The following is a 58,344-nucleotide window of genomic DNA, read 5'->3' as shown; positions in this document are numbered from 1 at the left end:
CTTGAGTTATCGAACATGGCTGAAGAGCGGAGATAGTTACATATATGTATATTAATACACATGTATATTGAAAAATATTATTTAGAAATGGCGGAAACTTAAAGATCGAATGAGACAGGTATTCATATTCAGGTAAATGTATATACATGTATACATGTATACTTCATTGTAATTTTTTCTTCATCTTTTATCAAAGTCCTCTTAAAATCAAAATTCAAAATCGATATATCTTACAAACATGGCATAATGTAAAAAAGAAAATATTATGGTAGACACAACAATAAGTTTTTTTTTTGTAAAAGAATTAACAATTTAGCCCAACTATGTATATACTTAGCAGTGTCTTTAAAACATATCGTAATCAGTTTTTAATCATTTGTTAATCAATGTAGTTTACAAACTCAGACTTAATAGCAGTTTCTTTTCATATGAAGCTTAATCCAACTTCTAATTTCCCTGTCATCGTCATATTTTTCATTTCACCTCACATGTGCATTTCACCGCTTTGGAAACCACTTGAGTTCTCAATCGTATGAAAATTTCGAGGATGTGCTTATTAAGGTAATCTTATGATAATTTCTAAAACCTTGTCGAATTATATAAAACCTTTAATACTTTTGATATCTAAAAAAAAAAATACCATGTATTACATGTACGGGTCATTGGAAATTGAAAAAAATAACACAGAAAGAAACCAGTAAACATTCAAGATGAATTACTTTACAAGTTTTCTGTATCATTACCTCTCATTCAGCATAACAAACAATTTCGGGAGATATGCGAAGATTTTTGCCCCAAATTTTATTTCCAGCGGTTAATATGACTTTTCTTTGGGAAGGGGATACTTCTCCATGCCTCCCTCACTATCATCCAATGAATAAACATATATTAAGTATTATAAAGCCCCCCTCCACTCCCCCGTTTCACCGGTAGAGGAATTATACAAACTGTAGATTCCTTATTTCATGCATTTTTTCCCTCAAGTCCGATGTTTTATATTCAATCGCGAGAATATAAAATCGCGAATGCCGAACTTTTATAAAAATCATACGACATTTTCGATGACATTCATGAATACGTATGGCATACACTTTTGAAATGAAACGCCTTATCATATTTGATACAAATATTTAAGTAATGTTACTTATACAATGATAACATGGTTTTTCTGCTTGACTTTGTATACGACTGGAACTTCCATTTTTATCGATTTTCGTATGCTTTTAATATTAAACAATGTTAATACCAATCTTAAATTGTCCTGGAAGTCAAAATATAACTTGAGTTTAAATTACGCAGATTTTAAAATAAAAGAAAGTGTAAAAAACAAAATTTCCAGGCGTGGTCTAATAAGCGAGTTATCCTTTCCTCATATGAGTAATCCAATCCTTCTACCAAATCAATTACTATAATGCAAACGTGTACCTTACCCTTTTTATTATGTTAATCTTTATTATACTTTTAAATTCTAAGTAAAAAAGGCTAATTTATATTTCTTTTGGTAAGTACAAATAATTCAAACATCAGTATTTTCCCATATCATGTAGTAAATGATTTACTACTTCATTACATTATTTTTACATCAATTAAGCACGTATGATTCCCTCTATTTATTACGAAAACTGATTGTATATTCATAGCTTTGTACAAACTGACAGGAGTCAAATCTACACGCCCCGTTTATAGATTGGTCGAAACCATCAGTAACTTTATAAAAAAAGTATCACGGAATGTATAAGATAGTACATAACGTACTGATATACTTAAACGATAATTTTGTTTATTTTTCTGACTTTTTCCGACCAATTTTTTTAATTTGTTGACAGAAGATGTAAGTATAAACAATAAAATGGATTTTTTATGATTCATGCGGGTTATGAAAGTATTGATCGTTGCAGAAACAAAAAAAATATGTACATAACCTGCTAACGCAGGTTATGTATAACCAAAGAAAGCATGAATTCTTATTGTTTTGGTTATTTAAATCGTCAAAAAGCTACTACGGGTAAGTTCTGATTAATTTGTGTTTATTAAAATTGATTATTTTTTCGTTATATATCCATTGCAGCATAATAAAAGAATGAAAATCGAGGGGATCTTTCTAAGATGTTTTTTCGCAGCTGGAGATATAATTATAGGGTACACACATGTTACACTGTCTAAAGATAAACTGATTCGTTTCAATTGGTTCCAATAATTGAACAAATGTAAGCGTTATAAAAATCAATAATATGAAGGCAATTTACAATATTAGTATACACATATCTATCGGCACGATAACGCTTCACTGTAAACAGTCAAATATGCGTAGTCCGTTTTTTCTGATTGAGTTTTGAAAATTTACATGTAACAAGACATGTCTTCCCACTTAGCCAACATTTTGAAAAAATACAGGTAAAAAACAGGTAAATTTGTGTTGGCTAAGTGGGAAATGGGTGCAGGTGGAGAACAAAAGAATTTAATTACAGGTAAGTTATAGGCTGTTTTCAGATAAAAGTCGGAGAAATGAAATATTTGTCAGCCTACAGAAGAATAAATATAAATTTAGCTTCTGTCCTAGTACTTTACATAATTAATTCAGATGAAATTATAATTTAAAAATATTAACTGTTACATTTTCCCTTATAATTTATGCCCTTGATTAAGGTACAAATATAAGCTGCCTTTTAAACATGACATTGAAAAATAGTCACGTTTGAAATTTTATCTATAAATCATATGGGTCATATTTCAATTCTCTATTGTTTTGATTTGAACATGTTTTATTGCATGGCATTGGGCACAAGATATGAAAACTTAATTCGTCCTCTTAATGTCTTTGCCCCTAGGCATCGGGCGACATAACACTTCAGGGCTTTCCTGTCACCGAGGGACACATATTTTGGTATTGTCGCCCGAGAAGACATGTAATATATGCATAATATTTAATTAAACTTTTGACATTACAATTTAACGCAAATAACACAGTTTTTATATTAGAACATAGTAATACATGTTTCTAGTCTATTCTTTAAAAACTGCTGATCTATCTTATTAATGTATATATACATCCAATTTATTAACAGTTTGTTAAGAGATAAATGTTTTAATCATGCAAGTACTGGCATTGGTTAAGGCCCTGTCACACCAAGCTGCGTCCCCACGGCGTGTTCACGGCGTTGTTAAACTCATGGAATCGCCGTAGGATCGCAAGGAAAATTCAGAAAAAAAGGACAGTTTTATTTGAAAATTTAACAAGTGGAGATGTCGCGGCGTCCTGACGGCGACCGAGGCGTTCTTACGGAGCTCCCACGGCGTTTGACTGCGTTTCCACGGAGTTCTACTTGGCGATTAACTGCGCTCTCGCTGAGTCTCCGCCGAGCGCTCATGACGTGCTAGGAGTTTTTACCGCGCGTCCACGGCGTACTCTGCGCGCTGACTGCGCTTCCAAGACGTTCTTTACTTCTTGGTAGCTTAATATTAATTTGTACAATTGTATGGGAAACAAATAAGAATTTACAACTAGTAATTAAATGATTAAAAAATTGTTTTGATTTTATGAAAATGTACATTGTAATTGAAACATAGTTACCTCTAAACACTTTATGAATGACTAGGATACAACTCTAAGTAGTAAGGTCTACAAAAAAGATCCGTTGTTAGTTGTTAGAAAACATAGAAACGATGTAAAACATCAGAACTAAATGGCATGAATTCCATCTACGTCCATTGACATGTCTTGGAATATTAGCAAATGCTGCTTTTTACATAGTCATCTACATCCAGTTTGATAATTATTACATCGCTTGCTATCGTACCACAGCCATTTTCGAGTTTTTGTGGTCTGATGACAACGCACTAGAAACGCCGTGGGAGCGCGGTATGTACGCAGAAGAAACGTCACGAGAGCGTGATGAACGAGCAACAGCTCTTTGGGGTCGCTGTGTGAGCGCAGCCAAATGGAAAACAACTTGTTCAAACGCTGTGGATGCGCAGTGAAGGCGCGATAGAGACGCAGTGAGATCTCAAAGGACTCCGTGCAGTCTCCGTGCAAGCACAATTGACTTATGACTGCGTCTACACTGCGATAAGCTGCGTTCCTTGAGCGCGCCGATGGAGCTTTCTTGGCGCTGTTGGAGATCTAACGGCGCTATCACGGCGATCTCACTACGCTTCTACGGCGTGTTTATCAGAACGCCGAGCCACGGCGCGTACTTTGTGCATGTTCAAAGTGTACGCCGTCGCATGGCGTTCTTAAATGTTCAAAGCGATCCCACCGCGACGGACAAAGATGTTGTTGCGTTTTTACGGCGCTGTAGGAGAATCTACTGCGTTTACCTTGGCGTTTTGCATTATTTAAGGACGCAGTGGGATCGCCGTGAGGACGCAGCTCCGGTTTGACAGGGGTTTTAATACATACACAATGTGTTATGTAATAATCTTGCAGAAAATTGCTGATTTATTTTTGAAAAGAAATATGCTTTGGTTTATTTTAATTATCATATGCATGTTATAGCTAAAATTAAATGTTGTTTTTTTATTTGCATTTTTTCAATAAACTATTCTCAGGTAATTGATAACAAATACACTTACATGTGAAAACAGAATATAGCCTCCTGATCACTCAGGTGTGAAAATCAAAATGTTGGCCAAGTGGGAATTGAGATTTTTACAATGTTGGCTAAGTGGGAACAAACCATCGCAGTCTATTGACCGGCGGTCCAATATATCACAGTTTGTTGACCGGCAGTTAAATAAATCACTTTCAAACCTGAATACACATTCAAAATAGACGAACATAATTAATTTGTAATAAAACAGCAAAATCCCTTTGATTAGGAAATAATAGAAAATTCTCGTCAGATAAATGTTTATGTAAAATTAAGTGTAGGAATCAGATAAACTAAAGCCAGATAGCTCAGTTCAAAGAGCAACACACTTGAGATACTTTGTAATTATATTATTCTTATAATGATATAATATGCGATCTATCTGTTTTATACGTTTCGGGGAAGCAATTCTTCATATTCTATTCATAGAATTATTCAAAAGCAAAATTGATTTTACGATAAGAAAGCCCTGAACTTTATCTTACAATTTGGGATGATAATCGATAGTTTTATTTGAAAAAAAAATCAGTATGCTCTGCTATCTTTGAAACTTAAGATGTTTTAATATCTTTCTCAATTTGACTTTCCCCTCTCACTATGCACTATTAAGTCTCTCTCTCTCTCTCTCTCTCTCTCTCTCTCTCTCTCTCTCTCTCTCTCTCTCTCTCTCTCTCTCTCTCTCTCTCTCTCTCTCTCTCTCTGCTATATATGCAATATCTATATCTCTGATAGAAACTCTTGCCTTTGAAAGTTGTTTATGATTTCTTAAGACTTGAACGAAATTGAAGAAAACTTTTTATTAAAGATCTAGCTAGAATTTGAAAGAAACTTAAATACTTTACATTATACCTTAATGTTCGTGGCAAGTTACTTCTGCTTCGAGTGAGGCAACGCCCTCCACGTTCGGAAAAGCCGTATGGTGGACGTGTTTATAAAATTCAATAGAAACTCTATATTCTTGGCAAATAGAAATTTTAAAGTATTATATAAAGTAAACTTCGTTTATGGAATTATATAATGGAGATATTTATTTGCTTAACTGTATTGTACGTCAATCTCAAAGTGTGGTCAGCAACAAGCGCGCTAGTTTGCTTTTGACACAAGATTTTTTGTCCTGCTTGTCTAGATGACCGATTGGTTAGCGCTCACTGCTACGAAAATTGGTTCTGCAGGTATGGAAATCAAAATACCTACAGAGCAATAGTCCATGTCTAAAGATAAATTATTATTTCACAAAAGTGCATTCTGTTTAAATAAAACAATACTGAAATTATCTTTTCTCACCGGCCACTTTCTTAAAGGCATTTACAATTTAAATGTTATAATTATAATTACATGTATATAAACAATATATTTTCAGACGTCTTCGCACATGTGTGTACGTATAACTAGTATATAATTATATGGTTCGGTATTACATAATATTAATTTGAAGAGACACCAGTATACATGTACCTTTTGTTACATGTTTATTTACAGATGGTTACTGACTTGCAAATACAGAACACTAATTTGATTTATTCTCATAGTATCAATTTTTTTTTCTGTATTTTAAAAATTATAATATATTACTTACACTTGTTTCACAAATTTATTTACCTTACTTTTTATACAGATTACTGATGATTCTGCGGATTTAGGGGGGATTTATCTAATTTACATGATAGTAAATTTATCGCAAATATGCCTCGGACCCCCCCCCCCCCCCCCACACACACACACACACACATACACACACGGATTAGGAGTTTCGGGATTTTGGGAATAAGCCTTTATTGGGCTTTTTTTCTTTTCCTTTCTTTCTATCTTCTTTTTCTGCTTGTCAAGATTTCTGATAATTAGTGTAGCTTCGCCCCCTCCGACTTTCAATTCGGACCCCCCCCCCCCTCCCGGAAAAAAATTTCTTGATCCGTGCATGTGATTCACAAAAAGGGAGAACGAAAAGTCAGAATCAGATTGGTTTTAAATATAATTTAAAAAAAAACCTCGTGTACCCTAGTATGATTGAAACACCCCTTATCCATACACTCGTCAGTACGAGTAAACAGAAGGGGGTTGTTTTGATCAGACTGCTCGTACATGTACCCATATCATAAAGATATGCCGGAAGGTTTAAATCTTATTTTAGCTCAACCAGGAAGTAAATTATACAAGTCTCGTATTTTCTCACTCTGATCTCAGGGCGTCACCAGGTTACCCTGCTACAGAACTTAAGGTAAGTTAGAATGATAATTTGTTTGATACAATAGAAAGTCATAACATATATTTCTAATGACGTTACAGAAGTTGACATATTTCCTAGCGTATTATTGGATTTACATGCAGTTCAACATTAATATTTTAGCATAAATAAGTATGTAGATCTATTATTTTCATTGTACTAAACCGAAAGTAGTGGCCATTTTCATAGTTGTATATTGCCATGGTCAGATGTCCAATTTTATTATATTCATCCATCTGTTTTGCACCTGTTAATAAAAAAAACCAAACAAATAACTGATTTGAAAAAGGAAGCTATTTACCTTATGATATACCGGCATATTTTTTGCTCATTATTATATAAATATAAAGACATGTACACACCAAATTCTAGATTCGGGTATGTACATAACTAAGATAGACAAGTTGATAATACGGAATGGACAAATAAATTGTCTCTACCTCAAAGTGTTACATTACAATGCATACCGGTATGTCATAATTCCTACATGTATCTACTGAAGATTAATATACTCATGCACATCGATTTGAATACCTGTATGTGTGTAGGGGGATGGATGGGTCTTAAATTCTGAGTTTTTAATGGTTTTTGATAACAAATACCATTAATGAAATACATGTAGCTTCTACTAACTCAAAAGGTACTTTTACCATTTCAGATGGCATTATCTGAATCCCAAATACCACCTGACGCCCAGCATTATTTGGTGTGTGGCACTGAAGACTGTAAGAAGAACTGCCAGTTTTACTGCAATGACTGTCACCAACCAATGTGTGAACAATGCAGAGATGAACATCAGAAGAATAAGAAAACCAAGAACCATGAAGTGGTCCCTTATAAACAACGCAAACGTAAAATTCCTGCAGAGAAATGTAAGATCCATTCAACAAAAGACATTGATCTTCTCTGTGAGCAATGCCAGATTCCCCTTTGTTCTAAATGCACAGCCAAAAAAGAACATCGCGGCCACGTTTTTACTGATCTAGGAATTGTCTTTGCTGAAAAGGTATTGCAATATCAAGAGGAAATTGACAAAATTCGAAATTATTTTGAGCCAGTTTCTCATGACGTGAAAATAGAAATTGCTGGAGATGTCACAGAAATAAAGAAGATCATGGAAGGTATAAGAACAGCAATGAAGGCTGAAGCTGAGTCTGTGAAAAGAATGGTAGATGCAGTCACATCAGATAATATAGAACAAGTCAACAAAATAGAACAGTCTTTATTAGAAACATTAAACGGCCAAAACCAAGAAATAGATGACTACATCAACTATCTTAATGATTTAATCCAAACATATTATGGTTACCTGTCTCCCTCAAAAATAGAACATTTAACATTATCTCTCAAATCAAAAAGCCTTAAAATTCGAGCCTTGCCAGAAACATCCAAACCAGTCCCACCTGTATGTGTTGCTGGTCAACATAGCAAGGAAGATGTCGCCAAACTACTTGGTAGAATAACTGTTCCCAACACGAAAGCAGAAAACAGAAAAATAAAACCCATGGAGACTGCCTTTACAAAGAAACCTACAGAACAACAGAGGAAACAAGACAGAGGGGAATCTGACGTGAAACAAACACTGTCTCTGTCTTCCTCTGTCACCAAGGTCAGGGAGTACACAGTACCAAGTGTTGGCAGTGTGTATCATATATCACTGGGTAAATCAGGCAGACTCTGGGCCAGTGGGGGTATTGGTAACCTTGTCCAAACAGATCTACAGGGGAATCAGCTACAGAAGATACAAACCAGTGGTAGACTAGAAGGCTACCACACAGTCACACAGGACGGGGATCTGATCTATACAGACAAAGACAGCAAAGTCGTCTATAGGATAACACCGGATAATACAATCACTGAATTCATTGAAACTGGAGACTGGAGACCACTCAGTATACACTCCTCCCACATCAACGGGGACATACTGGTGGGGATGAGGAAGAATGGAGAGCCCTCCAAAATCACCATATACAGAAAGACGGGGACAGAAATACAGAACATACAGAGAGACAACAAAGGACAGGCACTGTATGGTCTACCACACTACATCACAGAAAACATCAATGGTGATGTCTGTGTATCAGACTATAACAATGCTGTAGTTGTGGTGGATAAATCAGGACAACACAGGTTCTCCTTCACAGGTCTTGAGTCAGGGTTTTCTCCGTATGGAATATGTACTGATGTACTCGGTAACATCCTGGTGTGTGATGGTATCAGTAACATAGTTCATTTCCTGGATCAGGACGGTCAGTTCTTCTTCTATCTACGTCTCACACCACAACAAGGGGTATTTGGTTCCCGTAGTGTGTTTGTGGATGATGAGAAAAATCTCTGGGTGGGACATTATGACACAAACACAGTGACAGTGTACAAGTATCTACAGTGATCATTGAATATGCATGTTATGTGTGTTACTATAACATTATGTTATGTGTCTGTTGTGGAACAGTGTAACAACAACACTGTCACAGTGGCAGTGTACACTTACTCCAGGTATCTACAATATACTATGAATTACATGTATATTTATCATTTATGTATCCACATGCATGTTTAAAATTTTAGTTAATGGATTATAAATTTTCATTGCTAGAGAATAGACAAATAAATATTCATGTATTAACACTTTTTTTTATATCTGTCAAAAACTGCTTATTATAATATAGTTATCGTTAATTACATCTTGACAATGAACAGCAAATCAAACTAACTTTAAGTACATGTGATTCTAAATTATGTAATAAAACAGTTAGTGAAAACTGAGATAGTTTCCCGAATAATATTTTAAATAGTGACATCTTAAAAAATATATATACTCACCCTTTAGCTTCAATAGGCACTGATCACAAAACAAAAAAAACAGATTCTTCCTTTCTACCTGTTCTAATCTAATTTTCATAAAATGGTTAAAAACATAAACCCAGATCAACATGTAACTGGGGACTGGGGACCGCCTTGAGACACAGTTATCATCTTGCCTGACTTCAACGCTGATTCAAATTTCAAGATCTTAAAAAATTTACCGGAAAAGCAGCATTATAATATAACAATGCACCGTGCCCCCCCCCCCCCCCCACTACCACCACCACCACGGAGTAGGGTTTTTGAGGAATAGCCAAAATGGTTTTTCCTTTTTAATTTTGTTGTTGATTATCAAGATTTGGATATGTCTAGTACATGGTCTACCCCCCCCCCCCCCCCCCCCGCACCGATCCTACCCCAACACTCCCCTACATCGTCAGTACATATTGTTTCTCTCCATCCATCATTGAGGGGGCATGTGTTCTAAAACCGCGGTTTGTTTCAATAAGGTCCTCTGCCTAACTTTTAATTTGCTTCCAACGACGCTGAGAAATATTTATTGAATAAATACTAGTATGTGTACATGTAAAGGACATGAGAAATCTTCCTTGATGCCTTTGTTACGCCAACTTCCTCGGCCAATTTTGCATATTTCGCCCGTTGTTCAGGTGTGTAAGAGCCATATTCCCCCCGTTTACGTTTGCAGGGTCTTGACGGCGATGATTTTGGAGAATCAGCCAAGCTTTCTATTGCATTATTGGCTGCAGTTTTAGCAATCGCTTCCTTTTCGGTTGAAGCTCGACTCGGCAAAGGAAGTCCAGGGGATGAAGGTTCAGTTATTTTAGAACTTTTAACCCACTTCAACAAAGACATGTTTGCACATCAGGAATGATCTATAGAATGACCGGGAATTCGATTCAAGTGTAGTAAATTAAATCGTTAGAACTACTCAGCTCACTACTGAATTTTGCTGTAGGTAAGAGACACTCAAATCGGAATTTATAATTCCACGCGCTCGGTTAATACGATACCTGCATACAGAGTTATCGTTCGTTATGTACGTATAAGACCGTGATAAATCATTTTGACAACTTTTAATAGATTACGATATGACGAAATTAAATCCAAACGAAATTTTATTTGGTTTAAAAACAACGAAATTTTAACCCAATGAATATAATTATGTGCTTCTACAGTATGTGTACATGTAAAAATCACATGGGTTTCTAGCCTGTTCAATACTTCACTAGGTTTTGTCAAAATCAGTATATATCTTTCATATATTGACTTTGCAACGTAAGTAAAATTGATTTGTGTGACAGTCTATCACACGTGCAAAACAACATTAACTACATAATTATTTTGATTTTTAACCGCGTGACAGCCTCAGTAACAACCGAGAACTGCAAGAAGAGGCATTTTTTTTCGTCCGCGTATAATAGCAAGGTCCTTGGTAATCCCAATAACTTCAAGAGTTTAATGTACAATCATTGTAACTTAATTCTTAAATGATACCCGAAGTTACATGTACATATAGCTGGAATTTTAACGTAGTAGAGTGTAAGTTCTACAGTACACTGCGGAAAGATACCAGTAGATTTTGGGTTAATCAATCTATATCTGGGACAAATTCCTCTTTGTTCTCAAAATGTACTCTGTTTAAATAATAAAATTCTTTCTTTTGTGTTTCGCATTAGCGAGTTTTGTAATTGTTTGTCTGCAATAATCGCTCCATACATTAATATAGCCCCCATGAATCATCAAAGGAAACATCTTATTGTTTATATTTAAAAAGTACATTCTTGAAATAGTTTTCTTGAATTAATCATAAAGAGTAAGTAAACGTAACTACATGTATATATACTATTGTTGTATTGTATAAAAGTAGGTAACGTAGTAGATCTGTTCAATCATTGTTGTACTTAGATATGAATTGGATTAAAATATTCTGACATGTCATCGTCAAGATTGTTTCGTGCAGACTCCGTGATTTTTGTTTTAGATCACTAGAGAAAAAATCGTTGATTTCAGCCTTGTCAGTTTCTTAATTTAATGAATTAAGAAATAGAAGAAAAACTCTCAGTGGATGTAAAGATCATTAGGCCGTTTAAAATTAATTATACGTTTCACGTCAGATGAAAATTTAAAACCTACGAGGGAGGGAGGAAAAAAATAAAACAAACAAAAAAATCAAGCAATGTGCATTTGTTGAAAGTCACCAATTCAGTTACCAATACATTAACACTGTCTTATTATACATAAGGTAGGATTCAATCCATGTTAATTTTTGCATTTTCCAAGCAAATACATTTGTGTAATTTAAATATGTTTATGTCCTTTCTGTGGGTACATCATGTATATTGGACGAGAAGTGGAGTGACTTGCAAGCACATCAAGTGGTACATCCAATGGATTTTTCATCACCACAAACGTAGCAAACCAAAGGAAATCTTACAATTTTCTTTTTTGGAAAAAGTTGCTCAACACATGTGACTCACATCTTATCCACAATCAAAATAAATACATCATTTCATACATTTTCATAATGACACATTTTAAAATTTAACACATCAGAGTTGTGTTGTAAGATTCACTGTACCTACTTCTAAGAACTGAGTACAAGGTTCCTGATATATAGAATATCGATCAAACAAAAGTTCCTGACCATACAAAGTCGATTGAAAGCAATTTAAAACGTGCCACTGTTTTACAATGCGCACATTTGACAAACATCTACTTGAAACCCACCTGACTATTTGAAAAATTTCATAGGTGGGTTCAACATATGGGTCACGCAGGTAATAGCTCTTGCATGCTGTAAGAAAAACCTTGAAAAAATATTCATACATTTTGCTTGTTTTAAATACCAGCCTGATATATGATGTGAGATAACAAATATTAAGCTTAAGTTGAATTTTTTTGCACTTGTTCTTTATTGTACAATAAAGAAAAATCCGGATAATTTCGAATTAACATGGCTGAGGATCGGGGATTGTGAAATTAATGTATTGAAATGAATGTATCATGAAGAACTGTTGTTAGAACTTTAAGGTCGAATGAGCCAGGTATTCATCTTCAGGTAAATATAAAAACACAGTCATGTAATTCATTGTAAACGATATACACTGTTAGACTTTGATCAATATTATAAATGACTTACTCAAATTAGTACCTTTAATATTTCTTTATCTTTTTCTTTAAAGTGCTCTAAAAATCCAAAATCGTTTAATCTAACAATCATGGAATGATGTAAAACACAATAAAAAAAAATTAAACATAAAAAAATTAGAATTATGATTATTCATAATTATTCTAACATTGAAAAATAGTTAACGTGAACGTGAGATTGTATCAAAAAGTTCCAGCAAGTGGGCAGGTGTCTTGTTGGTCTGTCGTTTCTGTGACCGACGGTGCAGTGCATCTATTAATTCTTTCTCTCTATCTGCCCGTCTCAGTGCAGCCTCTCATTGTTTATCCTGGATATTGCGTTCAGGTGGCAGGGGATAGTTTCGAAGGAAAGACCCAACATTTTGAAATAAAGGGAGAACCTGGGGTTTGACTGGTTATTTGAGGGGTACAAATTGCTAGAATATTTATTGCATCCACTTTGTGGATAGAGGAGCTCATGTCAATTTCATTGATATATGACACTTTAATACTGGTAGCACTTTTCATCAGATATGGAATGAAAATGCGAAACTGTGGCCAAAATTTTCGCTTTCGGTTTTGTGCTTGAAAAGTAGGTTGGGTTCAGAACACGAAATGTCACTCGAAAAGAAGATTTTTTGCATGGGTATACATTAAGCGACCAATCCTATGGTAGTTTATGGCAGTTGCTCGGGACTGGGGCGTGGTTCTGGACCCGTGAAAATTTGAAAAAAGGGCAATTTTTCAGAAAAATTTTGAAACCGTCCCTGGCTATTCTTTATAGTGCTATATGTAAGTTGTACTTGATTTATTCTGAAATGTTTAAAAATTCTCAAGAGTCGGGACCATGTGTCCCCTGCATGCAAACCAACTTTAGCAAATTTAAAAATCCACTGAAAATTTAAATCTCATATATGAGCACTATCTGCCTCACATTTCCTCGACCAAAAAACTATCCCCTGCCACCTCAACAGCAGCTGAAGAAAGTAATTAAAGTCAATGACATTAAGATGTATTTCTGGAATAATTTGTAATTGTTTAAATATATTATCATTTTCATCTAAGATTACTTGGGTCGTTCGCACTAGTTTAGTTGTTTGTAAGCTTACACATACATGTACACGTGCATGTATATAGTCATTAAACTAAACAAATTACAATATAATCTACCATTTCTTTTACAATTGTCCCGCTTTCTCACGCCGTGATCTGGCATACTTTATTCTCTCCAGCTGCAACGCTGCTTTTTCTCCTACAATGAACGAAAAGGGAAAATCAGAAAAGTCAACTATTGAATTTAATAGCGTGTGTGTATATATCTAAGGCATTTGTGTAAGAAATGTGAAACATTGAGAATAAAAAAAGTAACATACTCTTGATTTCTGTTTCAAACACACCACTAGTTTAACAGTGTAGATGAAAGAATCTTGGTGCACAAGATAGTGATTTTGCAGGAACCATCGACACGAACCAATTGGGGTTTAAATGTCTATATCCTTGAAATGCTATGTACAAGTTTGAACAAAAATTGATTACTCAAACTATATTGTGTATAGAGTTTAAGTACAAGTCTATTCTGGCTATTGAATAAAACTCACAAGCTTTCTGAAAAGGGAAATGAGGGGTAAACCGATAAAGCTTTATATTGGAAATTTTAATACACATGCATATATATTTTAATTGAAATATACTGTATATCATAATAAACTAGTAATAAGAACAGAAAACAGTGTTCATACGGCAGAAATCAATAACGACTAATTAAAAAATACCGGTATTCTAGTATAATTCAACAAAATGTTATACCAACATACATTTAAAAAAGGATAGGAAAAAAAATAATTTGAGTCTCGAGCAGGATTTGAACCCAAAACACTGCGTGATGAATGTCTTCAAAATCGAGAACGAAACCAGTGAGCCATGCGAGAATTTGAAATTGGGGTATAAAGTAGTGTTGGAGACAATATTGTCATATCTCTGGACTGTTTTATTATCCTCCAAAAATATTTTGAAAAAGTATATGATTATTCATCTCTGGGTCATCTCTCCATCTTTTTTTTTTAAAAAAGCGACGTTTTTAATGTTGAAATATGTCATTTTTACAAGTTTCAAATTTGTGGAGAAAAGACCCAGAGACATCAGAATCATTTAAAAACAGCTGTAAATAAGTACGATTTTGCATCAATTCCGCCGTGTTGCTATATTTAGCCCCATATTATGACAAAATCTGTTGTACTTCAAACATTTTTTACCCATTCTACGTCCAACAGAAACCAAATAACGGTAATAATTCGAAAAATGTGCAAAATTAATCAATGAAATGTTCACTCTTCTTGTGCGCCCAGATTCCTGCCGAATCTGCATCTTAAGCGCCGACTTTCTTTGTTCCATACAGGTTTGCTACCAATTGCGGGAAAATTGGCCCTCTTTAAGTCGGAGTTCGGAGTCTCGATAGCGAATCCAATTGATCCTGGTCACTTTGGAACGCATGCTTTCTTGAGCATTTTGTTCGTTCTCTTTTGGAGAGAGAGAGAGAGAGAGAGAGAGAGAGAATTTTACTATGGTAGATATGACAATTAATTTCTTTTGTTAAACAAAACTTATCAAATTATCCCAGATTATATGTATGTATACACTTGGCACAAACTTAATATCTGATTTATTCGGAAGCGACGTGAATTCTCATTCGTATGAAAAATTTCGTGGATGTGCTTATGAAGTAATCATATGATTTATTCTAAAATTTTATCGGATTTCTAGTATATCAATACTTTAATAGTTTTTACATCAGAAAAACCAATTACATGTAATACGAGGTATTGAAAATTGTGGAAAAACTAATGAAAAAAAAACCCCGTAAACATTCAGGATGTTTTGCTTTACAAGAGTTGAAAAACGATTAGAACCAGATGGTTTCTATATTTATTACTGGCTGGCATTCGGCATAATAAACAATTTCGAGAGATATACGAAGATTTCCCTCCCTTAGAAAAACCTTACTTTTAGTGGCAAATATGATTTTTCAATGGGGGAAAGGGATTAACCTTCATACCCCCTCACTATCACACAAATAATGTACACGTGTATAATAAAGCCGCCCCCGATAGAGGACTTATATATTGAGAGGATATACTGTAGATTCCTTATTTTCTCGCAAGTCAATGTCGAACTTTTATTATAACAATTATTTAGCATTTTGGGTACATGTATACCAATGCCACCCAATTTTAAAATAAAACGCTTTATCGTATTCAATAAAAATGATTAAAGTAATGTCACTTATGAAATGTTGAAATGTTGACATGGGTGTTCTAGTACATGCCTTTGTGTACGACTAGAAACCTGTACTTTTTTTTCTTTTTATCGTGAGTACATGTATGCTCTTAAGGAGGCTGGATGGTCAACAAAACTAACCATCAGATCTACAATAAGTTTTAAGGTACGATTTGTGAAGTTATTAACTATTATTTAATTAAAGAAATCCATATATTTTATCTTTTAAATTTTGGAATTTTTCTAATATATTTTTATATAAAACTCTTCTTGTAAAGGAGACCAACATAGTCTAAAGCTGGCCACGACCATCGAACCCTCATAATATTTATTTAGGCAATATGTTGAGACCAACCCTTGACCCAAAACAATTACAAATAATCCTTCTACCAAACCAATTAGTATAGTGCATATCTTACTCTAGAGCTATTTAAAGTGAATATATACAATATAAGCATGTTCAATCTATATCACAATTTTAAACATAAATTATAGAAAGAAAATAGTTTTTAATTTTAAACTAGATATAAAATTGTATTATTTATCGAGAAAGTAAAATTGTTTTCATCGCAATGCTATACAATGTTAACAATTTGTTAAGAAATGCAATTATATATTTTTTAGAGCCAAAAGTTGATTTCTTTGCTGGAAATATGCGTGGTCTGTTAAGATCATAAGTTTAGAAATTCTAAAAGCGATAAAATGGGGCTTTGTATGCAGACGTTCTCTGATTGATCATCTTAGCTTAAATCTGCCTTTTATTCTGCAACATTTAAAGAAATAGCATGTTTCAACAAATAGAAATATCAAATCAAAATTGTTTGACAATTTTTCAAAATAATTCATACGTCATACACTTTCTTACGATCAGGTACAGTCATGCTTTGTTATGGATTTGAAAACATTGAAAACAAGAATAAGATTTAATCAAAGAAAATCATAAAAATAGAAACAAACCTTATTTTTTTTTTTGTTGGGGGGGGGGTATTTATGTGTTCCTATACAAAATGTCAAGTGATGCGGCGCGTAACGATTAATTATCTAAAGTACGAAGGCATAATAGGTACTTACGATAATTCTCCAGAACAGATATATATATAGGAACCGAACAGTATTGAACGAACAGACCAGCAGACTACGTATTTTTTAGTATTCTTATCCAAAATTTTAAAAGCAATTTTACAAATACAAAAACATACAGTTATTACTATACTTTGGGCATTTCACAGATGCTTGAAGACAGGAACACCCACATCCCCCTACCGCGTTCCATCCTCTAACCAAAGTATCTAGACACCCGAGACTTTACTCAATTTTTTTAATAAATTATTCGTACTTAAAAAAAATATACAGATTATGATTTTAAAAAGTAGATGAATATACTCATCTACTTTTGCACATTGGTAGTTCGTAAGTAACGTAAACGAACTTTGTCAAAATATAGCACGGTGAACATTTTGTAGGGAACATTAAGCCTCTGGCTTATTCACTGTATACCAAATCTGACTACTTTGTAGGCATAGTTCATGCACAATACAACACTTATATATATATATATATATATATATATATATATATATATATATATATATATATATATATATATATATATATATATATATATATATATTATATAAAAACGAATAAGTCCTTGGTATAGGTAACGATATAGAAAAATGTTTTCAGTAGACGATAACACAATAATCCATTTCTTTCAAATTTAATCCAGAGCGCTTTCGCCTGATCGGCTCTTCAGTGGATTTCAAACTGAAGAGCCGATCAGGCGAAAGCGCTCTGGATTAAATTTGAAAGAAATGGATTATTGTGTTATCGTCTACTGAAAACATTTATATATATATATATATATATATATATATATATATATATATATATATATATATATATATATATATATATATATATGAAATAGCATGCAATTTTATGGTATTATGTTTACATTTATTATTTACACCATCTTTAAAAAAAATGCAGAAATTTAATGTATATTTTTTTTATTTTAATTTTTAATCATTTATACCATTCCATTTCTTATGCATTATTCATAGTCTGAAATACTTTGAATCAAAATAAGAAAGTAAATTAGACTAAATTTACTGTATTTAAAATATGTAATTATTAATATAGCAATGCTTATAAGTAGTCTATATTAACGCGGTCGAGGGCAAAGCATATACTTCTATATTTTAATTTGCTCTTGAGACACCTTTAAAATGAGAAAAAGTCCTTCGTGTAATGCCGTATATCTTTAGAACAAAAAGGATAAGCTGTATAATTATATAAGAATCAAACTGAATCTGTCAAACAGTTTAAGGGTGCGTCAAGAATAACTTGAGCTCACTACAGTACTGTAACATCCTTTTAAGAAAGCCAGGTATGTTAAGTGGTGTAATGTTGAAAAGCGTATTTGAGCATGTTAAAAATAACAACAGTCAGAGACCACATGTACATGTACATACATGTACTATATAAAGTGTGGATAGATGGCTCTGAACATGCAGTCATAAATTGCGTCATATGCGATTTTTTTCATTGAGTTTTAGTGATTGTGACGTTATATTTTGATTTCGATGTTCGTAGTAGCTGACAACATATCAATTCCGTCGTCCCTGATTTAATGAAAAGACTGTACTTTCGGCAGCTTCGTTTTAGGAGTTTCCTCCCTTCGTTCTATTAAATGTTGTTCTGTTACCTTTTTTAATTTCTGCATACCGTTTGCGTGTTAATGGAAAAACGTTTTAGGTTTTTTTCTTCTTTGTGATAAAAAAAAAATTCTTAAGATGAAAATACCAGGCAAAAATAGCTTCGGAATCCTTAATTTTAAAATCTACATTGTCTGTGAATCAAACGAATCTTTTTTGTAAATGCATTTTACATGTACATGTAGTAAGATGTAAAATATGTACATGTTATTTAAATTCATCAATTGATAGAAAACTGAAAATTTATTATTGTTCTGTAGTATTTTAAGTACATTGTACGGTTTTGATATCATTGTATTTCTGAAAACATTCGCATTACTTCAATCATTGCTAGATGAAATTTAATATATGTATTCCATTTGATAACTATTTTCAAGATTCAATCGAATTGAAAGTAAGTATCTAATGGCTAAAATAAGAAATATAATAAGAAATAAGAAATATAATACATGCATTTTTATTTGTCAATTGTTTAGCAATTAATATGATTCATTATATTTAACTTCATAAACATACACAGTGTGAAATGAACGCTAACATGTACTAACGTACACTAATACTGTATATACCAGTAACTGTACACTATCACAGTGTTGTTGGTACATTGTCTCACAACATACACACAGTACCGAATTGATGTATGGATATATAATGTTCACTGTAGATACTTGTACACTCTCACAGTGTTTGCAATATATCCCACCCAGAGATTGTTCTCATCGTCCACACACGTTACCCCTTGTTGTTCTGTGAGTAGTTGAGACAAGAACTGACCGTCCTGATTCAGAAGATGAACTGTGGCACTGATTTGATCACACACCAGGATGTGACCGAGCACATCAGTACATATTCTATAGGGTTCAAACCTTGACCCCTGACCTGTGCAGGAGAACCTGTGTTGTCCTGATTTATCCACCACCACTACAGCAAGTGTTTCATAGTCTGATACACAGACATCACCATTGATGTTTTCTGTGATGTAGTGTGGTAGACCATACAGTGCCTGTCCTTTGTTGTTTCTCTGTATGTTCTGTATTTCTGTCCCTGTCTTGTTATACCTGGTGACTTTAACCTCTTTACCTGTCTCCATCCCCACCAGTATGTCCCCGTTGATGTGGGAGGAGTGTATACTGCGTGGTGTCCAGTGTCCAGTTTTAATTAATTCGGTGATTGTATTATCCGGTGTTATCCTATTGATAACTTTGTTGGGTCTGTCTGTATAGATCAGACCCCTGTCCTGTGTGACTGTGTGGTAGCCTTCATATCGACCACTGGTTTGTATCCTCTGCAGCTGATTCCCCTGTAGATCTGTTTGGACAAGGTTACCACTACCATCACTGACCCAGAGTCTGCCTGATTTACCCAGTGATATATGAAATACATGTCTAACACCTGGTACTGTGTACTCCCTGACCTTGGTGACAGAGGAAGACAGAGACAGTGTATGTTTCACGTTAGATTTCTCTCTGTCTTGTTTCCCCTGTTTCTCTGTAGGTTTCAAATGTGTAGAGGCAGTCTCCATGGGTTTTATTTTTCTGTTCTCTGGTTTAGTGTTAGGAACAGTTATTCTACCCAGCAGTTTGGCAATATCTTCCTTGCTGTATTGACCAGCAGTAAATACGGGTGGGACTGGTTTGAATGTTTCTGGTATGGGTTGTATCATTAGGTTTTCTGATTTGAGAGCAAATGTTAATTTGTCAATATCCGAGGAAGATAGGTAGCCATAAAATGTTTTGATTAAATCATTGAGATAGTTAATGTAGTCATCTATTTTTTTTATTTTGACCGTTTAATGTTTCTAATAATGACTCTTCTATATTGTTGACTTGTTCCATTTTTTCTGATGTGACTGTGTCTACCAGCTTTTTCACAGACTCAGCTTCAGCCTTCATGAATGTTCTTATGTCTTCCATGGTCTTCCTAATTTCTGTGACATCTTCAGGAATTTCCGTTTTCAGATCTTGAGAAGTAGGCTCAAAATAGTTTCTTATTTTGGCAATTGCTACGTGACAAAGCGAACATTTTTCAGCAAAGACAATTTCTAGGTCAGTAAATACGTGGCCGCGGTGTTCCTTTGTGGCCGTGCATTTAGAACAAATGGGAATCTGGCATTTCTCACAGAGAAGATCAATGTCTTTTGTTGGATGGATCTTGCATTTCTCTACAGGAATTTGACGTTTGCGTTGTTTATAATGGACTACTTCATGGTTCTTGCTTTTCTTATTCTTCTGATGTTCATCTCTGCATTTTTCACACAATGGTTGGTGACATTCATTGCAGTAAAACTGGCAGTTCTTCTCACAGTCTTTAGTGCCACACACCAAATAATGCTGTGGGTCGGGTGGTACTAGGGATTTAGATATTACCATCTGAAATAAGAAAATGTGAGTACCGGTATATCAAATTTAGTTAGGTTATAATTAGCTTCCCTTTACAAATCATCTTTAACATATAAATACAATGAAACAGTGTACAGACTCAACATAGGCATAGGTATCGGAACCCGGGGAGGGGGGCTCAAGTCATATTAATATTTGAAAACAAACATTTTGGCTCATTAAGCTTTGTTTACATCAGTAACGGTACAGTTATAGAATTACACATTTCTTTACAAATGCCAAAGGAATGGAAGGATTAAATTGTATAACTTCGCCGTGTCTCGAAAAATGGTAACTACTTTCGGTTCAATAATAAAGACAAGCATTTATCATTACCCATTCTAAATCTATCAATCTTGATTACGGGTAGAAATATGTCAAATGCTGTACCGTCATAGAGAGATATTCAATTAGATATTTAAAGTCTTTTACCCCCACAATTTCAGACAAAACTATTCTAATTACATGTAACTTACCACTTGAGTTCTGAATCAAGGTAACGCCCTGAGATCAGAGCGAGAGAAAACGAGATTTGTGTAATTTACTTCCTGGTTATAGAGCCAAAATTAGATTTAAATCTCCTGGTGTTCTACCAGATGTTCAAAGCACGCACACAATGACGTATAATGTGTAACTCATAATAAGTTCAATATGTGAGTATTTATATTACCTATGAACTAAGAATCATTCTATGATTTACGACGATTAAAATGTTAGAGTTTGAGTTTTTAGTGAAACCATTGCTCAAGTATCAAGGCTTCACCCCCCCCCGGACCCCCTACCAGGGCGCTGCCCTGAACCCGCTGGGGGCCTTCAGGGGCCCCCAGACCCCTCGCCGTATTTGGTGCCTATACTTCATTCTAGCTCTAGCTACGCCACTGTAAAATGAAAATAGAAAAACAGAAAAAGGCCGGTTCGAAAATATCATTTATAACGCCTGCGAAGTTTAAACACTGTCAGAATGCATTTATGTAAAAAAAAATGATGAATGAGCTTTTCCTCGCCCCGGTCGGGGTTTGAACTCCATCCTTGCAAAATCAATCTCCTCGCAGTGAGCGACCATAGCGGCGACCACGCGGCAATCTAGACACAGGCACGTAGTATTAGGGCCCCCTCCCCTACTTTATTGTGCAGCAAAGATTTTTCTTAAATTTACATACAAAAAATTTAATAAACATGGAGTTGCCCCCCCCCCTTACTTTTATGGGGCCATATAACAATTGAAGTGATAAATGAAATTGAAGTTAAAGGTATACTTCTTCCTACCCCCACATCACCCCCACCCACCCCCCACCCCCACCCCCCACCCCCCGGATTAGGATTTTTCGAATTTTGGAAAGTAACTTTTTTTTTTCTTTTTGCTGGTCAAGATTTTTTATATGAGTCTACCCCCTCGCCCCCCCCCCCCATACACACACACACACACACCCACAAACTGCGATACAGTTAGAGGTAAATTAATACAGATTTATAAACAGCAATCCGAAATCATCGTTGCAATATGTATCGCATAGATAGGAGTACTATTGAAGGGCCAATCTAATATACTGCGTTTCAATTTCGAATTGCTATCGATATCCTGAGATAAAACCTTGTCCAATCATTAAAGATAACAACTGCCGAATAGTTTACAAAATTCATATATCTTTACCTCTAAGCCCCCCCCCCCCACCCCCCCCCCCCCACCCCTGCGATTGAAACTGCATGGGCAGTTGACTTTGATAGTTTGATAGTTTAGAAAGGAAAGGTAGTTAAATGAATTGATATTAAAAAAAAGTCAAATACCCTTGGAGTATAAATCGGGAGAGGGGAGGGGGTGTCCTGTCCTCAAACACCTGTTACCAAATGGTTGTGTATTCATAACAGTGTTAAAATCCAGTGAATAACGTATTTTGGCGTTCTCGGGGTTTTTCAGCTTTTCGTTAACATAGTAATCAGAAAGGCTTCGATAGCCACAATAGGCTGTGAGGTGTGTGTCTGACTCAATGATAAGTAACAGATAAACTGTTGATTATTCAAGATAAACCACAAAAAAAGTTTCACAGTTCGAACAGTTGATATATAGCCCTATGATAACAACACGCAGAACTGTGTACCAATGCAGTCGCTGAATTGACACAGCATTAATGGCTGTTCTCGTCATCTGTATATGTTATAGTGACATCCTGCTTATCAGATAATAACTTTTGTACATAGCTCACACTCATGCTATGTTAATAAAGAAAAATCCTTGAAGTTCTCGTTTTGTTTTGGGTTATTTTTCTTTTTGCGTTTTGTCTATATTTCTTTTAATGAGAATGGCATGGGGCACTGGTTGATAGTAATGTGGATAAAAGTATATTGTCTTTCCACAAATGTTTATTTAAAAATAAAATTTGGTGTTATGACTAAATAGTCATAACACCAAATTTTATTTTTAAATAAACATTTGTGGGAAGACAATATTATAATCGAAATACTTTTACCGGTTTAGAATTTTCAATTGTTACAGTATTTGACCAAAAAATACATTTTAAAGGTTATTGAAAAGGTAAAAACTTTAAAACCTCCAGCTTTATTCGAAAACATGACTAAAATATTTATGGAACTATACTTGATTTTTTTGTTTAGTTCGATAGGAAGTACGTCACAATATGGAGGTGTCCCATACAACCTTGATATTAGACGTTAACTTGCTCTAATGAGCCGGTAAATGTTCATATTGAAAAAAACCTGAAAAGAATTAGACCAATGTCATATAGTAATCAAATTGGTAAATTTTGACGATTATGGCTCGGACTGTGCTCCGTTAATATTTTAAAATAAACAACTACTCTTAACCTACGATGCATCATACGATAAATATTATCAATATTCGCGATAGACAGTCGTTATACAAATGTAAACTGAGGTATCTTTTATTAAAAATCGATAGGTCCAAAGGTTTGTGGAGTGCAGATTTTTAAAGGTACGTTGGAATATAATTGCGTATAATCGTTTTTGCGTCTAATGAATAAAGAGCGTGTTTCATAATTCGTCGGGTATTTTTTTATATGTAATTTTTGTAAATCCAAGAAAATTTAGACCCCGGGCAGCGAATTTTAACAATTTCACAGTATCTGCAGACGTCAAATCTATGTCGAGAGTAATAGAAATATTGTTGGTTTACAGTGAAAATTCAGGGGCGGATCCAGGATTTGAAGGAGCGCCATTTTTAGGTAGGAGGTCTGGGCAAAACCCTGGTGAGGGTCCAGAGTGCAAAGCCCCCTGAAGCTCCTGGATTCTAGAGATGTTGTAGGGTACAAATAAAGTCTTCAAATTTCGACTTTTGTAATATTTCTTCTCGTGATAATACTCAAAAGTAATACAATTATTTATAATCTTTAAATGTTTGTGGATTTACGACCTGCAGTATTTCTATCAAAACCCTCTGCTTTGCAAAAATATGAGAAACATTAATTTCTGGTTTTTTATAGGGGCACAGGGGGCAAAGCCACCGGAAACGTGTGTATTCTACAGATTTGTTTAGGGTTAAAATGAAGTCTTACAATTAAGACTATTGGCCTCTTGTGATTAAACTTAGAAGTAATAAAACTATTTTTGATTTTTGATTTTTTTTGTAGATTTGAGACCTGCAGTAATACCATCAAAACCCTCTGCCTTGCAGAAATATGAGAATTTTCTTACTAATGCATGGCTGTAGATTAATTAGTAAATTAAGATCAATGGGACGATATATATGAAATTTTAAAAAACATACTAGTAACCATACCAGCTTGTAATCGTTTTTGAAAAGGGGAGGGGGGGGGCAGACTCATCAAAAAAAAATCTTGATAAGCAAAAAGAAAAAAAGGTTACTTTCCAAAATCCTAATCCGTGGGAAATGGGGGGGGGGGAAGTATACTTTTTACTTCAATTTCACAGTTTATTTCCTCATTTTTCATTTCAATTTCTTACACTGGTCCCATAAATGTGTTGTGTGGGGGGAGGCAACTCCATGTTAATTCAATTTTTTGTATATAAATTTAAGAAAAATTTGTGTGGCCCCCCTGATGCTACGTGTCTGTAGTATAACCAATTACATATACTTATGGTAAGTGACTGGTCACATTTGATAGCGCTTTATATAATGGGCTTTTTAGTTTGTATGTTACACCATTAAACACACGGATGTTGTTCATACTACACAGTTGAAATTAGTCTAATGTAGAGAAATCCCTTAAGTTTCTAAAGATTTGATATTTAAAACTCGCAATTGTATATTTTATTTTTGCCAAAGCGAGTATGATTTAACTTTATTTTAGCAATTTTAGGGGGCGCGCGCGCCGAGGGCGCCCCCTTGAATCCGCCAATGAAAATTGCTCTGTAATGGGATGGATACGTACAAATGACAACTGGAAAGTATTATGAACTTTGTCTTTTATGCTGTTAAATGTTTTCTTGGAAAGAGAAATACAACAATGAATGTTGTTGAATTTTTTTAATTTAGATATTTAAAAGTTTAATTTCTCCTCCTGCAGCACCCAAAACAGCAAGCTAGAAGTCGCCTGAAGATGTTCGGCTGAAATAGAAAACATAATGAGGATATTATTTCACGAGGTGTAGCTAATTAAGAATTTAATTTTCAGCAAACTTTTTTTTTTAAATATGAGAAGCTAAAATGTAACAAACATGCATTTTATTATTGACATCGATTCTTTATGAAGCGACTTATTACAATGCACGTGTATGGTTATATAAATAAAAGTTTGAAGCTATTCATTCTCGTTCATTGCACATGGCGTTTGCTTCGTTGATATATGCGGCCATCTAATATACATGTATATTTACATTTTTCAGTGTCTTTGCCTGTGATAACACTACGTATCGATTTTGTACTATGTAACCCACAACTTCCAAAGACGCCTAATTGAGGCGCCATCGGGGTTTGATTATTTATATTAACATATTTAACAGCAGGATTGTTTAACATTATATAAATATAAGTTATAAGGAATCATTCTTTGAATATTATGAGCTGATAATTTCGGTCGGGACGTGATCAAATCTATCATAAAGCTCTCGGGATTTATTGGATTTGATCACGCCCCGACAAAAATTATCACCTCATAATACCCAAAGAATGATTTCTTATTCCGTAAATATCGATGACCTTTTGGCAAAATAATTTCACAATTACTGGTTTAGTTACAAATAGCTGCAGGTCTGTATACGTAGTTCCTGGTCTGAAAAAAAAATTGGATTGACGACCTTGGTACTATCCGAACTGTTTTTTCAGAGCTGACGCTAAACTATAATAGCTTATAGCATGTGGATAAAAGTAAAAAAACAATTGTTTCTTACGTGTATTAGTGTTAGCTATAGAGATTAACATGAAATACCTTTGACTTACATTTTTAAGTCACCTGAGTCACTCAGGTGACCTATTGCAATTGGTCTTCGTCCGTCGTCGTGCGTCTGCGCGTCGTGCGTTAACAATTTTACATTTTTAACTTCTTCTTGAAAACTACCAAGCCAATCGTTACTATTTTTAGTGTGAAGCATCTCTATGGTAAGAAAAATATATATTGTGAAATTCATGGCTCTACCACCCCTGGGGTGCCACAAGCGGGGCTAAATATGCAAAAAAGGCAGATTTTCAAAAATCTTCTCTACTCCCACGCATGTGAGGAATAAACTTGCATGGTAAAGATGTCCATAAATCTCTCTACCAAAATTGTGAAATTTATGGCCCCTGGGTCAGGGGTTCTGGCTCTAGGGTGGGCCATATAGTAAAATGTATTAAATCTTAGATAATCTTCTTCTCTACAACCATGTATATTTTTTTAAACTAAATGCATGATTATGATGTCCATGATGCCCTCTACCTTAATTGTGAAATTCATGACCCCTTGGTCAGGGGTTCAGGCTCTAGGGTGGGGCCAATATGGCTATATAGTAAAAATGTATTAATTAAATCTTAGAAAATAGTCTTCTCTACTCCCATATATATTTGTTAAAAACTAAATGCATGATTATGATGTCCATGAAGCCCTCTACCTTAATTGTGAAATTCATGACCCCTTGGTCAGGGGTTCAGGCTCTCGGGTGGGGTCAATATGGCCAAATAGTAAAAATGTATTAACTCTTAGAAAATCTTCTTCTCCATTCCAATTTATATTTGTTAAGAACTATTTGCATGGTTATGATGTCCATGAAGCCCTCTACCTTCATGGTGAAATTCATGACTCCTGGGTCAGGGGTTCAGGCTCTAGGGTGGGGCCAATATGACCATATAGTAAAAATGTTTTAAATCTTAAAAAATCTTCTTCTCTACTCCCACACATGTAAGCAAAAAACTGAATACATGATAAATATGATATTCATGAGGGCCTCTACTAAAATTGTGAAATTCATGACCCCTTTGTTAGGTGTTCAGGCTCTAGGGTGGGGCCAATATGGCCATATAGTAAAAATGTTTTAAATCTTAAAAATTCTTCGTCTCTACTCCCACACATGTGGGAAAAAAACTGAATGCATGGTTATTATATCCGCAATCTTGAACAATCTTTTACCTAAATTGTGAAATTCATGGCCCCTGGGTCAGGGGTTCAGGACATGAAGGGGGGAGGGGGGGGGGGCGCAATTTGGCAATATAGTGTAAATGCATATAATATTAAAAAAATTCTTCTCTATTCTCACACATCTGTATAAAAAATGACTAATAATTATGTTTACAGGAAGTCTTCTACTGAAATTTTAATTTTCATGTTTCCTCAAGGATGGGTTTTGACTCTAGGGCAGGGTCAAAATGGATGTATAGATGTTAATGCATATAACGTTAAAATATTATCTTCTTTAAATACTCCCACACACCTGAAAGGAAAACTGAATTCATGATTTTGTAGACCAGATCTTTTAGTTTTTCACCAAAATTATAGGTTTCACAGTTCTTTTTGAAATGTGGTCGTCATTACAAATTTATAATTTTTCTACTCCAGTATGAAACCTAATTAATTAGATGCATATATGAGACTCTATGACAAGTTTGTGTATGGGATATATGCTACTCAGGTGACCGTTAAGGCCAATTGGCCTCTTGTAATATTAGAATAATTATTTCTGTGTCGAGCTTAAGCTCCTTCTCACCTTCTTAGAGGACCTTAATGGAGTAACCACGGCCGCTTCATTATTTACATCATGTTGTTAATTTTTTACTTTACATGGTGAAAGGAAATATAAAATTAACATAATGATATTGATAATTTTGTATTTACTTCTAACTGGTAAATCAAAAATTTACAACAAGACAATCATCTCATAAATATATCGGGTTATATATGAATAGAAGTACAATCACCTCCGACGTTATTCGCTCCTCAGCCAGAACTGTTCTGATGGTAAGCTCTGACAACGCCCGTGCCTAAAGAGAAAATATGCATATATACAAATATATTATAAAATATATGATATTAAAACAATTAGACTTATCTGTAATATGGATACATTTCAACAAAATGTGGATCACTATTATTAAGTACCTCTTCTCTCAAAATTATTTCACCCGATACTGCACAAAGTCTGGACAGGGCCTGTAAACCACGTGATATGAATTATTAAACGTTAAAATTTGTTTTGATATTTATAACAAGTATAGATTGCTGAGAATGTTTACAAAACAAAATATTGAACCAGTGACATGATGAATATATATTAATAATCTTTTTTTTTTTAAATTTAGATATTTTATTGTCCCAGACAACTTAAACATTTATTTGATGTCAGGGTTGGGAGGCCCTGAAGTCATCAAATTTACAATATTATTGTGAAAAAAGCTGTACATAGGACATTTTTTGCATATACACACACATTCATCCAGTGTTTATGGTTGTGTACACAGAGTAACTATATATACTAAGATTGTTCAAATTTAAAAATAAGACAAAAAGAAAGCGGAAGTTGGAAAAAATAGAGTATCCCAAGTGTAAATTAAAACAGAGGACACTTATTGAAGGGAAGAGAAAATATCCCATCGTTTATAAAAATTGTCTTCATTGTTATTTTTTTTATTACATATAATGTTCTAAATTTCTACAATACAGTATTTCTCTCTTTAGGCCTTCGAAAGAAGGTAACATTTTTTCTTATTTCTTTTCTTATAAATATGGCGTTTTACTAAGATGATCAAAAGATTGATTATATTTTTGTGCTTTGACAGTTTACCAAACAAAATATCAACAATATTGGCATCAATCATCATATTAGTTTGATCATTAATCCACTCAAAAAAAAGAATTCCATAGTTCTTCAACATAAGTACACTCCTAGAATATATGAGACAAGTTTTCAGGATAAAGGTCACAAAAAGAGCATAAATCAGATTGCACAATTCCAATTCTTTTAAAAAAAAAATTTGTAGTTAAAATTCTGTGAACAATTCTATATTGAAACCATTGAATTTGTACATCTGTGGATATCTTAAAAATTGCACGATTATGTAATTTCCACAAAAATCTGTCTACATCAAGGTTAAGTTCATTTTCCCATTTAGTTTCATATTTTGGTTTTTCCCAGGATGTAGCTGTGATTATATCATATATCTCTTTTGAACCCTTTATGTTTTTGAGAATTGGCTTTAAGAAAACTGGATAATATGGATTGTTGAACATAATTGTATTTACATCGTAAGGCAGTTTAAACATTTTAATATTGTTGACAATACCATAATAGGTTGTAAATGGAATCAGTACATCAAATTTATCACAAAAATCTTCATATTGCAGTATTTGACCATTAGTACTAAAAAAATCATATACATACAGAACACCTTTTTGAGTCAAGCATTCATAAAAAAAAAATTGTTGTTAATTTTAAAATGTTCATTATACCAGATTGGCTGAACAACACATTCAGACACTTCGGTTTCAACAATTTTCCTAAATTTAAATAGAGCATCAAATACATCTCTCCAAAACAAGTTTGTACAGCAACTTGACAAAACTTTTGTAAACATATTTCCATACAAAAAAATGTTTTCAATTTTTGGCAACGTACTGAGTAATAGTGATTTCCAAGAGGAAGTATAATTTAGAAATCTACGAATCCATGTGATCTTTAAGCTTGTACATAAATTGTTTAGATCTATCATTCTAAGTCCACCATCTTCATAGTTTTGTGTGATACATTTTTTGCCACTCTTGGAGGTTTATTATTCCATATAAAATTGAAACAAAGTTGTTCTAACTCCTTCATATAACAAGACGGAGGATTTGGAAGAGCAATAATTAAGTGGATAATTTTTGGCAAAATAATAAATTTAATTAGTTATTTTTCCAGCTGGGCTTAACAGACGTTTCGACCAAGAAGCAACACGTTTTTTCATTTCACATAGTTTAGGTAAAAAATTCAATTCTTGCATAGCTATAGGGTTTAGGTCTATGCAGAAGGTTATACCAAGAACTGTAAACGGCTCCTGGGACCATCTTATATTAACCTCAGGGAGTATAATTTGCTTGCAATTTGATAGTGAACCTATTTTAACACATAATGTTTTATCATAATTGGGTTTTAAACCTGAGTATTTTGCAAACTGATCAATAAGAGATAAGGCATTTTTTAATGATTTTTTTGAACCATCTAATAGTAAAACAGTATCATCTGCGTATTGTTGTAGTTTATATTCCTTCCCTGTTATAACTATACCTTTAAGGAAGGAGTCTTCTCGTTATCAAACATATTTCTTATAATAAGAAATTCATGAAATTTTGACACAGTCAAACGGATCATATTACAAAATGATTATATCAGTTTTATCAAATTTGACCTTTTCGTTCTTGCATAAAGGTCAGGTCAAGGTCACTACCTTTTTCCTCAACGTAAAGGATGATAAAAAATAAGTGTGGATCTTTGCAGTTCTGTAGACATTTGTTTAAGATTTGAATATTCTATTCTTCAATGAAATGATAGAATATCAGAATGTCTATCAGCTTATACTACTAAATCGGAATATATATTTATACTAAAATTGATATTGCTTAGCCCGCATTTCCTCTAATTTTCTTAAATTTTGAAGAAATTTTTATTATTTTTTTTTTGCTTCAAATAATAAAATATTTATGATTTTTATGTAAAATGAAGACTTTATTAAAAGATATAAATTGACAGAAAAGCTAATATATTGACCGTTTTATAAGAGAGAAAAACTGATTTTAGTGATTTTTTCACAAAAATCAGTGTATAGAATGGGCGCTTTAAAAAGCCTATAAAAATGTAGTTTGATAGGCAAATCATATTTTAAAAACATATTCTGAAACCCAAGTATCATATCATTAGTTTACATTAGTGAAAAAAAATCCAACATTAATGTTATTGTTTTTAAAATGTTAAATCAGACTCATTAATCTGCAGCAATTCTTAATTGCGCAACATGTGATATTTTCCTACGCCAATATTACGCCAAAAATATAGTCCCTGTTAGATTGTAAACTTTGATTACTTTTTCTATGCCAAGTTGTATGATAATAAAAAAGAAAGAAAAATATTCTATTTTAATTTCCTTTCATCTTGATTTAATGAACAATTAATCAATTTTACGTTTGACAAGTCGAAAACCAGAAAAGACTCCTTCCTTAATATTGAGATTATTTCGGATCAATATACCCATTATTTCGGCACATAGAATAAACAAGTATGGTGAAATTGGATCACCCTGCCTATATCCACTTCCAATCTCAAAGAAGTCAGGAAAAACCCATTTTGAATAACACAAAGACTTGCTTTTGAAAATAATATTTTGACCCATTTTATAAAGATTTCCCCAAAATGAAAAAAAATGAAGTACTTTAAACATAAAACTCCATGAAACTGAATCAAAAGCTTTTTCAAAATCTATAAGAAGGACAAGTCCTGGGACCTTATTCTCGTTGCAATAATGAATAACATCATATAGGAATCATGAGTTTTCACCATTGTATCTCCCTTTCAGAAAAACCTTTTTGATTTTCATGTATAAGAGAAGAAAGGAGAGGTTTCATTTTATTAGCTAAAACAGCAGATACAATTTTATATGTTGTATTCAGTAGTGAAATTGGTCGCCAATTTTTTAATTGTTCTCTTGGTTTATTTCCTTTTGGAATAATAGAAATAATTCCTCGGGTTTGACTTATTGATAAATATCCTTTCTTAAAACTACATTGATAGGATTTTAATATAAATTTATTCAGGTCTATCCAGAAGAATTTAAAAAATTCAGTTGTGAAACCATCAGTTCCAGGGATTTTATCGTTTTTCATGTTCTTAAGAGAACACAATATTTCAGATAAGGTAATGTTATTATAAAGGAGTTGTTGTTCCATTTCATTAACTTTTGGTATATGTATTTTATATTGTGTGAAAAGGTAATTAAGATCTATGTCTTCTATTTCATCATCATAGTTTTTGTATAGAACTTGATAAAACTTTTTAATTTCAGTCAAGATTTCATTTTGATCAACAATACATTTTCCTTTACTATTGATTAATTTTGTAACATTTTTATTTACATAATTTCTTTTTTCAAGGGCACAAAAGTATTTTGTTGGCTTTTCACCATTCTCAATCCATTTACAATGAGTACGTAGTAAAAGTCCATCCAATTCATATTTTCTAATCTTTTCTAATTCATCTTGAAAATCAGAAAGGGCTTGGGCGTAGGAAATTAGGTGATATGTATTAAATAGATCCTGTGTAAATTTAATTTGTCTTTCAAGGAGCTCCTTTTGTTTTTTCCGTTCCTTAGACTTTTTACTAGCATAATGAATAGTAATTTGTCTTATCTTCATTAATAAAGTCTCTAAAAATAGGTCATCATCAATACATGTAGATATCTCGGTTTCCACTGGATTACCTTGTTCCCTATATTCTAATTCAGTTTCTGCTATTGTATCTTTAACTTTCTGGACATAGGTGGGGTCTCTTAATAAAGAATTTTTGAATCTCCAAAAACCTTTACCTTTTGTAAAATTGTTAAATTTTAATTGTAATTCAATAATAGAGTGATCTGTCCTATAACCGGGTAATATTGATACGCTATGTAAAAGTGACATTAACTCTTCAGATATTAAAAAGAAATCTAGTCTAGCTTGTTTGATAGGTGTTTTTTTACTCCAGGTATATATTCTTGCATCAGGATTATTTATTCTCCATGGGTCCACCAGGTTAAATTTTTCTTGTAGCTTAATGACTTCTAATTTATTTTTTAAATTATTTTCTTTAACATAATTATGACAGTCTAGGTTGAAGTTTTGAACCAGGTTCCAATCTCCACACATAATTATAAAATCGTCACTGAATTCTTCAATAATGTTAGAGAGTTCTCTAAAACAATCTGGAGAATCTCTATTTGGACCATACAAGTTTACAATAGTTAGAGAGTATTTGTTATCAACAAGTATACTAGAGACAATGTAATGTCCATTGGGATCTGACTTAACATTTGAAACAGTATATTCAAAATTATTATTAGTAAGGGTCAGTGTTCCCCTTGAGTTTGAATTACCAGGGCTCATTAAAAAATCCAGGCCCCATTGTGCATATACAACACTTTTATCATTTGAGCATTCCGGTTCTCGTGCGAGAGATGTAGAGACGCGCCAAAGTTGGGACACGTGTCGGCGAACTAGATGACAGGGTGTCAGAAATAGAGAAAGATACAGAGAAAATCGCTCATTTGGAGTCAAAAATAACTGAACTGAAAGATTATATTATGAACCAAGAAGCCAGATCGAGGAAGTACAACCTCCTGGTTTATGGAATCCCAAAACAGGAAAAAGAAAACCCCCTGGAGGTACTCAACCAGTTCTTACGGAATGATCTTCAGATGGAGAAAGCAGTGGTCGATTCTCTCATTATTCAAAATGCCCACCGCATTCCAAGGAATCCGGAAAACAGATACAAAGAGACGGCACCAGAAGCTATTATTGTTAAATTTGCCTGTTTAAAGGACCGCAACATTATTCTAGCCCGCGTCCATGAAGTTAAGCTGCCAAAAGGAAAGTCGGTCCGTACAGATTTACCTGGCCCATTGAAGAAAATGCGTGCACAGTTGGCTCAAAAGGCCTATCAGCTTCGCAAGGAAGGACTAACAACCCGAATTATCGAAAAACCTACATCGGTGGAACTTCAAGTCCGACGTACAACAGACAACAGATGGTCCAGGTACGACATGTGATAGTGTATCTCAGTGATTGTGTCATATAATTGTTAGCCTACGTTAATATCTGGTTATTTTTTGTGACTAGAACATGTTGCCTAAGATTAATTAATTACGACATGTGATAGTATATCTCAGTGTCGCATAATTGGTATTGAAAAACCTCTAACATGTGTTAGCCTACGTTAATATCTGGCTAATTTTGTGACTAGAACATGTTGCCTATTAAAGATTAATTACGACATGTGATAGTGTATCTCAGTGTCATATAATTGGTATTGAAAAACCCCTAACATGTGTTAGCCTACGTTAATATCTGGCTAATTTTGTGACTAGAACATGTTGCCTAAGATTAATTATCTACGATATGTGATAGTGTATCTCAGTGTCATATAATTGTATTGAAAAACCTCTAACATGTGTTAGCCTACGTTAATATCTGGTTATTTTTGTGACTAGAACATGTTGCCTAAGATTGATTAATTACGACATGTGATAGTGTATCTCAGTGTCATATAATTGGTATTGAAAAACCTCTAACATGTTTTAGCCTACGTTAATATCTGGTTATTTTTGGTGACTAGAACATGTTGCCTAAGATTAATTATCTACGACATGTGATAGGGTATCTCAGTGTCGTATAATTGGTATTAAAAAAACCTCTATCATGTGTTAGCCTACGTTAATATCGTCCATTTTTGTGACTAGAACATGTTGCCTAAGACTAATTATGCATAATTTTGAATGCTTGTCTTCCCCCGCAATGTCCAAGTATCTCATCCTTATAGTGTTTCGCACAATGCTGGAAGAATTTTTTTTATTTACAATTGATTTTCAGCACGCTAGAATGTATGAATGTGTTTTTGTTTATGGGCTTGTACTAAATACTTTGATTGATAATGAGTGAATTTAAGATTTTATCCCTAAATTGTAGAGGGCTCCATGATGTTAACAAACGAAAAGATGTGTTCAAATATTTGCGAGAACAAAAAGCATCCCTGTACTGTTTACAAGAATATATTAATAATCTGATAACAATTAATCATGACCATACCTCCTGGTCCAGTTCTTCCTCGTCGTCATCACTATCGTCATTATCATGTTGCAACATCATTGATATCATCGAACATTTGTTAGCCTAAAAGAATCAAAGTATTGAAGTACTGGAGTTGATTTTATCGATTATTATTTATTTTGAAATCAACGATATATTATTGTGCATGCATGACAAGTAAATTCCTGTAGGTATTTGAATTACACATATTTTTTTATGATATGAATTCTACTACAGGCATTTCGTGAAAATCCTATATCAATCATGTTGTGTAATGATCAAATAATTTTTCCATCAGACTACGTATCAGTAATCGAAATAGTTATGAGAAATTGTATGGATCCAAGCAAAATTGAACTCTAGTCTCGTTCAACCAGACTCTCAGCCGTATCCGCTAATCTCCGACAAACAAAAGAGACTCTCTGCTTGTCGGAAATTTACGGAGAAGGTTTGGAATCTTTATCAAAATGTTCACTGGCTACATATGTTTGCATAAATCCAAAAACGTTTGTGTCGATTTCCGGGGGCATTTTCTTTGTCCCTAGAGACTCGGTTTTGATCTCTTAGAACAGGTGGTGTGTCCCTGTGTGCATGTGCTGGGCCTCTGTTTGCCTCTGTTTGCGCAAGCTGGACCCCTGGGGGCAGAGTCTCTTAGGCAAGGATTGCCTCTCCGGGGACCCGCTGATGGTCGCTGTGAACCGCTGTGAGTCATCAACGGTTTTGTCAATTATACATTATTTCTTCTGATATATTATGGAGATATATGACATATGATTATGATTTTTAGGAGTATTCCGAAGATTTCACAACATTGCTAATGAAATTGGTGATACCTATTCTATCAACTATTTGAAGAAAAAAAAATAAAAAAAACTGAAAGGATGATATTTCACCATGAAATACTCTTACATTTTAAATAAGGGATTTTAAATTGTTAAATTATCAGACTTAGTTGACTCTTAATTTTTTCAAAGATTAATGAACATTTTTTTGTGTGTGAAAGAAAAAAAGAAATTATACCTACCGCAAATGGAACAAGAATAGTCAATAAGCTAGATGCCTTTTATGACGTCACGTGTCGCACAATAGAAGGACGGCAACTCGTTCCTATGATCGATTATTCCCCTTCCTAAATATTGAATTTCCACGCCCCCTTTTTAACTTACGTAGAATAAGTTACACAATTGGATTCGAATAAAATCAAACGAATTTTAACCGGCAAAGATTGCACCGGCTTTAGGGAAAGTTTTATAGGATGTATATTTTAAGGCTTTTGGTTCTATCCATTGTCTTTGTTTTTAGAAAGTTTGTTTACTCTCTCTATTAAAAAAAAGATCTGGAACTTATGAAATCCGCAAAGCAATAAACCACCTTTAGTTACTATTTTAGAAAATGATAAAATAAAAGAAGATGATTTTTATAAAAGGTTTATTAGTGTAGACAAAACTAAAGCTGAACATATTGATCTCATGATCAGAGGCTGTTGTGTAAAATCATTATTTTTCAGTATTACAATGTACTACAGTTACTATAAATGCTCTTGTTTTGAATTATCAATGTCAAATATTTTTAGTTTTCTGTAAAATATTAACAAAAGTACACCAATCATCATATATGTAATTCCAATAGGTATTTATTGAACCATGTATAAAAGTCAATGTAGAAAAAACCCAAATGTAACTAGCTTTGTCATAAATCAATTTAACAGTATGATAGATATTGTAGTTTTCAGTTTTTCTCAGTAACTGAAGTGCGATTAGGAACAGACCTTCACCCACATCAAATTACAATGCTTCATATTTCACAACCAGGACCTCAAGTAATATGTTTCTCTGGAGGAGCAAGTAGCCAGTGGGGTCCTACCCAGTAACCTCAGCGGAGGAGCCTATTGTGGTGTTACTTCTCAGAGAGGGGACCTCGCTCACTATAAGGATACCAATGGACTCTATAGTCAACCTAGTTAATGGTAATATGTTTAAATTTAAAGACAATTTTATATTAAACATTAAACTTTCTTTTAGCTTAAGTTTACTTTAAACCTATCTTTTGTCGTATTCTAAATCTGATTAAAACCCCAAGTATTGTAACACAATTACCCACAACAAATTGTGTTATTATTATCCTTATTTAATTTTACACTTGTCGGCATGTACACCAAATTTGAAGTCAATTTTATATTAAACATTAAACTTTCTTTTAACTTAAGTTCACTTTAAACCTATCTTTTGTCGTATTCTAAATCTGATTAAAACCCAAAGTATTGTAACACAACAAATGGTGTTATTATTATCCTTGTTTATTTTTCACTTATCTATTTTACACTTGTCGGCACGTACACCAAATAATACCTGTATAGAGAAGTACACTTACCCCAGGCACTCGACCAGAGCAGTGTTCGTTCATGCAGACAGAGACCATTACCGGACCATTAACTTGACGCTAGAGTACAACACCTCGAGGGATATGGTCACCGATTCATCCCTACGCGGTTATTATGGATGGAAATACCAACAGCAGATAACCACCAAGGACATATTGACCATGTTATGGAGCTCAATGACAACAACCGTGGACACTTGGTGATTTATATATAAATAAGGTTTGACGTGGAACCATCAGAGTAATCTTTCTATATTAGTACATTTTGACCTGTCAGCTGCGACACGAAGAGACAACGCTACGGACGCAGATAATACTCGGACTTAGTCAGAAGAGAGCAGTCCTCAACGCACCACCAGTGAGGAAGGTTCCCCTAGGCCTCTAAAGAGACTTCATACCATCCCGGTGAATGATAACGCTTAGACAGTTTCCTCTAGATATAATTATAACTATGTGCCTATTTAATATATATAAATATTCGGGCATTTAGTTTTAAAAATAATACGAATCATATTATCTTTGTTATTTGCCTTGTGAGGATATTATTATAGACAATGCCGACAAGCGTAAAGTTCATAAATTATTCTATTCTATATATTTTGGCGATTATGGCCACGACCTTACGAAAGCCGAGAAGGATCATTCGAGATTCGAGATTCGAAATACGAGATTCGAAATACGAGATTCGAAATACGAGATTCGAGATTCGAAATTCGAGATTCAATATCTAAATTAACCAATCAAATCAAGGATCTGAAAATATGTATCTTAGCGACATCAAACTGTTCTAAATAAAAATCATACGTACATGCTCTTATATACAAATAAATGCAATGTTCACTTCTCCCTACCTAACTCATTAATTATTTGTATTTACTTTTACACAGAATATCTAAGTAGACTAGTAATAATGCTGTATGCTTCGCGGATCTAAGTGATTTTGTTTGCCCTGGTGCATTTCCACCTGATGCGTTTGAACCCTAAGGTATTTCACCACCAGTAATAGTTTAAAACCTGGGTTTATTCACCCCTTTTGTGTAAAAATGCGGTTATGGTAGAGAACTTCATAAGCGTAGCTAATTTTTTCTGTAGGGGGTCCTAGGCCAATTTTAAAAAAAATTTACTATGTAAATTTAAAGCTGCTTGGTCCGATTTTATATAAAATTTTATGCACGCTTTTAAACGATGGCTATGCTTAGTATATGTATAATAATAGACATTGCAGTAGTTTTACCCGTCAATTATGCCAAATTTCAATGAAGAAAAATACGTACAAAATTTGCTAACAAAACAAACGACATTAAAAGGTACCGCGTTATTTCGCCTCATGTTAAATTTCACCCCTGACGACTAGACGGGTATGGTTGTATTACGACTTTGACATCGCTTTAAATAAAGGTCAAAATGATCAGACAAATTACAAATAAACATGTGTAGGTTTTGTTCGCTAATATTTCCAAAGTCTGTTTTCTTTACAATCGATGCATAGCAGGCGCGGGTTGAATAACCCCAATCATTCGGGGGACGAAACCAAGCGGTTTCCTTTTCTAAACATTCCCGTGATGCATTTTGGTTTGTTTTTTCGTTTGCCCAAAGAGAAATTATTTTTATTTACTTTGAATATTTCTTACTTTGAAAGGAGACTGATTCTGCTGGTATAAATAGGAGAAAGTCCATAACTTTCTAAGATAAATGATTTGTATGGAAAAAATTTTGATACTGTATTTACAAAAAAATCGGACCAAGCAGCTTTAATAAGCTCCAATTTTCCCGAGGAGGGGGTCCAGATCCCTTGACCCCCTCCTTTCTAGATCCCCGCATGAAGATTAGTACATGTATCTAAATAATCTAAATATCAATAATATGTCCTGTTTCACTAATAAATATAAGCATTACTTATCGTTTTTATGTATGCATACAGTGATACACTAGTACTATGATTATAAACAAATCATTGAGATATTATCACATCATACGGAATTATTAATAAATACATTTTTTTTTTCCTTTTCCTCAGTAAACAACTTATTATGAGTCTTACTTTTGGAATTGTTTTCAAGATAGAAGATACCTACTCTCTACAATCAAAGGTAGGGATGATAGGGTGCCAATTTGTTCACATTGCCGATTTCTTGTGCAGAGAACAGTAAAACCTTTTATTTGATTGTGCATGAATATTTCAAAATTAATTGTTGTACATATATTTTGTTATAATTCATTCATTGATATATCATCAAGAAAGAATAAAAGCATATGTTTCACAGCCAAGTTAAGTTTCTCTGAAGCCCCCCCCCCCCCCACCGCACCAAAATTGACAATAATTACATATAAGTCATACAAATGTTTACTTTTTTTGTAAGTAAATCTCTTAAGATGTAAATAAGCACTGCAAACAAAGATGTGTGTATTTAATATACTACTACATTACACTTAGCCAGATAAAATGTAATCAGGATGAAGCTACAAGGGGTGAGTGGTGCAAATTTACCAATTTGTCACCATACACACAGAACACCAAATAAAGAAACTGTAAGTGGTGTGTGGAATGCATAAAATTATCTCAAATAATCAGTGCAAAAACCCACAAATAAGCTGTTATTTGTTACATATCCTGCAAAAACATTGATAAAAAATGTTATCGTCCCATAACATAGCCGATTAAGTTAATGTGTACATATGGTCAACGTACATGTAATTCTAATATACAAGAAGGCGGACGTATCAGGCGGGGATCCAGAAAATTAAATTTCAAAAATGATCAGTTGAATTACATTAAATGCTTTGAAAATTGTTTTAAACTATCGCACGGGTCAAAATGCGTGATAGAAGCTATGTACAGTGTAATTGGAAACTTTCATTTTATATCAATATGTAGTATTACCTATTATAACAAATGAGAGTATAGCACAACTGCCACAAGCAATACATGTCCTTTACTGGCACCACCTCCCTCTCCTTACAAAAATGAAACAATTGCCGTTTTATTTGCTAAAATGTGTGTGGTTCAAGATTTTTCTAAAGGACATACCCAATTAGAATTGAAAAAGAGTCGTACGTTTAAAACTAATTTTGTCAAATTTTTAGATTCATTTGGTTATATTTTGGTCCATTTGGGTAAATATATGCACCAGCGCAGCTCTAATTTATATATAATCAGGCCATAAATTCAAAATATTTTCAAAAATTAATAGCTTTAAATCCAGTGGATGAAAGAAAAGGAAAGCAAGTCGAACTCGATGAGTGCTAATACCTGTGTTGAATGAATGGTACAGTAGGATATGCGCAAAATAGTCCCGTCTACTCTTTCCTACCCTATAATTATTGGAATATTGAATCCGATAATAAGAGTCAAATTTAAAATCAAGTACGGATATGTACCTGTTTATCAAAAGTAAAACTACTCATAATTTATCTACAGTGCATCGTTATGGAGCTACACAGAAAGTTTTATATTAATTTGCCGAGCCAAATAAAAAAAAACCTGGAAAACGAAGAGAAAACAAAGTGGGGACAGAATAACTGACAGATTAATTAGGACTCTATAGCCCCCCCCCCCCCCTTGAAATGTATATACTGAAAACAGATTATTGTCGTACAACATCCGCACACAATTTAAAGAAAATTTCATGTTTTTTTTATCATTTTCGCTAGCTAATGTAAGACATCACAAATACCCCAAACCCCCTCACGGAAAAGGAAATGCTAGGTGATGAGAGAGAGAGAGAGAGAGAGAGAGAGAGAGAGAGAGAGAGAGTCGATGTAAATCACAGGAGCGCTAACACCGTTAAAATTAAAGCTTGCTAGTTTGTCTGCCCTACCCTAGCTACTTCCTCTCTTTTCTCGTTTTAGAGGCTTAATTATTGTCTTTATATGCTTGTAACAAATCAAATCAATTTCAAATTCTAAATCAAACTGAATTTGACACTACAAAACTCTCTCTCTGTCTGTCTGTCTGTCTGTCTGTCTCTCTCTCTCTCTCTCTCTCTCTCTCTCTCTCTCATATCGACAATGGCATTGCCATACCCTACAATACACTATTCTTATCTGGAGTTTTGTCTTTGAGGTTGCAAATCATTATATCTTCTATGGTTTAAAACTTTATCATAACCTATATTTTGACATGTCGATTATTTCATTGAGTTTCGTTTCATAGCTAAAACATTTAGATTAAACAGATCTTTCTTCGCGAGCCGATTTTTACACAGTTGGGGCGAATACACTTCGGGTTAAAATTGTTCGGGGGGAAATACATACAGGGCAAACAAAACCACTTAGATTCGCAAAGCCAACAGTGTTATTTCTAATTTAATTGATTATACTGTGTGGGGTTAATTCATCAATGTTAATTTAACCATTTTATAACCACTATATAAGAGCTATTAAGACATTTATTTGTAGGAAAGAGCATGTACGAATTATCTTTATCTAGAACAGTTTGATGTTGCTAGGATACAGGTTTCAGATCCATGATTTGATTGGTTAATTTAGATATTGAATCTCGAATTTCGAATCTCGAATCTCGTATTTCGAATCTCGTATTTCGAATCTCGAATCTCGAATGATCCTTCTCGGCTTTCGTACGACCTACATAATATAATCTATATAAAATTCACATGTTTTTTTGTATACAATGTTGCAACATATATCCTTATTTTTAAAACATATTGACCCTTATAATCCTTATCCTTATATCCTTATAACCATATAAACATTATCCTTATAACATTATATTCATATTTTCCAGTGTCTTTGCCTGTGATAACACTACGTGTTTTGTACTATATAACCCATAATACAAATGACGCCAAATTGAGGCGCCAGCGGGGTTTGCTTATATAAATATTTAAATACTTAATCGTACGATGGCTTAAAATTATATAAATATAAGTAATAAGGAATCATTCTTTGAATAATGAGGTGATAATTTATAAGTTAAATTATAGTAATTACCTATGTTTGACAGATGAACACCATCACTTCGAAACACCTCTTCTGTACGCAACGTGATTTCTGGGTATTTTATAAAGAACCAACAATTTACCGAGACTAAGCGATTCATAAAATTGTTAAGTCTTATGACAGATAGATTTCGAGATTTAACGTCGGAGCTGAAACGCCAGGATATCCTTGGCAACATATTAGACCACCCTATAGTTGTATTGGGAAGAATTTGATTTAAATAATTGTAGATTGCATAATTGCGCGAAAACGTAGTAATGGGATTTTGCCTATATCATTAGCACTTCAGTGAATAAATAAGATATCATTCCTTAATAATAGCTTTATTTTTGGAATAATTTCGAACCAATTCATTTCTCCTTTACCTTGCCAAAACAAACTGTAGTTTTGTCTCTAATCCCAAATTCACACCATCTATGGAGTTTTTGGCGCAGAAGAATGCCCATTTAATAATCGATGAACCAACGATCCAAACAACTTTTCCACTATCTATATAAAAATATTAGAAATGACTGATTCTGAATGCCCGTAAGAGAAACTATCTGAAGCCGCTCCAATACGGAAGGAATGAGATTTCTAGCGAGATTTTGGAAGACCGGCAATTTCTAGAGATTGATTTAATATTGAGCAAAATTGAAATCCTGTAAAGGGACTGCCGTTCAAATGGTTTTACGTATGGATTTTTTCTACAATATCAAGGTCCGAGAATTTCAACAACCTGTAATAATTTTGTTTCTGCACATGATCATTCTAATGAAGTGAAAGAAAAGATTGACAAAGAAATTTCACTGGGTCGGATAGCAGGTCCCTTTGATACTGAACCATTGTTTAATTTAAGGTAATCACCTATTGGGGTGGTTGCAAAAAAGATGGTGGTTGGCGTTTAATCCATCATCTTTCAAATCCTGCTGGTTTCAGTGTAAACGATTTTATAGATCCGGAAGCATGTTTCGTACATTATACTTCTTTTGATGAGGTTTTAGAAATAGTTGGGTCACTAGGTAAGGGTGTTCTATTAGGAAAGATGGGTGTAAAGTCGGCATTTAGATTGCTACCAGTTCACCCTTCAGATCACCAATTACTTGGTTTTAAATTCAATAATTTGTACTACTATGATATGTGCTTACCAATGGGATGTTCAATTAGTTGTGCCCTGTGGGAAAAAATTGCACATTTTGTTCAGTGGTTAGTTGAAGTGAAAACTGGAGTTTACACTCGTAATCATTACCTAGACGATTTTATATTTGCAGGAGATACCTCTAAAATATGTGAATTGTTGATGTCATTTTTTAGAAAAACATGTTTTGAATTTGGTGTTCCCTTAGCGGAAGATAAAACAGAGGGTCCTAAAACTGTTAAAACGTTCTTAGGTATTGTAATAGATACAGATAATATAATTATTATAATTCCTAATGACAAAATACTGACTTTAGAAACAGCAATCTTAGAAATGTTACAAAAGAAAAAGCTACTCTTGGAAAGGTACAATCACTAGTAGGTTCTCTTAACTTTTGCGCAAAAGCAATTACATCAGCTAGAGCATTCAATAGAATATTTTGTGATACTACATTGTATGTGCGGAATTAAGCACTCCAGTCATTTCATGAGAGCAACGTCTGGGATGAGATCAGATCTTTGTGTGTGGCAAAATTTTATACACAAGTACAACGGTAGCATGAATGTCATGAATGCCAATTGGTTATCAAATGACCAACTACATCTTTATAGTGATAACGCAGGCAATCATCAGTTGGGTTGTGGTGTCTACTTCAATGGTCAGTGGGCTTATTGTGAATGGCCCGCCTGCTGGAAAGACCTTGACATTATATCAGATATAACTTTTTTGGAATTAGTGCCAATTGTTCTTACAGTTGATTTATTTCAGACTCAATTTTGTGACAAAAATATTTTATTTCACACCGACCACAACACTGTAGTTTCCATTTTAAACAAAAAGTCGTCAAAGTCAGTTAGGGTTATGGAATTTTTACATTCCATGATTCACAATATCTACTTTAAAGCTTGTCACATTGCTGGTTATAACAATGCTATTGCCGATTCTATTTCACGCAAACAGTGGACCAGCGTTCATGCTCTTGCCCCAAAATCCAGGCCACGTCCGATCCAGATTCCAGAAGATTTTATAGAAATGATCTCGAAGCTGAAATAAAACGCTTAACGCTTGATTCAATAGCACCAAAGTATTGTTTTTCTTAAGGATATTCAAAAACGTTAAGCATTTAAGATGAACCAACTTTCTATTTTATCAAGATTAAGATTAATTACTAATAGGTGCCCTATTACCTTATAAGCCCTAATACATGAACATGTGCGTACATTATTAGAAGATTGATTTAAGGTTATGTTATGCGGAATTTACGTAGAACCAACCCTCAAGTCGAATTATATACGTTTAGATTTAATATCTTAATAACCAACCGTAAAAGCGATGAGTTTTATTAGTAAGATGTTGTTCAACGTTGACTTATTCCAAAAAATGAAGTTATGAAATCACTAAACATTCAATAGTTCAGATCGTTGCACCTTCTTTCTTTACTGTATCCTACAGAGCTAAACTTCTTATCTCCCTATACTAAAGATCAAAATTTAATTTAATTGTCGCAAAAATTGCTTCAAAGAACATTCAGCTGACTGTACAGGTGCTGAAGGACAGGACGCAGTGTAGCAACCTCTAATGATACAACGTCCACTAATGATATAATGTTGCATTAGTGGTCAGGATGTTGACCACTAATGATATAATTTTATCATTAACGAACAACCTAACCGTCCGCTAATGATATAATTTCAGATTTGTATCATTAGCGGTCAAAAACCGTAACTTCTAATGATATGGGAAAAAATGAGAAATAAGTACTATTTTGACCTCTAATGATACACATTTGCCCACATTTTCAATTGCATTAGTGGATTTATGTGCAACATTTAATGATATAACATGATAAAAGAGTTAAAAATTGACACGCGTTTCATTTTGCAACATTGACTATTGAATGGCGAGGGGATGGGGGTTTGGGAGGGGGCTTTTCGAATGTTGAAATCTGATACCAAAAGTCGTGAAATGCAAACCAGGATTTCAGTTTTCAACGTTGATTATTAGTTTTGGATAATTGGGGGGGGGGGGGGGGCTTTTCTAACGTTTAAACTGAGACCAAACATCGTGAAATTTATACCCGGGGTCATTTTTCAACAGCTTAAAAATTTTTTTTCTAATCTCTGATGACCTCACACGTTGAAAATTGACCAACTACAGGTTTTTGAATTGTGTCTGAAATGGAACTTGCTCTACGCAATTATTATGTATCTGATAAAAAAATTTCAGCTCCATACTTTAATTCCTAATATTATCCGATATTCATGCTGATATGGATTTTTGTTTCTTTTTTCTTTTTTCTCGATGGCAACAGTTTGTTATTATGACTAAGAACTCTGTCTCTTGTTGTTAAACTGTGTAGATAGAGCTAAAAGGAATATAATTATGTCCAAATAACATCGTCTCAAGCCATGGTCCGGAGTCCGTTTATATATACCCCTCTTAATCATGATCGTTCATGTGGGCCGTGGTTTGCTAAGATTGTCAAACCAATACCGGCCGTTTATGTAATATTTCCGGTAAATCGCTTCAACTTTAATTTATTTTGAGAAGTAATGATAATTAACTGACAGCACAATAATGAAAGTTGTCATATTTTTATCAGACAGGTCGCGATCAGTGATTATTTAATTAATTCAACTTAACAATAACTTTTCTTAAACTTGCAAGATTAACGATATTAAAAAATGGATAATAAGCTACTGATCTTGATTTGACAGAAAAAACATAATGTGTTCAATACTGATACAAACACTACACAGAAACTTTTTCGGGGATGTGTTTAGGGAGTATTAAACATTTATGACGCATTTGCCGGCGTAACGAAGAATCATGACCCGGGTTGAAATTTAACCAGGCTGAAGTTAGCAGCCACCAACAGCAGCTACTAAGCCCGTAGAAGCTAGCAGCCACTAAGCCCGTAGAAGCTAGCAGCCAAAAAGGAAATTAATCAAAGTACTGAAAGTACTCGAACAGAAAATTCTGTTTTACTTAATTATCGACATATTTAATTAATATCAAAATGATTAATGCTCAATAATTTGTACGAGCATTGACGACTTCCGAAGCAGTAAAGCTTGCCTGGATAATTTTCTCTTCCAGTACTCTCACTACTTTGATGAATGTCCTTATTGGCTGCTAGCTTCTACGGGCTTAGAGGCTGCTGTTAGTGGTTAAAATTTGACCCGGACATCATTTTTCAACGTTGAAAAACTAAACCAAAAGTCGTGAAATTATACCTGGGGTCAGTTTTCAACAGCTTGAAAAATATTTTTCAAACTTCTAATGACATCGACACATTGAAAACTGACCCTGTTGAAAATTGACTCCGACTTCAGAGTTTTGAATTGTCAGTTTAATTGTACATGTGTGTACTTAAAGGTTTTGGTTTCAAAACTATTACTCTTTCATACTATCCGCTATATTTGCAGTCTTGGGTAATTTGACATCTCAAAATTTGATTTTTCCGACTTCAATCATTTAATATTTCATTAGACTGAAAACGTGGTATGGAGCAACCTCCCATAATACACCGTCCACTAATAATATGATGTTGCATGAGTGGTCGGGATGTTGGCCACTAATGATACAATTTTATCAAACCTGGGTCAATTTTCAACCCGGGTTAACCTTCTTTGTTAAACCGACATAATCACCATTGTTGAAGTAGTTTTAATTCAGCCATCTTTAATTAATATTATTTGTTGTTAAATATATAACTAACAACACCACATATTCAACTTAACAACAGATTAGTGATTCAATTGTGCTACAGACCAGAATAGCAAATAGTCTTATAAATTGGACCTTTTTTTATGCTAATAAAATCCCGCTAAAAGTTTTACAATAATTTTTTTAATATCGTTAAATTGCTTTTCTTCATACTTTTTCTTTGACTAAAAATAGTTAACACAACTCCTTTTTGATTAATGATAATCAATTTTGATCTTCAAGTAAACAGACGAATTCATAAAATGTATGTTATTTGTCTGTATGCGACTATTTCAGTTCAAGTAAAAAGGCAAAATATCTAGCTAGGGCAATGTCAGAATGGTGTAATTTACAATAAAGGACTATATGTATGATCAAATAACTGCCAACCCACCAAATTTTAACCAATTCTTATGTAGTATTGTATCAAAATCAAATCTTTATCCAACGTTATACAGAGAGGTTATCTAACATATTAGACTCAACATTAGTCACCATTGTCCCTGAGCTGTCCATCAATGACGTCACTTAAGCATTTTTTTTCCTAATCTAAATATCGTCGTTTTTGCTTGATACTTTGCCTTTTTAAGTATAGAACGCAGGTGTACTCAAATACGATTTTAAAACATTTCGAATATATAAATATCATATTATATCATTAAAGATTAAAGGTTGCAAATAAATCCACTAATGCAATAGAAAAGTTATGCAAATGTGTATCATTAGTGGTCAAGATAGTACTTATTTCTCTTTTTTTCCATATCATTAGAGGTTACGGTTTTTTACCGCTAATGATATAAATCTGAAATTATATCATTAGCGGACGGTTAGGTTGTTCGATAATGATAAAATTATATCATTAGTGGTCAACATCCTGACCACTTATGCAACATTATATCATTAGTGGACGTTGTATCATTAGAGGTTGCTACAACGCAGCCTCCTCTACTGTTTTAATTAAACCCCCGACGTAATTGACTTTTTTTAGAGAAATTCCTTTAAAGTCACGTGCACACACGACGTGTTCAATTTTTGATATCTAGAAATTAACAGAAAAATAAAAGATTAATGTAAAACATCCCCCTTTTTGCACATAAAAAGAGCCTCTTTTAATACATACAGGCTAGGTTTGTTTCAAATAAATCGTTTATTTTCCAACAAAAAAAATATATGACACAGAACATGTTGTGTACATGCCTTTAAAAGAATTTCTATCATAAAAATGTCAACTCCCCCGTGGGTCTAAATCGTGTGTGTGTGGGGGGGGGGGGGGGGGGTGAGAGGTTGAGGGTCCTTTCCTCAAGAATCTTATTAAATAAATGACACCAATACATGTATATTTTGTTATATTTTCACATGGTAATTGAATTTATACAGAACACTAACTCGATTTATTCTCATATAGCCTTGGATCTTTCTTTTTTAAGTTGACTGTTTTTAGTGTATTTCTTATTAATAATTAGAACATATACCCGGTTAACGAATATTTACTTTTATACAGATTATTGATGATTTACCAAAGATAAATGAACCAAAAGTCAGATTCAGATTGATCCCTTTGATTAAATGCAAAAAAAAAACCTTCTTATCCCAGTCTGTATAAAGCCATTCCCCTTCTCCCTACATTGGTATGTCGAAGAAAAAGGTGGTTGCAATCGGACTGTTCATACCTATATCACATAGATAGCCCCTATAAAAATACGGTAGGTCGGGAGATATAAATCAACTCAACAACCAGGCAGTAAATTACAGAAGTCTCGTAATTTCTCACCCTTATCCCACGGCGTCACCTTGATACAGAACTAACGGTAAGTTAGAATAATTTCATTTGATAAAATTGAAAATCATATTCATATATTTTAAACATATATTTTCAATGACGGTTCATAAGTAATTTCCTAACGTAAAATTGGATTTACATGAAGAAGTCCATCACTTATATTTTATGTAATATTCTCATTGTACTAAACCGAAAGTAGTGGCCATTTTCATAGTTATATAGTATCATGGTAAGATATTCAATTTTATTCTTCCATTTGTTTTGCACTTGTTGATAAAAGAACTATAATATGACAGTTATTGGTGTAAACAAATAATTGATTTCTCAAGGGAAGATATTTACCCTGTGCTATACCGGCATTAAATTTTTCTGCTCACTGTCATACAAATATTAGATATATACAAAAATTCCGGATTCGCGCATGTACATAACTAAGATAGAAAAGTTGATAATACGGAATAGACAAATAAATTATTTTTACTACAAAGTGCGACCATTAAAGTGTCATAATGCCTATCTGCTGAAAATTATAGAGGACTCATACATATTAATTTGAGTCCATGTGTGTGTATGGGTGTGTGTGTGTGTGGAGGGGGGTGCGTGTTTTTAATACTTTTTTAATTTACATTTTTCAAATTCAAACACACACAATTTTTATTAAACTGATGCCAACTTTTTATAAAGATATTATAATCACTTTCTTTCGTTGCCATTTTCATTCATACACTCATTCAAAAATCAAAAGTAAATGATCCTGAGGTTGTATATTTTATGGGTAGGAAAAAAATGAAATAATAATATTCATAGCAAATTCCATTTCTGTATAATATAGTTTTACAATTATAAACAAAAGAAACTTCCCACTGTGACCAGCATTTTCAAATGTCCTAAGTTGAAATTTTTGAACTGATGCATATTTCTCTTATATTTTAAACTTGAATAATTTAATAAATCAACATCGTTTGGAATCTTATTATGCTTCAGATATATAAATATGAATAGTTTTGTGTATAAAATTATATAAGTTCACAGGTCTATTGTCTACACTTAGAGCATTTTCTCCAAATAGTATATTGATAACATTGAATCCCACCATTTGTTCCTTTATATAGACATACTAAGATTATTCCAGAAGGGTAACACTTAGTACAACTAAAAAAAGATGTTGTATTGTTTATATTTCTTCTTTACAATAAGTAGAGCAGTCATTTGCAATTATCGTGATTTTTTGAAATAATAGTTAACTGGAAGAATTCTGCGTAGAACTATGTACTGAAGCCATTGAATGAACAGATGTATCATTAGTTTTCACAAAATGTATTTTGAAACAGTCTTGCATGCACAAGTTTTATCCATGTGGTAATTCATTATTCAATCTTGATATTGCATTTGGAATTACTTCAGTAAAGTTCAAAGTTTTATAAATAACCTTGGTACATTTTTCAGTCAATAAAATCACTTCAAAAAACATTGGTAAAAAGGAGTACAATCTTTTTCAATATTTACTTTTTCAACATGAACTGATTTTAAAAACTTTGAAATAGCACTAATAATACTATTGTATTGCATGACATATGCATTAGAAAAGTAAAACGTATGTAAACAATTATCTTATGTAAAAAAAAAAAAAGCTCCATTTGCAGATAAGAAATCTCCAACTGATTTTATACCATGTTGATAAAATACATTAATAAAGAAAGATTTACTGGCAACTGTAATACAAGAGTTGTGCCATATTGGAACATTGATAATATTTTTCTTAATTTAACCAGGTGTTTGTTAAACATGTTTACTACCTGGAGCCATGATTGAAAAACATCTTGCCAAAAACATTGTTTTGTTTAATCATCTTTCTGATCAAATCATCCCAAACCTCTAACATTTTCATAACACTTTCATAATAACATCTTTGTTATTATTTGCCAAAAATATCCATCTATGGTTTGTGCTTAAGGTCAAGATCTAGTAAATGATTTCCGACTGTCCTTTTGGTGCTAGAACCATTATGACGTCATGATTGATTTGATGAATCTTTTCCCGTAATTTACAGCTTTAAAGGAATTATGTAGAAAATAAAACAATATTTAGACATTCTATATTAAATCACGGGAAATATAATCACGGTACCTATATTTAATTTGATATCATTTTAAAGAGGAAGTCAATAGCTTGTTTAAAACCGTTTTTGGAGAGACTGTAGGTATTCTAGATTTTTTTCATTTGTCAAAAATGGACAAAACTCCGAGATTTGTTACTTTTATCCTTCATATTTCATAGAAAACGGTTGTTTAAACATGAATTTTAGTTGTGTTTACTAAATTTTAAGCCCCGGTACACCCTATGAAACAAAGATACTATTAGGAAGCATCATTAAAATAATTTATACCTTAAATTTCATGAACCTGTAGGCACCTTTCATTTACTAGATCTTGACCTTAAGCGTTAACCTTTTAATTCATGAAAAATTTTATTTATCACCTTTAAATTTCTACATAAAGTTAAAGATTGCTGTATAATGAGTGTGTACGAAGTGAAATAAATAGATGATTCAATTTCGGCAAAATTAAAGTCTTGGCCATGGTTACTCTACCAACAGCAGTTAGAATCCTTCTGTCAGTGAAACAATTTTCGGCAGTTATATGGTGTAATTTAATTCAGCAATTTTATCTAAAATAAACACAGCATTCTTCCCCTAACAGATTAAAAGTTGTTCAACTCAATCGAGTTTCCAACGAGTATGGTGAAAACCCTGATCTAAGAAATGTCTTGAGCCTATCCAAACCACCTTGGTTTTTGAGCTATTTTTTTTATTCCAGAACAATTTGAGAAAAAAATCTAATGTATCTAGAGAATTAAAAAGAGACTCTGGTGAACCATCAAGTGTCAGTGTTGTATCATCTGCATATTGAGTTTTCTTGTGTTCTTTACCATTGACTAAAATACCCTTAATGTTTGTACTCTGTTTGATAACTATGGCTTAGATCTCTACACACAAAGAAAAAAAATATGGAGCAATTTCTACTTGTCTGCAACCTCTCTGTATATCTAATTGATCAGACAGATATCCACATTGAAAAATAGCTGCGTTAAAGTTTGTATTTAAAATCTTAACCCAGCTAATTATATTTTTTCCACACTCCCAAAAATGCAAAACTTTGTAAATAAACTCCCTTGCCATAGAATCAAATGCCTTTTCGAAATCTATGAGAACAAGTAAGCCGGGAATTTTTATCGACTCTATAAATGCCATAAGGTCATAAATAAACCTTGTGTTTTCACCTATGTACCCGCCTTTCATAAAACATGACTGTGTTTCTGAAATAAGATAATCAAGGACAGATCTTATTCCATAATTAATGCACCCTGAGATAAGTTTGTACATGACATTTAGCAAGGTAATTGGGCGCCAATTTTTTTGTAAATTGTCATGGTTTATTACCCTTGGGTACACAGGATATAATTTCAAGCCTTTCAGTAATGAGATTCTCGTGTTTACTAAATATACAATTTATAGCTGATACAATGTACAGCTTAAGATCTCTTCAAAAAAAATTCTAAAGAAATCAACAGTGAATCCATCGCTTCCTGGACATTTGTTATTTTTCATATTTTTTAAAACTAAGGAAATTTCGTTTTGTGTGATTTTACCCTCAAGGTAATCTGAAGTCTTCCTATCGAGCCTCTGAAAATGTAGTGGGATTTAATACATCTGTACGATTTATATCAATGGGTTTAGAGTCTCTAAAAGTATAAAAACTTTTGTAAAAAAAAAAAAAAAAAAAATGTAACCTGCTGTAAAATTTCAGACTGATCATAAATTAAATAGTATTGTTTTCATGCAACTCCACCTTCTTAATAGTTTTATTTTAAAACAAATTCGAGGTGCTGCAAAAATATTTGGTAGATTTTTCCCTTCTTCTACCCATTTGGCACGTAACCTTATAACATGATTCCATTTTTTCTATATCTTTTAATAAGGACCTCTCTTGCTTGTCCTTTTGTTTTTCTTAAAAGAACAATATGAAATGGTGACACCTGTAATTTCCATGAGCAGAACTTCCAGGAAGTTATGGTTCTCAATGGATTCAGAGGAAATACCTTGTTGGTTATGCACCTGTTGTATAGTGTCGTTGATCTTTTGAATGTAAGTTTTGTCAATTAATAAAGAATTGTTGAATTTTCATAGCCCTCTGCCTCGTTGAAATGTATTGAAGTTTAACCCTAAAATAACAGCTGAGTGTTTTGACCTATAACCTGGTTAAATAACAAAATTTTCTACAAGGTTGGATACATTTTCAGAAATGTAAGGATATATAATCTAATCAACCTTGCTCTAATGGGTTTTTCTTTCTCCAAGTAAAAACCGTTTTACTTGGATTTAAAATTCTAAAATAATCTGAAATTTGAAAACCAGACATAATTTAAAGAAGTTTGTCTCTACCAACGAATCATCAGAGTTACAGATGCCCTTGTAATTTTCAGGATCTATGCTGAGATTAAGATTAAGATTAAAGTCACCCCAGAGAAAAATATACTCATTATCAAATTCTAACAAAATATTTCCAACCGTATCATAAAAAGTGGGTGTGTCAGAATTCGGACCATATATTTTAATAAGACTTACCTTGTTTTCTTTGATGACCATATCAAGAGCCAGAAGATTACCATCATTATTCCTACGAGTTTGGTTGACCTTGCATTTTAGTGTTTGATTTGAAAGTATCAAGAAAGCATGTATAACCCCACTGTGTTTCAACAAATGGCTCACTATCTTCAGTAAAATGTGTGTTTTGGAGACATTAAATTGAGTAACCCTTTTCCATATAAAAATTTAAAACATCTTTACGTTTTTCAGCAGTTGCTAGACCTTGACAGTTCACTGTCGCTATTTTTAAAGTATCAGTCACGATCAATTCACAAAACAATATAAACAACCTCTTACTTCATTGTAAACAATTCTGAAAAAAAAAATTGTCGCACATTCTTACACTTTGCACACATACCTCACACACATGTAAACATAAGCGAAGTCCGATCCCGATTTTGTCCACTGAACACATGTACACAGATCCTGATACTTATCGCGCACCTGTTACCGCCGCATCCTCCTGATCATTAAAGTGACCCTTTAAGTAAAGGTTCACGTAAGAATCAGGCAAACAGTGATAAGTCATATATTTCATATTGAAATGATAATTTAATTTAAGGACGTTGGATCCTGCGATCAAAAGTCTTTAAGTTTTTTTCTAAAGTATTTTTTTAACATCTACACACATAGCTAAACCAAAATTCAAAACAACACTTTGAGGTCTATATGCTCCTTTCTGTGCTACGGTGTATTTAATATGACCTTTCTGCACTGACAGAGCAAATTCCAATAAATCGCTTTTTCCTCTATAATGTTTTATCGAAATGAACCATGGTATAAAATACGAATTAACATTGTTTAGAATTAATAAAATAAATTAAAATTATCATAAAGAAAAAGTTTGCAATTATTTCGCATAATTAATATTTTGACCTTTTTGCACTGAAAAAACACTCTATTTATTATTAGAAAATTCAACATGCAATGAAATTATGTGAAAGTCTCAAACTTTTTTCAAATTATGACAGACTTGTCAAAAGAAACTTACAAATTCAGAAAATAAAACCAAAAGTATAGGTATATATTGTTAATTTTGAGATATGGCGTGAAATAAGCTAATTTTAGGGGACAATTGGATTTCATTTTTTCTTGACTTTTTGTGAAACATCAGTTAAATATCCCAATATATGTCGATAGAAATAATTATTGAAATATTGTTAAAATATGTTTTTGAAACAACACGAAGATATCCCAATGCACAAACTATCTCGAAATTTGGTCTGCAATGAAAATAAGAAAGCTAAAATTACGGTACACAAAAACAACGGAGTTATGAAAAACGATCATTTTCTTCTTAAAAACCTTCCGCCACAAAATATAGTTTCTTACTAAACTCTGTAAATGTGTAATTTTTTCTTAATTATTTCATTCACTATAGTTCATTTGGCATTGTAAAAAAGGAATTTTACAACTAGAGTTCATATATGACACAACATTTCCAGACTAAAGGTGACCCAAAATGGCTACCCAAAATCAGAGGAACAAACCTCTTTAAGAACAATATAAACAAGTGTTCTCAAAAAATGATAAAATATTTAGTGAATCATGCATAATTGCAGAGCTGTGTTACTAAAAAAATATCCACTCTGTCAGAGTGTTTAAACACAATGAAAACACTATGGTATAAAGTTTTGACAGGATTTTCAGAAATTCAATGTCAATTCATTTATTCAAAAATGTCGGTATGAAGTAAAAACAATGCCATCTTTGTTCTCTTGTTACAAAGGTAATATATCATTGGTGTCCATGGCAACCATGACCATAATTAGCTATACAGTCCTTCAAATTAGAGAAAAACGATCATTTTAATGTCTCTTAAAAAAAAACAAAAAGCAGCGACCATATATGACGGTGTTTTATAAATAAATGAACAAAGTAGATTTTGTAGTAATTTTTTTTACATTATAAAAAGTTTTGAAAAATTAACTGGCAGTTTACATTATCTAAGCAATTATGTGGGATTCCTACACAAAATGTAAAAAAAACAAAAAACTTTATCATATTAACATGTGTCTAAGAGTTATGATATGATTATATTGTATATTCTTGGTTTCATTAAAAAAACAAGGATTAGACTTTGATTTCATTTATGTGTAAATTTTATCGTTTTAACCAATTACCTGTGCTAAAATGTGATCTTACATCATTATTGATAGGGATCGGAATACCAAATAGTGTGTATCAAATTTATTCCGAATTTTCTCAGAGTTCTAAAAGATAACTTCTTAAAGTTATCAAAAGTTTAGTTTTCAACAATAATTAATGATGTACATGTAACACAAATCTAAAAACAACATATAAGTATGTCTATCAAAAAGTAATAGAAGTAGCCTATGTTAGCAAGACTTGCAATAACAGACAGGGAAAAGGGACAACTGTTCGACCTGCTCTTTTTCATGTTTATAGTGAGTAATGTGTATAACAATTAAACAAAACTTATATAGAAAATGTTTTTGTCTCGGTGGTCGATAATACTGAAACCTATTTGTACTTTTGAAGAATTCGTATTAGTTTTACATAATTTGAAATGAATCAACTCGTAAAGGGTTGTTGATTTAAAGAAAATAACACAATTCCTTTCTTTACCAAAGATGTCTGCAGATTTGTTAACCATGCACACCATATTAAACAGTTAAATTGAATTTTTCATATTAGGAGCATAATTAAGTTAAAAGTACTTTCATGTGGACCCTTAGCCCAGCCTTGCGAATCAAAAATAAATAATGTACTATACATGTACCTTTATACTATTCCAGTAAAACAGACTCATATCTGATATATTAATTTCGAATATGTTTTAGACTTGGGGGGGGGGGGGTACCTCAGTAAGCGTGAATTTATTGTAAGCGTAATTATTGTAACCTTGTTTTAGTATATACCATGTACATTGGATATAGTTTAATTCTGTAGGGATTTGCTTTATATTCCAGAATTTAACAAAACAAAATAAGCATTGTTCATTCCCTTTACTCATGTATATATTTATTATATAGATATTTATTAAAAAATATTACAAAGTAGTATGATAAAAACAACCGTACATGTCAAAATGTATCACTCTTACTATATGTACATGTATAACCAAGCATCAACCAATAGATTGCATAGTAATTGTTCTGTCTTCCTTGGATATTAACCATGCAAATAAATTTGTCTTTCTTCATTTATAACACATTATTTTTGTTAAAGTATTGAGATATGAAATTTCTTTCTTCTTTCTATATAAAGGACAATCAGTAAGAAAAGGTCATGCATATATGCACTTATCTTCTACATAAATTAGTGACACATGTACATGTAGTTACTGTTATACATAACATATGTTTTTTTTTTATATAACTGAAAAAAAAAAATGAGTGTGAAGTTCAATGTTAGTTATTTCCTCATATTCATGTTGTTTGATGGTTCTGTTTGTTTGTAAGATCTTTATCTTTTGGAGTTGTATTAGGTCCTAACATTATATAAATAGTGCCTGTTTGGGAGGGTACATGTAACAGCTGAAATTGACACCCCGAGAAAACCATTGTCAACCGACGCGAAGCGGAGGTTGACAATGGTTTTTGAGGGGTGTCAATTTCAACTGTTATCCTCCCAAACAGGCGCCATTTATTTTATTATACCGTATGTCTTAATTTTAAAGAAAACTTTACTGCTTTCATATAGGAATAACGTGAATTCTACAGCAAACCGTACGCGCATCATTTTCGCGCATGTAACAATTTTTAATGTTACCCGTTGCTAAGTGAGTTGCTAATGCTGAGGGTAATAGAACGGATTATGAACTGCGTCTTAACCAATCAGATTTCAGTATTTAACATGAAAGTATAACAAAATCAATTGTTTTAATTTCTAAGACTGCCCAGATTAAGCACTGAGTCAACACATTCTTCAACTTTTAGCTTGTTGAAACATTCTGTAAGATAGTTTCTGCCTCATCAGTTTAATGCTTGTGACAGGATCTGTGCATGATTGGCAAAGTTCTGAATCCTGAAATAGAAAAATTTTAAGAACTAGAAATTATGCTACATTTTATACATTTATGTAATATAAAACAGAATATAATATTAATACACCAGTCATGTCAATAAGCCTACTAGATAAAACTGATTCCTATTCCAGTCTGAAAGATAGAATCAGTAGGTAGGGAAAGTTAACGGTTCAGGTGGATTGGTAAAACTGAAGGTAGAGGCTGAGCCAGTTGTGGACCCTAAGACACTATTAAACCAATTTAGTCTAAGATGAATTAATTCAAGAGGATTTGAACTGCTGCAATGGGATCTCGGCCATTGTGACCTTTTATGATATTATGAATGATTGCTTGGGAATAGGGAAAAACAACAGGGGATACTTGCCAAACCATTACATTAATGATATAGATCTTCAAATACAAGCAACACATCTAATGGTTAGATTTATACA

The 58,344-nt window shown here is 33.2% G+C and overlaps 2 protein-coding genes and 1 pseudogene across 2 annotated transcripts; 1 reads left to right on the top strand and 2 right to left on the bottom strand.

Moving 5' to 3' along the window:
- Positions 1-6,752: 6,752 nt before the first annotated feature.
- Positions 6,753-9,340, top strand: LOC128158649 (uncharacterized). Its single transcript, XM_052821581.1, has 2 exons — positions 6,753-6,804; positions 7,469-9,340. The coding sequence occupies exon 2, from the start codon at positions 7,469-7,471 to the stop codon at positions 9,197-9,199; it is 1,731 nt and encodes a 576-aa protein (XP_052677541.1). The 5' UTR covers positions 6,753-6,804; the 3' UTR covers positions 9,200-9,340.
- Positions 9,341-19,294: 9,954 nt separating this feature from the next.
- Positions 19,295-21,124, bottom strand: LOC128158641 (uncharacterized; annotated as a pseudogene).
- A 4,489-nt stretch (positions 21,125-25,613) lies between these two features.
- On the bottom strand, positions 25,614-37,752 carry LOC128160985 (uncharacterized). Its single transcript, XM_052824261.1, has 7 exons — positions 37,705-37,752; positions 35,335-35,418; positions 28,633-28,683; positions 28,452-28,514; positions 28,338-28,374; positions 28,241-28,281; positions 25,614-25,673 (listed from the first exon to the last, which is right to left on the bottom strand). The coding sequence occupies exons 1-7, from the start codon at positions 37,750-37,752 to the stop codon at positions 25,614-25,616; spliced, it is 384 nt and encodes a 127-aa protein (XP_052680221.1).
- Positions 37,753-58,344: the final 20,592 nt, after the last annotated feature.

This window comes from Crassostrea angulata, chromosome 8, assembly GCF_025612915.1.
Source record: "Crassostrea angulata isolate pt1a10 chromosome 8, ASM2561291v2, whole genome shotgun sequence".
NCBI classification, from domain to species: Eukaryota; Metazoa; Mollusca; class Bivalvia; order Ostreida; family Ostreidae; genus Magallana; species Magallana angulata.
The sequence above is the reverse complement of the archived record's forward strand: the minus strand, read 5'-3'. Positions and strand labels throughout refer to the sequence as shown.

Bases quoted from the DNA above. Each gene is read 5' to 3' on its own strand.
- LOC128158649 (XM_052821581.1), top strand. From the start codon at position 7,469: ATGGCATTATCTGAATCCCAAATACCACCTGACGCCCAGCATTATTTG.
- LOC128160985 (XM_052824261.1), bottom strand. From the start codon at position 37,752: ATGGTCTCTGTCTGCATGAACGAACACTGCTCTGGTCGAGTGCCTGGG. The intron at 35,419-37,704 runs GTAAGTGTACTT...TGATTCTTTTAG, and splicing joins GCTCTGGTCGAGTGCCTGGG to GCTAACAAATGTTCGATGAT. The intron at 28,375-28,451 runs GTGATTGTACTT...TTGATTTACCAG, and splicing joins AGGAGCGAATAACGTCGGAG to TTAGAAGTAAATACAAAATT.